This window comes from Triticum aestivum, chromosome 2D (genome assembly GCF_018294505.1).
Source record: "Triticum aestivum cultivar Chinese Spring chromosome 2D, IWGSC CS RefSeq v2.1, whole genome shotgun sequence".
In the NCBI taxonomy this organism is placed as follows: domain Eukaryota; kingdom Viridiplantae; phylum Streptophyta; class Magnoliopsida; order Poales; family Poaceae; genus Triticum; species Triticum aestivum.
Window position 1 is genome coordinate 272,659,555 of NC_057799.1, and position 72,089 is coordinate 272,731,643.

The following is a 72,089-nucleotide window of genomic DNA, read 5'->3' on the forward strand; positions in this document are numbered from 1 at the left end:
ACTTTTATTTTCGGGGTATTTTTTATTGCAAGGATAATTTAGAAAACAGAAAGAAAATACTATTTTTTGCTTTATTTAATCTAAATAACAGAAAGTAAAAGGAGGGTACAGAAGGTTGTGCTTTCCAACTTCATCCATCTCATGTTCATCAAAAGGAATCCACTAACAAGGTTGATCAAGTCTTGTTAACAAACTCATTCCGAATCGCATGAAACCGGAGAATTTTCGAATAGCACTAGGTTACCTCAACGGGGATATGCACATCCCCAACAATAAGAATATCATATTTCTTCTTGACAGTGGGAAGAGGAAATTCAAAACCTCCAATAGTAATCGGTGGAATTTTTCCAATAGAATTGATACTGTGGACTTCAGGTTGTTTCCTCGGGAAGTGTACCCTATGCTCATTACCATTAACATGAAAAGTGGCATTGCCTTTGTGCAATCAATAAAAGCCCCTGCTGTATTCAAAAAAGGTCTACCAAGGATAATCGACATACTATCGTCCTCGGGAATATCAAGAATAACAAAGTCCGTTAAAATAGTAACGTTTGCAAGTACAACAGGCACATCCCAACAAATACCGGCAGGTATAGCGGTTGATTAATCGGCCATTTGCAAAGATATTTCAGTACGTGTCAACTTATTCAAATCAAGTCTACGATATAAAGAGAGAGGCATAACACTAACACAGGCTCCAAGATCACATAAAGCAGTTTTAACATAGTTTCTTTTAACGGAGCATGGTATAGTTGGTACTCCTGGATCTCCAAGTTTCTTTGGTATTCCACCTTAAAAGTATAATTAGCAAGAATGGTGGAAATTTCAGCTTCCGGTATCTTTCTTTTATTTGTAACAATTTCTTTCATATACTTAGCATAAGGATTCATTTTAAGCATATCAGTCAAATGCATACGTAAAAAGATAGGTCTAATCATTTCAGCAAAGTGCTCAAAATCCTCATCATCCTTTTTCTTGGATGGTTTGTGAGGAAAAGTGTAACATCCCAAATTTTTAATTTGGAATGTTATACATTAGATCATCATGCATATCATATTTTATTCATTTCGGTTTGCGATCCTCGAAATTCTAAGCAACTCAAGGACCCACGGAGAGAGTTGGGGATTTCACGATTTTCATATTTGAATTTTATCAAATATCGAAACGAGGATCATTTGTTTTAATTATTTTCTCTCCAAAAATATTTCATATCAAAATACATGAGAGGGGATAATATGACTTCTCCAAAAATAATGAAATATTGGAGGAAAAATATTAAAAACAAATATTTGATTTTATTCGGATTTTATTTCTATTTTATTTGCCTAGGAAAAATATGCGTTTTTCAAAATTGCATTTTAGGCCCAAATAAATGTTCATCTTGTCCGGCTTATTTTTAGAGGACGGGAAAATTTTATTTCGGGATTTTTGGAGTCCGTTAGTATTTCTTTTCTTTCTTTTTCTGCACGTCCGAATTGTTAAAAAAGTCAAACCGACTCAGGCCGTAACCGGCCAGGACTCCGCCCAGCCGGCCCTCTTAAATAGCGCCGCCCCGAGCCCCCCAGCCCACCGAAGCCCGCCGCCACCTGAACCCTAACCCTACCTCTAGCCCGACCCCGCCGCCGCCGCCGGCCGCCGCCCGCGCCGCCTCGAGCCGCCACCGCCGCCGAGTCCCACCGCCGCCGCCGGAGCCGCCGCCGCCGGAGCCGCCGCCGCCCCGTTCCGCCACCCCGCCGCCGATCCCCCTCGCCGCCGGAGCCGCCATCCGCCGCCGCCGCCCGCCGAGGTAGCCGCCGGAGTTCGCCGCCGCCGCCGGTGGTTTTCTTCAGAAAACCGCGGTTTATTTTTTTATATAGATCGGTTCGGTTTTTCCGGTTTAGTTATGTTTGCGGTCGTTCGTCCGTACATTCGTTTTAACGAACGGTTTTCGTCGTTTAACCGCAGACAGCGAACGTTCGTTCGTTAGCCTGTTCGTCAGTTTTTGTTTTTCTCGGATTTTTCGCGAATATTTTCGATCGCGATTTCTGATCTGATTTTCGTTTTAGTATAATTTTTCGCTCGTTTATCGGAATCAGGCGATTCAAGCGCCTAGAGTTTTGTCTCGAAACCCTCTTTCCGTTTAACCAACTTAAACAAGTTTTTTCTACTGTAAAATATGACTTAAGTCCAGATTAGTAAACGGAGCTTGTTTCTTTCGCAGTTTGAGTTTCGTTGCTTCGTTCGATTTGATTCTTTTTGCAAACCGGAGTTCTTAAGTTGAACTTTCTGGTTAGATTTCTTATTTTGAGTTTTACCCGTGCACCCTTGCTTGATTGCTTATGTATGTTATTGTTTGTTTGTGATAGAGTACCCGGAGTGCGAAGCGTGCTACTACGAGTCTCTAGGTTTCACGGAACATCAGCAAGGCAAGTAACACTTTGATCATACCTCTTTACCACCCAGTTTTATTGCATTAGATCAACCCTCAAACTATTGCATGGTTAGGAACTATTTAATATGTGGGTTTTGGGAAGTAGATGAGGTAGTACCTATTGCCCTGTTTATTATCAAACCTTTGGGAGTTACCTCTACGTTGCTTATATTGCTATGCTATGCTAGTAGACGTGGATTGGGTTTGAGTGATTACATGACAGATGTGACGATGTTAATTAATGGTTCAACTTAAGGTGGCTACTTAAATACACATCTGGGTGGATTGAGGCACCTGGGGAACCCAGTGTTGCCTGGTTTTTTTGGAAATCCCGGGGTACCGTGTGATTCTCCTATGGACCACCACCCAGACTCAAAGGGATCATGAGATTATTCATGCTAGAAACTTCCTTGTGCAGCCACAAGCTATTATGGGCTCTAGCATAGTTTATTAAGTCGTGTGAACTCTTACAGTGGTAGACTAGCAGATGTAGGGGAAAGTAGGTGTAACTGTCTACCCATCGTAAGGTGCTAACGCTTCTGAAAGACTGTGTCTCGGTCATCCGTTTCTCAAACACCATGTAGTGCGAGAAATCAAACGGAGGAGATCGAGTCTTGTGGGGAAAAGTGCGCAAACCTCTGTAGAGTGTACAATCTAATCATGGTTAGCCGTGCCCCCGGTTATGGACATCTTGAGTATCTAGTTCTTGGATTATCATGTGAATCTCATCATGTTACTTAATTAAATTTGTTGGGTTTAATGAAGATTGCTTAATTGGGATTGAGTTGGGTGAACCTTCTCAATGTTTAACAACCACCATGATAGTTAAATAAAATTTATTCCTTTGTTGTAGGGAAAAAATTGGCTTTTCGCAAAATTGTAACCATAGAGCTTTCCACCAGCCAAATATGCATGTAGTGTTAGCATTATTCTGCTCATTACTCTCTATGTGTTACTTTGCCAGCATATTCCATGTGCTGACCCGTTTTCGGGCTGCAATGTATCATGTTGCAGACTTTTCAGACGACGAGTAAGGAGCCTTAGGTCGTGGTCTTATACTTAGTGATGCCGTTGGAGTTGATGGACTCACTTTATATTCCAAGCCTTCCGCTATTATCGTATTTAGATGGCCTTAAGACATATTTATTGTAATAAGTTCTCTCTTGAGACTTTTCGATGTAATAAGTGTGTGATTGCTACTCTGTTATAAATCCTTCAAGTACTGTGTGTGTCAGCATTACCGATCCAGGGATGACACTGATGCACAGAGACTAGACTCTACAAAAAGGCATGGGTTTCTGAACCCATGGTTCTCTTTCTTTACCGTGCTTCCTAGCAACGAAGTCTCTCTTATCATAATGTTGATTCTTTGATTGTGGGTTATCAAGATCAATAGCAGGTTCAATCTCTACATCATCGTTATTGCTAGGTTGAGCATCAACATGAACATCATCATTAACATTATCACTAGGTTCATGTTCATCACCTGATTGTGTTTCAGCATCAGAAATAGAAATATCATTGGGATTCTCAGGTGTGTCTACAACAGGTTCACTAGAAGCATGCAAAGTCCTATCATTGTTCTTTTTCTTCCTCTTAGGACTAGGCGTATCAACATTAGTTCTCTGAGAATCTTGCTCAATTCTCTTAGGGTGGCCCTCAGGATACAAAGGTTCCTGAGTCATTTTACCCCCTCTAGTCACAACTCTAATAGCATTATCATCCTTCTTATTATTTAATTCATTGAGAAAATCACTTTGAGCTTTAAGCACTTGTTCTACTTGAGTGGTAACCATAGAAGCATGTTTACTAATGAGTTTAAGTTCACCTTTAACTCTAGACATATAATCACTCAATTTTTCAATGATATAAGCATTACGTTTCATTATCTACCAACATAAGCATTGAAGTTTTCTTGTTTAACAATAAAATTATCAAACTCGTCTAAGCATTGGCTAGCAGACTTATAACGAGGAATGTCACCTTCATCAAATCTATAGAGAGAATTTACCTTTACTACCTGTGTCGGGTTATCAAGACCATGTATTTCTTCAATAGGTGGTAAATTCTTAACCTCTTCAGCATTAATACCCTTTTCTTTCATAGATTTCATTGCCTCTTGCATATCTTCAGGACTGAGAAATAGAGTGCCCCTTTTCTTAGGAGTTGGCTTAGGAGTTGGTTCAGGAAGTGTCCAATTATTTTCATTAGTCAACATATTATTCAATAGCAATTCAACTTGATCAACAATTCTTTCCCTGAAAACACAACCCGCACAACTATCCAGGTGGTCTCTGGAAGCATAGGTTAGTCCATTATAAAAGATATCAAGTATTTCATTTTTCTTGAGAGGATGATCAGGCAAAGCATTAAGTAATTGGAGAAGCCTCTGAGGGAGTCCTGGATTAGGGGGTCCTCGGACAGCCGGACTATATCCTTCGGCCGGACTGTCGGACTATGAAGATACAAGATTGAAGACTTCATCCCGTGTCCGGATGGGACTCTCCTTGGCGTGGAAGGCAAGCTTGGCGATATGGATATGTAGATCTCCTCCCTTGTAACCGACTCTGTGTAACCCTAGCCCCCTCCGGTGTCTATATAAACCAGAGGGTTTAGTCCGTAGGACAACAACAATCATACCATAGGCTAGCTTCTAGGGTTTATCCTCTACGATCTCGTGGTAGATCAACTCTTGTAATACTCATATCATCAAGATCAATCAAGCAGGAAGTAGGGTATTCCTCCATCGAGAGGGCCCGAACCTGGGTAAACATTGTGTCCCCCGCCTCCTGTTACCATCCGCCTTAGACGCACAGTTCGGGACCCCCTACCCGAGATCCGCCGGTTTTGACACCGACATTGGTGCTTTCATTGAGAGTTCCACTGTGCCGTCACCGTAAGGCTTGATGGCTCCTTCGATCATCGGACAACTCGATGGCAACAATGTGATCCAGGGTGAGGTTTTCCTCCCCGGACAGATCTTCGTATTCGGCGGCTTCGTACTGCGGGCTAATTCGCTTGGCCATCTGGAGCAGATCGATAGCTACGCCCCTGGACATCAGGTCAGGTTTGGAAACTTGAACTATACTGCCGACATCCACGGAGACTTGATCTTCGACGGACTCGAGCCCATGTCAGGTGCGCCGCACAATCACGACGAGCATGATTTAGCTCTGCCATCGGACTGTGTTCGGGAGATCACACCTGCAACTACTCCGGCCCTCAATCCGGAACAAATTGCGCCATCTGTGGACGGTGGATGGAACCCGCCACGGAGGCCGCACACTCAGTGGCGATAGCGCCGAATACTGACTTCACCTCCTACGAGACCCGTGTTGCCGAACCGTTGGATTCGTCCCCGGCCACGGACTCCGAGCCGCTTGTGTCCGTGCCCATCAAATCCGATTGGGCACCGATCATGGAGTTCACCTCCGCGGATATCTTTCAGCACTCGCCTTTTGGCGATGTGCTAAATTCGTTAAGGTCTCTCTCCCTGTCAGGAGACCCTTGGCCGAACTATGTCCGGCTAGAATGGGATGCGGACGACGAAGAAATTCGCGCCCCACCCACCACCCACTTAGTAGCCACTGTCGACGATTTAACCGACATGCTCGACTTCGGCTCCGAAGACATCGACGGTATGGACGATGATGCAGGAGACGAACAAGAACCACCGCCCACAGGGCGCTGGACGGCCACCTCATCGTATGACATATACATGGTGGACACCCCCAAAGAAGGGGATGGCGACAAGACAACGGAGGATAATCCCTCCAAGAAGCAACCCAAGCACCGACGTCAGCGGCGCCGCTCTAAGTCTCGCCACAGCAAAAGCAGCGATACCGGCACAAGAGACAATAACGCTCCGGATAGTGCCGAAGACGACGATAATCCCCTCCAGCCAGACCTCGAGCGGGAGGATGAACAAGCTAGCCCTCCGGAACAGGCAGCAAACAGAGAATCAGAGGATGACAATTACATGCCTCTCTCCGAAGACGAAGTGAGCCTCGGCGACGAAGAATTTGTCGTGCCTGAGGATCCCGTCGAGCAGGAACGCTTCAAGCGCCGGCTTATAGCCACAGCAAACAGCCTGAAGAAAAAGCAACAACAGCTTCGAGCTGATCAAGATCTGCTAGCAGATAAATGGACTGAAGTCCTGGCAGCCGAGGAATACGAACTCGAGCGCCCAACCAAGAGTTACCCAAAGCGCAGGTTGCTACCTCGACTCGAGGAGGAAGCATTAAAACATACACCACCAGCGTATGATGCGGCAGATCGGCCACCTCGTGGCCGAGACAGAGAGGCATATCAGCCCGAAGTCCAGCCCGCACCCCGCCGCCACTCAAACAAAAATACCAAGGCCCGGGGCAACACGCAGGACCTGCGAGACGTATTGGAAAACAAGGCAAAACATGCAAGATCGATCTACGGATCACGGGGCGCGCACCAACACGTGACGATGATCGTCACGCCGGATACACTAAAAGCAAATCCGGCCGAGCCGAACACGGCAGACAAGACTCGTATGAACTGCGTCGTGATATAGCCCGGCACAGAGGCGCCGCACACCCCCTATGCTTCACTGATGAAGTAATGGATCACGAATTCCCAGAAGGGTTTAAACCCGTAAACATTGAATCATATGATGGTACTACAGACCCCGCGGTATGGATAGAAGACTTCTTCCTCCACATTCACATGGCCCGCGGGGATGACCTACATGCCATCAAGTATCTCCCGCTAAAACTCAAAGGGCCGGCTCGGCATTGGCTCAATAGCTTGCCGGCAAACTCCATCGGAAGTTGGGAGAGCCTGGCAGAGGCATTCCTGGACAATTTCCAGGGCACTTATGTGCGACCGCCGGACGCTGACGATTTAAGTCATATAACTCAGCAGCCAGGGGAATCGGCCAGGAAATTCTGGACCCGGTTCCTAACCAAGAAGAACCAAATAGTCGACTGTCCGGATGCAGAGGCCTTAGCGGCATTTAAGCATAATATCCGTGACGAATGGCTCGCCCGGCACCTCGGCCAAGAGAAGCCAAAATCCATGGCAGCCCTCACGACACTTATGACCCGCTTTTGCGCGGGCGAAGATAGCTGGTTGGCTCGTAGTACCAATACAGCAAGCAAGCCTGGCATATCAGAAGCCAGGGATAGCAACGGCAAACCACGACGCAACAAACACAAGCGCCGCAAATATGGTGAAAACGCCGAAAATACGGCAGTTAATGCCGGGTTCAGGAGCTCAAAGTCCGGTCAGCGGAAAGGGCCACCCAAAATAAAAATCCGGGTCCATCCAGTCTGGACCGCATACTCGATCGCCAATGCCAAATTCATGGCACCCCAGAAACGCCAGCCACCCATACCAACAGAGAATGCTGGGTCTTCAAACAAGCCGGCAGGGCAGGCGCCAAAGATGAAGGGGGGTCTCAAAGCGACGATAGCGACGAAGAGCCCAGATCACCGAACACAGGAGGGCAAAAGAAATTTCCCCCGCATATTCAATCGGTGAATGTGGTAAATACCACCCAACTTACCAACTCGGACCAGATATGCACCCTTAGGGATGGCGACTCAACGAAACTAGTCGTCCCACAATATAAACTAGGGCCGGTCACCTTCAACCGCACGGATCGTCCGGTTAACGCCAATCAGGGCAATCCAGCCGCACTAGTCCTCGACCCAATAATAGACGGGTTCCACCTCACTCGAGTCCTTATGGACGGAGGTAGCAGTCTAAATCTGCTTTACCAGGACACAGTGCGCAAGATGGGCATCGATCATTCGGCGATCAAACCCACTAAAGCCACTTTCAGAGGCATTATACCAGGTGTGGAGGTTAGCTGTACAGGCTCCATTGCCCTTGAGGTAGTCTTCGGATCACCAGAAAATTACCGTATCGAAGAGTTAATCTTCGAAATCGTCCCTTTCCGCAGTGATTATCAAGCACTGCTCGGACGAACCGCGTTCGCTCGATTCAACGCGGTGCCACATTATGCCTACCGTAAGCTCAAGATGCCCGGTCCACGCGGCGTCATCACGGTTAATGGCAAGGCCGAACCTTCCCTCGGCACCAACAAATACACCACTGCCTTAGCAGCAGAAACAACGAGCAGCACCTCGCAGCCGAACCTCGAGTCGACGACCAGGCTCCCGGACACCGTCAAGGGACTCCGAACTACTTCGCGGAAGGATAGCTCGGCTCGTCCAGAGCTCAACTAAACACTCCGGCGAAGGCCAGGACAGGCCGAACTCAGCGGCTCAACCGCCCTCCGGCACGTAAATATTTCTTACATTTCCTTCGCAGGTTCACCTTTGCGCCGACCAGGACGGGCTACACGGAGGCAGCTTGAACGCGTAAGGGAATCCTTAGACATTCCCCGCAGTGACCATCCGGCTATATTACGGATCCGCATTCAGCCTCTTCCCCCTGGTCTCAGCAGGTTCCGCAATCATATTCCTTTTTTATCACATTACTTGTACCCATACGCATAGACGTACTATTCAAATACAACATGTGGATTTATATGACGTTTACCTGCTGTTATTTCTTATTGAAATCATTTTGTCAAGTGGCATCCGTACATAGCGATATGCCTTAAAATATGCCAGGGGCTTCGTTTTACCCATAACACGGCAATAAAGTCCGAACACCTTCACGGAAGTTCGGCACCCCGAACCTATAGCATTATATGCATCAGCTCCGAATCATGTCTTGGGTCAATAGTTGGGTTTGCCCGGCTCCCATGTTTTGGTACCTTACGTTCCGCTATATCGGCTAAGGTAGCACTGGGAGAACTACTGCGATTGTGTCCCGGTTCTTCCGGACGAGCACCTCAGTAGAGAAAGCCGAAAACTGACTGTCATGATACGGCGAGAGCTGGTCAGCTGTTCGAGAGGTCACAAAATCTTTAAGGATTTCTCCCGCATAATGCCATAACCAATGCAGCGTGCGATGGATCGGTTTTTTCTCCGATCAGGTGCTTATAGAGCCCCTAGTACGGTCTTCCGAACACCAGGGGCTGCGCCTACCATACTAAAGCTCCTATGGCTAAGTGAGAGTGATAAAGCCCTATAGTCCGATTGCCTGGTTCGTTGTGCTGAGCACCTCCTTCGAAGGACCCAAAACTGGGATAAAGAGTGCTCAGGTTTATCCCGAACACCCCCGTACTTCTTACGTGGGGGCAGAAGCCGACGACTGGCCAACTCTCAGGTTTAACATATAAAACGGCCGCACAGGAGGGTAAACTTTTATATAACAGGCGACAAATAAATGACCTTGTTCAAACATTACAAAGGACAACATGATTGGCATTCATGGAAATATAATGTCCTTGGTGCATAGCTCCGCTGCAAGGTAGGATCCTTTCAGGACACTCTCATAATATAATTCGGGCTTGCGGTGCTCCTTCCCCTCTGGCGGTCCTTCGGTCATCAGCTTTTCGGCATCCATCTTCCCCCAGTGCACCTTTGCGCGGGCGAAGGCCATTCGCGCACCTTCTATACAGACCGACCGCTTGATGACGTCAAGTCGAGGGCAAGCGCTTACAAGCCGCTTCACGAGCCCGAAGTAGCTGCTTGGAATCGGCTCGGCAGGCCATAGCCGGATAACCAGATCTTTCATGGCTAGTTCCGCCGCCTTATGCAGTTCGATCAGCTGTTTCAGTTGATCGGCAAAAGGCACCGGATAATTCGGCGCCAAATACTGCGACCAGAAGAGCTTATCTGCGGTGTTCCTTTCTTCGGCTCGGTAGAATTGGGCGGCATCGGATATGCTGCGAGGCAGCTCGGCAAATACCCCTGGAGAAATCCGAATTCAAAATTAGAAACATAATTTTCTCCTCAAATACTTGCTTTACATGGAAAAAGCCTTACCCGCTGCGATCTTCCTCGCCTCTTGGATCCCCTGCAGGGCGCTTTGGGTTTCCCCCCGGGCATCGCTCGTGGCCTGATGCGCCTTGGTGAGTTCGGATTCTTTCTCCGTTAAACTCTGCTCCAAGGTCTCGCATTTCTTCACGGCCTCTTGCAGCTCCTGCTCAGCTTTAATAACCCTGGCCTCGTGCTTCTCACGAAGAGCCTGCTCAGTGGTTGCCTTTTTCTCGGCCTCGGCCACAGCCTTCTTAAGAGCCTCGACTTCGGTCATCATCCCTAGCGCAAATCATGAAACATATTTCATCATACTGAAAATTCATTCGCAATAAATGCGAACAAGACTTGCGCATACCTTGTTTATCTCCCAACTGCATTTTCAACTGGCCAAGTTCTTCTTTGGCCCGCTCCAGACTTTGATTCAGTCCGGAGACCTCCGCAGTATGAGAGGCAGCAGCCGCTACAGACGCCTGCTTATAACAGAAGAGAAATAGATGTCATCCAGTGAGTCTTCCTGCGAACATAAATTTGATCCTCTGTCCGGTTCTTTCTTTCACCGAACAGTGTATCAGGGGCTACTATCCATACCATGACACTCTTCGAAACCTCATAAAACATACCTCAAAACCTTTTATAAGGCTGATACAGGCTTCATTCAGTCCACTCTCAGCAGACTGAATCTTCTCAATCACCGCACCCATAAGGGCACGGTGTTCATCGACGATGGAGGCGCTCTTCAGCGCCACCAACAAAGCATCCAACACCTCTGGTTGCACAGAGGTTGCCAGTGGAACAGGCATGCCCCCTCGAGCTGAGAAAGGCTGCCTGCTTGATTCTGGAGCCGTATTGGTCTCCGGAATTGCATCCGGCTCGGTGCCGAATTCAATATGGCCCCCGCCGTCAGCTCCCATGGGAATTCTCTCCCCCATGTGTTCGGCCCCTGAAGTTTGACCTCCAGGCGCTGCCTTCACGGTCTTTTCCTCTCCTCCTTGGCCGGGGTCCCTCTAGGACGAAGCCTCGGTGTTATTCACCTGTTTGGAGGAAGGGGTCTTCGGGGGCGTCCCGCTCTCCATAGCATCCGAACTTAGCGAATCCTGTGATGAGGATTGTTTGGTACGGGACCTCGCCGGACTACAAAAATATGGCTCAGGTTAAAATATTATGCCATGATGAGTCTGGACGCATAAACGTACTCGGATTCAATATACTCACGAATTCACCAGGGGCTGGGCCCTGGGATCCCATGTCGGGCCGCTATTGGCGGCGGCAGTGGACTCCTTCGGAAGAGGAGCTTTTCCCCTTTTAGGTGACTCGGCCTCCAAGTGTGCGAAGGCCGTCCTCTTCTTTCTTCCCCCCCGCTGGGGATTCATCTTCCTCCTCCTCCTCGTCCTCTTCGGAGGCGGAACGGGCATCAGAGCCTTCGGATATTGTGTCCGAAGTGCCGCGGCGACGAAGGCCGCCCCGGGTCTTTTTTGCCTCCTTCTCGGCCGTCTTCTTCGGCACCTTGTAAGGCGCCGGGACCAGCATCTTCGTCAGAAGTGGGACGGCCGGTTCTTCGGGCAGCGGGGCCGGACAATGTATCCGCTCCGCCTTCTTCGTCCAGCCCTAGGAGAGTTGTAGAAAACACATTAAGCGCTTCCCTTGGGTTATGCGGATAAAAAGTATGATGACTTACCGAACTTGCAGGGCGGGACAGTTGGTACCCGCGGTCTTCGGCGGAGTCCGGCCATGATTTGCTGGACTTGAAGAGCACCTTCCAGATGTCCTTGTGCGAGGAGCCGAAAAGCTCTCGCAGGGTCTGGTGCTTGGCCGGATCGAATTCCCATAGATTGCAAGTCCGGTGTTGACAAGGCAGGATCCGGCGAACTAACATCACCTGGACTACATTGACAAGTTCAATGTTCTTGTCTCCCATGTCTTTAACGCGCGTCTGGAGCGCCGACAATTCGTTGGATGAAGACCAGCTCAGGCCCTTCTTGACCCAGGATGTAAGCCGCAGAGGGACACCAGATCTAAACTCGGGAGTAGCGGTCCATTCCGGGCCGCGCGGCTCGGTGATGTAAAACCACTGCTGTTGCCACTCCTTGACGGAATCGTTAAAGGTGCCTGTTGGCCATGTGACGTTGGGCATCTTGCTCACCATAGCGCCCCCGCACTCGGCGTGCTCGCCGCCCACTACCTTGGGCTTCACATTAAAAATCTTCAGCCATAAGCCGAAGTGTGGCGAGATGCGGAGAAAAGCCTCGCACACGACAATGAATGTCGAGATGTTGAGGAAGGAATTAGGGGACAGATCGTGAAGATCGATCCCATAATAATACATGATGCCGCGAACGAATGGGTGGAGGGGAAACCCTAGCCCGCGGACAAAGTGAGGGAGGAATACAACCCTCTCGTGGGGTTCCGGAGTAGGGACGATCTGTCCCGCCGTCGGGAGACGATGGCTGATTTTCTTGGCCAGATACCCGGCCTCCCGAAGCTTTTTGATATCCTTCTCCCGGACGGTAGAGGCCATCCACTTGCCTCCTGCTCCGGATCCGGACATTTTCGGAAGGCCTTTTGTGGGTAGAGAAGATGAACGCTTGGGCGCTGGAGCTTGGGCGGAGGGGAATGAATCGGGAAGTAGAAAGCGTGGGTGCGAAAGGGAGTCCTTATCCCCTTATAAAGGCAGCAGGGATTCTGCGCCTCCCCACTTGCCTGGTAAAACCACTTATTCCCCAAGCGCCGTAATTGATGGCGCGGTTGGGTTACCCACACCCGTATTGATGAGAATCCCGTGATAAGGGGACACGATCTCTGCTTCGACAAGACGTGCCAAGGAAACCGCCTCACGATATGTGCAGTGGCTGGTTGTGAAAAACGGTTCGAATAATGACCGGGCCATGGTGTGATGTCATGCTGCAAAATGCGTCAGCGGATTAGATTTGTGGGAATATTATTCTCTCTACGGTGGTATGTGGAATTTGTTTTGCAGAGCCGGACACTATCCTTGTGTTCAAAATCTTCTATGGAGTATTCGGAGGAGGAACCCGCCTTGCAATGCCGAAGACAATCTGCGCGCCGGACTCATCGTCATTGAAGCCTGGTTCAGGGGCTACTGAGGGAGTCCTGGATTAGGGGGTCCTCGGACAGCCGGACTGTTGGACTATGAAGATACAAGATTGAAGACTTCGTCCCGTGTCAGGATGGGACTCTCCTTGGCGTGGAAGGCAAGCTTGGCGATATGGGTATGTAGATCTCCTCCCTTGTAACTGACTCTGTGTAACCCTAGCCCCCTCCGGTGTCTATATAAACCAGAGGGTTTAGTCTGTAGGACAACAACAATCATACCATAAGCTAGCTTCTAGGGTTTAGCCTCTACGATCTCGTGGTAGATCAACTCTTGTAATACTCATATCATCAAGATCAATCAAGCAGGAAGTAGGGTATTACCTCCATCGAGAGGGCCCGAACCTGGGTAAACATTGTGTCCCCCGCCTCCTGTTACCATCCGCCTTAGACGCACAGTTCGGGACTCCCTACCCGAGATCCACCGGTTTTGACACCGACAGCCTCCCCCAAGCTTGTGGGAGACTCTCTTCTTCAATTTGCACAAAATTATATATTTCCCTTAAAGCAGCTTGTTTCTTATGAGCGGGGAAATATTTAGCAGAGAAGTAATAAATCATATCCTGGGGACTACGCACACAACCAGGATCAAGAGAATTAAACCATGTTTTAGCATCACCCTTTAATGAGAACGGAAATAATTTAAGGATATAATAGTAACGATTTTTCTCATCATTAGTGAATGTGAATAGGGTGGCTATATCATTTAATTTAGTAAGATGTGCCACAACAGTTTCAGATTCATAGCCACAGAAAGGATCAGACTCAACCAAAGTAATTATCTCAGAATCGACAGAGAAATCATAATCCTTATCAGAAATACAGATAGGTGAAGTTGCAAAAGCAGGGTCATATTTCATTCTAGCATTCAAATATTTTTCTTTTAGCTTAGCTAATAATTTCTTAAGATCATATCTATCATTGCAAGCAAGAAAGTCTCTAGCAGTTTCTTCATCCATAACATAGCCCTCGGGCACAACAGGCAATTCATATCTAGGGGGAGAATCTTCATCATCACTTTCATCAATATTATCAGTTTCAATAATTTCATTCTCTCTAGCCCTAGCAAGTTGTTCATCAAGAAATTCACCTGGTGGCACAGTAGTATCAAGCATAGAAGTAGTTTCATCATAAGTATAATGCAAAGCAGAAGTGGCATCATCAATAACATGCGACATATCAGAATTAATAGCAGAAGCAGGTTTAGGTCTCGCAAGTTTACTCAAAACAGAAGGAGAATCAAGTGCAGAGCTAGATGGCAGTTCCTTACCTCCCCTCGTAGTTGAGGGATAATTTTTGGTTTTCTCATCTTTCAAGTTCCTCATAGTGATCAGCAGATATAAATCCCAAGTGACTCAAAGAATAGAGCTATGCTCCCCGGCAACGGCGCCAGAAAATAGTCTTGATAACCCACAAGTATAGGGGATCGCAACAGTTTTCGACGGTAGAGTATTCAACCCAAATTTATTGATTCGACACAAGGGGAGCCAAAGAATATTCTCAAGTATTAGTAGTTGAGTTGTCAGTTCAACCACACCTGAAAGACTTAATATCTGCAGCAAAGTATTTAGTAGCAAAGTAGTATGGGAGTAACGGTAACGGTGGCAAAGGTAATAGTAGCAGTTTTGTAGTAAGTGTAACAGTGGCAACGGTAAAGTAACTAAGCAAAGAGTAATATGTGAAAAGCTTGTAGGCATTGGATCAGTGATGGATAATTATGTCGGATGCGATTCCTCATGCAATAGTTATAACATAGGGTGACACAGAACTAGCTCCAGTTCATCAATGTAATGTAGGCATGTATTCCGAATATAGTCATACGTGCTTATGGAAAAGAACTTGCATGACATCTTTTGTCCTACCCTCCCGTGGCAGCGGGGTCCTATTGGAAACTAAGGGATATTAAGGCCTCCTTTTAATAGAGTACCGGACCAAAGCATTAACACTTAGTGAATACATGAACTCCTCAAACTACGGTCATCACCGGTAAGTATCCCGATTATTGTCACTTCGGGGTTAACGGATCATAACACATAATAGGTGACTATAGACTTGCAAGATAGGATCAAGAACTCACATATATTCATGAAAACATAATAGGTTCAGATCTGAAATCATGGTACTCGGGCCCTAGTGACAAGCATTAAGCATAGCAAAGTCATAGCAACATCAATCTTAGAACATAATGGATACTAGGGATCAAACCCTAACAAAACTAACTCGATTACATGGTAAATCTCATCCAACCCATCACCGTCCAGCAAGCCTACGATGGAATTACTCACGCACGACGGCGAGCATCATGAAATTGGTGATGGAGGATGGTTGATGATGACGACGGCGACGGATTCCCCTCTCTGGAGCCCCGAACGGACTCGAGATCAGACTCCCGAGAGAGATTAGGGCTTGGCGGCGGCTCCGTATCGTAAAACGCGATGAATCCTTCTCTCCGATTTTTTTCTCCCCGAACATGAATATATAGAGTGGGAGTTGAGGTCGGTGGAGCTCCAGGGGCCCACGAGGCAGGGGGCGCGCCCAGGTGGGTAGGCGCGCCCCACCCTCGTGGACAGGGTGTGGGCCCCCTGGCCTTGATTCTTTCGCCAGTATTTTTATTTATTCCAAAAATATTCTCCGTGAAGTTTCAGGTCATTCCGAGAACTTTTATTTCTGCACAAAAATAACACCATGGCAATTCTGCTGAAAACAGCGTCAGTCCGGGTTAGTTCCATTCAAATCATGCAAGTTAGTGGCCAAAACAAGGGCAAAAGTGTTTGGAAAAGTAGATACGTTGGAGACGTATCACACCCCACACAAGCCTCCACCCCACACGGTCGCTCGACATGCCACACACTAAAAACCGACTGTACGCGGACTTTCCCGCCTGCTTGTCGATGGATCGCCCATGGAGTACTACTCCCTTCGTCTAGGTGTATAAGTCACCTTAAGAAAACCAAATAATCACAAAATACTTAGACGTGGTGCATTAACTCATCCCTCGTGTCTTGTTTCTTGACATATCCACCAACAAGACATGTGAGGTGTGCATGCTTTCAATGACTTGAGACTACCAAACACGACATGCACTGGTAATTTCATTGCATGCAATGCTATTAATTAGAAAATTAACATTAAATTATCTCACTTTCCCCTCCGCCTTGGTTGCCATGTACATCCTAAGATGACTTTTATGCACCTGGACGGAGGGAGTAGAACTACTGGAAGAGAGAGACGAGGAGGGGGAGGACAGCTAGCTGTAGCACAGACTCCCAATAACTTTTTTACATGCATGATGTGGTCGGCCGTGGTGTCATTTGAACGCGGAGTAGTCACGTTCCTCGGGGAGCGGTGCAGGCGTCGCTCTATCGGCTGGCGCGCCGCTTCAATGCTGGTGCCAGTGATAGCTCGTGTCTGCTCTGGCCTGGCATAAATGCGGCACTGACCGTTTCTAGCAGGAAGTGCGCGCGGGTGATGGAGAGGGTTTTGGTTGGCCAGGGCGGTCAGGAGCGGGCCGGGCAGTGGTCTGGACGCCTGCAAATGAGAGATGCTGGATGTACGTAAATATTGGTACGTAATTAACTTAAATAATATGCGAGTTGGACAAAATTGATTGGAGATGGAGATGGAGTTGAAAGTAAGATTTTTATGTAAACATGGATATGTATGTCTATGTGTGTGTGTGTGGGCGCGCACACACACAGTGACGACTCTCGCGACTACTCGTACACATCATCGATGTCTCATTCTCCCTACACACACACACACAAATTTAGTACGGCCTCGTGTTGTTCCTAGGATAGGAATATAAATGGAGTACTACGTACAGGAAGAAATATACTCACGCACGCTGCCTCTGACACACCCGCGCGTACACGATGGGGCGCATATGTACACGAATAGGCAGCTTACGTAATAATTTGACCCTTTAAAATTTTAACTTATATGGAGGGTCAGGGACCACATGTGAGCAATACAAAGTGCTACCTATAAGTGGGGGCTTGTTAAAAAAAGATTCGTCCGCCAGTTTTTTTTCCTGGTATGTTAAAAATAGATTCGTCCGCCAGCTTATTGATCGAGTTTTCTTTCCTGATAAGTTACAAAAAGATTCGTCCGCCAGTTTTCGTTTCTTTTTTCTGGGAACGTGCATATTCTATTTGATTTAAAACCACTGTTATGGAGAGATTTTTTACTCCATTGTATATGTAGCCTCTTGTTTGATAGGGTTTCTCGCGTCTCGCTCTCTCACCCTCTCCATATCTAAACAGGATGATAGTGTCTACTCTAAGTCTCTCCTCACCGATGGTCACAGATCTGGCCGGATCCTGTCCGCTGCGGGAGGTGCGGAGGTGCAGGGTTGACGTTGTCGTCGGCGGCGATGAAGGAAGCCGATGCACACCGTCCTCTCTAAGCCGGTGCCTATGCCGACGAAGGTCCTCCGCACCCTTGTTCGCTGCTCTTGTGTGGGAAGATATCCCGCCCGCCCAAGCCACCTCTCGCCCACCTGAGGTATAACTTCTTTTGGATTTCATGCTTCATTGTACTGGTCCAGCTCCCTAGGTTGCTGCATGCGTGTTTTCTTCTATAACACTACTCCCAGCTCCCCATGTACAGTGGCTAGGGTTTGTCCGCTGGTCCAACATCACCTACTTTTTACTAGTATTAGAGGAAAGGCCACTCCAAAAGTTGTCCTAGTTTATGCCTCGGTGGAGGTAACATGTTTTTTTTCGACAACAGTACATGGTGGTTGTGTGGTCATTGTCCATATGATCCTATGCTTCTACTAATCTAAAACTATCACTGGTAAAATGAAGCAATGCCCATGTTAAAGTGACGTCCATTTTAAGTAATGCTGCTATCTATCTAGAGGCGTCGATAAATGCTTCTGTACTGCTTTAGTTTTGTTCGGGTATCCTGCTTGAGTTTCCATCAGGATAATCACAATGCTTCTATTTTTTTGTCTACATTTCATTAATTCTTATTGACAATTAAGATGCCGCTGTTATTCTAGTTCCACTGCCAAAACAAAGTAATGACACTAATTATATATCATTTTCTATATTCTTGCAAACAGCGATGTGTATCTCCATAACCGAGCATGTCTTCCTCAATTTTAGTGGAACTACACAAAATTGGATGGCCACTGTTGCTCGGCCTCACTGTCCTCTGCCAAGTGGTTCTTCCTGTCTCAAGCTTGATTACAAGAAGAAACAAACCATAGGGAGGATTACCAAACTTCATTGGTGTCTGACCCAAACTTGATGCCAAAATCGATGATGCATCACCACGATGACCTACCGATTCTCATGGTTGCGTCTCATGGTTGTATCAGCTGGTGAAGCTGATCGATGATCAATGAAGAAAGGGCTATCTTCCATCAGTGCTCTTTGCTTGTTACCCACATAGACGATATCCTTCATCAGTTCACCTTGGTTGCGTTGGAGACGCGGTCGTCTTTCATGTTGGTGCAGTTTTATCACACAATTGTCTATGAACCAAATGTTTCCTAGAAGAAGCATCGACGTTGGTACTCAGAGTAGAAGTTTTGTATTGATTTCTAAGCCTTCTCACTATTTTGTCTTCAGCTCCCCTGTAATTTTATTTGTCCAGCTGTTGACTAAATATGTGGTCAGACTTTGATTAAAAATATGGTGTGGACTAAAAACCCGGATGGAACTCCTCCGTTTTTATTTACTCTGCATATTAGATTTGACTGAAGTCAAACTTTCTAAAGTTTGAACAAGTTTATATTTCCCTAAAAATAAAGCGATTATCGCTTCTGCCCGCTTGCTCACCGTCGTGGCTCTTTTTATAAAACCCCCCTGTGTTTTTCAGTAATACAACCTGCAGTCCTTTTTTAGTGGATTTTGAGAAAACGTTTCAATTTTACATAAAAAACCCTCTAATTCTGCCCAGGCTTGGAACGGTCCGCGCCGCCGCCCGTAGCTCCCTCTTGCCCTCGCTCCCCTCGCGGCCGCAAGACGCCTCGCCAGCGACCCCGCACCTCCGCCACGCCCTGCCGCCGGCGAACTTCACCGCCGGACCTCCGACCGATCCGCCGCCTCGCCCCTCTGCCTTCTCCTCCTTCCTCTCGATCTCCTCTCCATCTCTTCCTCTTTCTCGCTAAACAGGGGCCTCCAGGAGGGCCATGGCGCCACCGGCCCTCAATCTCGCGGGATCCGGCCGCTACCACGCCAAATCCACCGAAAATGGATCCATCCCAGCCATATCTGCTTGGATACGCCCGGGTGATGAGGACATGACTACCTTTGATACGACCAAAAATATTGCATATATGCATATTTGTCAGGTGATTTCTAGTGCAAACTATTCAATAATCTATTTATGTTATACAGAACAAAAATACTTCACACACTTTTGTGTTTTGTCTAATTGCAGGTGTATGAGACATTTGTGCAATCCACATATGAAGATAAGGGAGAAAGAGATGTTTACTTGCTGTTCAAAAAGTTCTCTCACGTCACTTTTGGCCCAAGAGAAGATAGAGTCCAAGTCTCTCACGTTCTGGATTCAGATTCGGACTGCACAGACATACCTGACTCAAAACGCCAACAACTTTTTCATACAGACTCCGAATTGGGTGATTCTTTTTTTGTTGGAAACTAGATTTCATGCTCTTTCCAACACAATTGGATTCACCTTTAAATTCGTCCGGAGCATTGAGTTATGGTCGAAACAATCTGACGTTGCACCAGAATCCGAGTCAAACTACAAGTCCAAAGGTGTTGCATCACCTCCACTTGGGCCCATGTGCCTTGTACGACCTAGGGTTGGTTTTAGGCTGCCTTGGGACGTCCTCCCACCTCCTTGGCCGCCACCCCTTGTTCCTATATAAGTAGATCCATCTAGTAGCTTTTTCCTTGGAATTTGTTTAGTTAAAAGTTAGCCATTGCAACTTCGTGTACTTCGTTTGTGTCCAACGACCAGACCAAGACCGCTTACGGATTCCCACCACTATCAATACTTCATATATATTCGCAATATTCAGATTGCATTATCATATTCTTGCTCGTTCTTCGATTGCTTGCAGGAATAGACCTTCATGGTCAGGCTGATCGTGCTTCCGGCATCGTCAGTAACCTCAGGAGATTGGTTTAGCGATTGATAAGGCGCAACGTCGTGCACGTTTGTAGTCGGATCGTCAAAGTCGACTCCACCAAATCGATAGTTATCATCTCATCGAAAGATCGGGACACCCTCGCCCCTATCAAGTGGTATCAGTTTTCAGGTTGCTCGGTGAGAATTTCCAGTTTCCCCTAGATTAGATTTATTTTCTTACCTATTGTCCAAGAGAAAGCCACAAAAAAGTTAGATCTATTCATCCTTTTGTCCAAGCCAGTCTGAGCCTTTGCAATTTTCTATTCATTGTTTGCATTATTGAATTATCGGTTGCATCGTCGTGTCGAGTTGCTGGTCTTAGGGTCTAGTTCGTTTAGAGTTTCGAGTTCTGTTCACATTAGTCACGTCGCCGCTGCATCGTTATCCCTTCTGCTGTCCACCACACCATCCATCAAATTCCACCATGTGCTACCCATAGTTCATTGTCACAATCATAGTTGAGGTCGTTCACATCTTCGCTTGATCCAATCTGCATCTTATCTAGTTTGTCTTGGAAAGAGGGAGAGAAAAAAAAGACAGAGAAAAAAAAGAGAGAGAAAAAAGTCAGAAAAAAAAGAGAAAGAAAAAAGTGTGAGGAAAAAAAAGAGAAGAAAAAAAACAAAATTCGGATCTATCTAGACTCGATCTCGTAGTTGAATTCGGATTGGAATCTGTTTTGTGCACTGTTTAGTAAAATAGGCATAACTTCCTCATACGAAGTCCGTTTTGACTCCGCGAGTACTCAAATGAAAGCTAGCGACGAGCCGCATCTAAATAGTTGTAGAGACTAGTTCAATATTTGACACCTCAAAATCGTCTTCTAAATAGGTCTTTTTGCCCTCCGAAGTTCGCGGACACAGCTTATTCCAGTTTTTCAAGCCAGTTTCAGAATTCTTTCACTCCTCATATCAACTCGGAATTGAGTGATTCTTTTTGCATTGGAAAGCTTGTGTTAGTAGCATTCTTTGAAAAAAATTATCAGAAAATTGGCACAAACTTTTCAAGAGGAAAGTTGGAGAGAGTTGTTGTATATCCTGCTTGGCAGTTGTTTTTCATCATTATCTTTACTGCCGTTGTGATCTTCACTTATATCTTGCTGTCCAGAGCTACTTAGTATCCTTCATTGATGCTAGTTGTGCTACGCCGTGACCTCATTAGTGTTCTAGGCTCGCGTCTCTAGTCCGGTCTAGCCTAGGACCAGCACAGTACCGTCGTTGAGCGTTTATTCAACATTGCATCTTTGAATTGATTATTGCTAATCTTTTGCTACCATATATAGCGAACCCAGCTCCACATATTTCTGCACCGTGTATACGTACGTTCCCCTGGCAATCGCTTTACACAATCTTCAGAGTTATTTGACACCGCTGGTTGCCTGTCACCACCTGCTGCTTGGTAAGAACTTGTAAGATATTGATATTTGCTTTACTGTGAGCGCTTTACCACCACATCCTAGTAGTTCATAGGAACATTATTCTTGAATTTTGTTTCTTGTTTCTACTAATCATGACAGGATCTAGAGTCAATTCATGGGGTTTGTCGATCGTGGGAGATGTGCCATCACCTATGCAAATACCACAACCGTCACGAGAGGTGCACAAACATCCAAATGCACATGATCAGGTTAATGTTTCTATACCACCATTTAATGGCCGTTTTAGACCTGCTTTATATATTGAATGGGAGTTTGACCTAAATAATATATTTGCTTCCAATAATTTTGATGTACGTAAAAAAGTTAAGGTTGCGGTTGGTTCTTTCACTGGTTATGCTGTAGTTTGGTGGAGTGAATATTGTCGGTTACACCCTAATGATATACCTACTACTTGGGATGATTTGAAACTTGCCATGCGACATACATTCGTTCCCGCTTATTATACTCGTGACATGATTACAAAGTTGCAACATTTAAAACAAGGTAGTGACACCGTAACGAAATATTATGATACTTTACAAACTACCTTGCTGCATTCCTCTTTAGAAGAAAGTGAAGAAGATTTTATGGATAGATTTTGGGGAGGATTAAATCGTGACATTCAGGAGATACTAATTCATGAAGAGTGTTATCCTATGGACCATTTGTTTCATCTTGCTTGCAAAGCTGAACAGGAAATAAAACGACGTGTTGCCCACAAGGAGAACAAGCGCGAGATGCATATTCCAAGAGTTGATACGGTTGTCCGTTCAACTACTAGGCATACTATGACAACCACATCCATTGATGTGAAGACTACATCACCTCCACCATGTGACACATCATCACCGAGAGTGCCTACATCATCTGAGTTGATCATAAGAGGTAATGACAAATGTACTGATCTTCCACCTCCACATGAGTATGATGAATGTCTTGTCAATTTAAGTGCACCATGCGGTGAGCTACCCACTACTTTGATCACACCAGCTACTTTAGAGGACTACGTTGATGATTTGACTTTGCCATGTGATCAAACAATTTTGAGTGAACCCAATGAATTAACTGTTGATGCAAAAGAACCAATGTTTAATCATTTTGATATGACCTCTAATCTTGGTGATGATTCTGTGTCCAATGACTTATTGCATGTTTGCTTATTTAAGCATGTTGTAGCATGTAAATTTGATGCAAGTAAGGTTTATTCACCAATGTTGGGATGGTTTAATGATGAACATTGTCAACCTTTTGAAAATAATAAGAGCTTCGCTTACATGTGCAAACTGAGTTGCAATATTTTCATGCCTTCTACTTCTTGTGATAATATTTTGGCTTTAGATTTTATCAACTATGAAGGTTACTCATGTATACATGTGCCATATGTGCAAAAACAAAGAAAAGTAAAAATGGATGACATATACATATACAACATGTACACCTTGTCTCTTTTGTTAGCCACATTTCAGATTAAGCAACGCCGAGGACGGCTTTGTTTTCAAGAAGGGGAGGATGATGAGGACATGACTACCTTTGATACGACCAAAAATATTGCATATATGCATATTTGTCAGGTGATTTCTAGTGCAAACTATTCAATAATCTATTTATGTTATACAGAACAAAAATACTTCACACACTTTTGTGTTTTGTCTAATTGCAGGTGTATGAGACATTTGTGCAATCCACATATGAAGATAAGGGAGAAAGAGATGTTTACTTGCTGTTCAAAAAGTTCTCTCACGTCACTTTTGGCCCAAGAGAAGATAGAGTCCAAGTCTCTCACGTTCTGGATTCAGATTCGGACTGCACAGACATACCTGACTCAAAACGCCAACAACTTTTTCATACAGACTCCGAATTGGGTGATTCTTTTTTTGTTGGAAACTAGATTTCGTGCTCTTTCCAACACAATTGGATTCACCTTTAAATTCGTCCGGAGCATTGAGTTATGGTCGAAACAATCTGACGTTGCACCAGAATCCGAGTCAAACTACAAGTCCAAAGGTGTTGCATCACCTCCACTTGGGCCCATGTGCCTTGTACGACCTAGGGTTGGTTTTAGGCTGCCTTGGGACGTCCTCCCACCTCCTTGGCCGCCACCCCTTGTTCCTATATAAGTAGATCCATCTAGTAGCTTTTTCCTTGGAATTTGTTTAGTTAAAAGTTAGCCATTGCAACTTCGTGTACTTCGTTTGTGTCCAACGACCAGACCAAGACCGCTTACGGATTCCCACCACTATCAATACTTCATATATATTCGCAATATTCAGATTGCATTATCATATTCTTGCTCGTTCTTCGATTGCTTGCAGGAATAGACCTTCATGGTCAGGCTGATCGTGCTTCCGGCATCGTCAGTAACCTCAGGAGATTGGTTTAGCGATTGATAAGGCGCAACGTCGTGCACGTTTGTAGTCGGATCGTCAAAGTCGACTCCACCAAATCGATAGTTATCATCTCATCGAAAGATCGGGACACCCTCGCCCCTATCACCGGGCCTCCTGCCGTACAACGCCTCATCGAGGAATACAACAGCTGCCCCATGCCAGCCAAGATCCTCCAGATCCTCTCCACCCAGCCATCGTCATTGCAGGAGGCTCGCCAAAAAGCTTCCCCAAATCCTACAAGAGGCTCAGGTAGGAATACACATGTACATTAACCTCAATATCTACTTGATTCACTTCTCTTCTGAACCAATATATGCACTTTCAGTTGAGGACACTCATCTTGCTAATTAAATTGTGTGGCAAATCTTACACGGGCAGTTTAATTGTGTGATTGTTGATTGGTCCAGTGAGTAGTGCTTCTATAAGCAAGGGAATGATAGAATGATGCACGATTCTACAGGTTAGACGAGCCGCTGACAAAGACACACCTCCATTCTGAATTTTTACTTGCAAAGATGGACCATCAACTACGGAATATGTTGGCTAAACTCTCACAGGTCGCTAAAGATAAAGCGATTATCGCTTCTGCCCGCTTGCTCGTTGCTTTTCTTCTCCTGATTTTCTGATCCAAATCATATTTCATTGATTTTCTGACTGGAATTCAAGAAGGAAAACTAGGAGAAATTTACTTGAAATGATTATCCCATTTCTTGCTTTCCCAACCGGAACAACAAACTAGTAGGATAGGATCTGTTATTTTGGAGTTCTGTCCCAACCTTCATTCAATTATCCGGGCTCCCCTTCGGCTTGAAGAAGATCGCTTTCCCTTTCTTTTCTTACCTGGCACCCAGCATAAGTTATAGGGCGCCCTGAGGGTCCGTCGTGGCTCTTTTGCTAAACCCCCCCTATGTTTTTCATTAATACAACCTGCAGTCCTTTTTTTAGTGGATTCTAAAAAAATGTTTTGATTTTACATAAAAACCCTCTAATTCCGCCCAGGCTCGGAACGGTCCGCGCCGCCGCGCGCATCTCCCTCTTCTCGCTCCCCTCGCGGCCGTCAGACGCCTCGCCGGCGACCCCGCACCTCCGCCATGCCCTGCCGCCGGTGAACTTCCCCGCCAGACCTCCGGCCGATGTGCCGCCTCGCCCCTTTGCCTTCTCCTGCTTCCTCTCGATCTCCTCTTGTTTGAGGAAGGAGAGATCGAACACACTTGCATTCACAGTGTTCGGCTGAACTTATACAGGGAGGGTGAGCCCACATCACCATCGTGGCAAGGCCATGTCGAGGAGTGGAGGACGTGCGTGTTGACATGGGAAAACCACACACACGTACAGACACACTCGTACAATACTCAGTACAATACATAGAAGTATTCTAACACCCCCCTGCAGGCTTGGCGTCGTGGTTGGAGACGCAAAGGCTGGAGCGGAAATCACCAAAGACAGAACTCGGTAGCCCCTTGGTCATCACATCAGCGAGTTGCTGCGAGGTTGGGACGTGCATGATGCGGAAGTCACCAAGAGCCACGTGTTCACGGACGAAGAGGATGTCGAGCTCGATGTGCTTGGTGTGGCGGTGATGGACGGGATTGCTCGAAAGGTAGACGGCGGAGACGTTGTCACAGTAGATGATAGTCGCCACGCGCACCGTGCACCGTAGTTTACCGAGGAGCTGTCGGAGCCATATGCATTCCGCAACAGCGTTGGCAATGCCGTGGTACTCCGCCTCGGTGCTGGAGCGGGAGACGGTGGCTTGCCGCTTGGACGACCAGGAAACAAGTGCGTCGACACAGAAGCCGGAGGTCGATCGCCTGGTGTTGGGGCAGCCAGCCCAGTCGGCATCGGTGTAGGCGCGGAGATCCAGCGACGCGGACACCCGATGGTGAAGGCCAAGCGAGAGCGTCCCACGCACGTAGCGCATCACGCGCTTGAGCAGCGCATTGTGGCACTCGTGCGGGTCATGCATGTGGAGGCAGACTTGTTGGACGGCGTAGAAGAGCTCCGGCCTGGTGATGGTCAGGTACTGCAGAGCACCAGCCAGGCTGTAGTACTGATGGGATCGTCGATGCGAGGCCCGTCGGCGGAGGGCAGCTTGGCCTTGGTGTCCACCGGAGTGGGAGAAGGCTTGCAATTGTCCATGCCAGCACGCTCCAAGATGTCCTCCGCGTACTAGGACTGGGACAGGAAGAAGCCAGAGCGCGTCCTCGTGACATGGATGCCGAGGAAGTAGTGCAAGGCACCAAGGTCCTTCATGGCGAATTCCCTAGTGAGGCGCGTGATCACTGTTGGGGAACGTAGCAATAATTCAGAATTTTCCTACGTGTCACCAAGATCAATCTAGGAGATGCTAGCAACGAGAGAGACGGAGTGCTTCTTCATACCCTTGAAGATCGCTAAGCGGAAGCGTTACAAGAACGCGGTTGATGGAGTCGTACTCGCGGCGATTCAAATCGCGGAAGTTCCGATCTAGCGCCGAACGGACGGCGCCTCCGCGTTCAACACACGTACAGCCCGGGGACGTCTCCTCCTTCTCGATCCAGCAAGGGGAGAGGAGAAGTTGAGGGAGAACTCCAGCAGCACGACGGCATGGTGGCAATGGAGCTCGTGGTTCTCCGGCAGAGCTTCGCTAAGCACTACGGAGGAGGAGGAGTTGGAGGAGGAGAGGGTTGCGCCAGGGAAAGGGTGTGGCTGCCCTCCCACCCCCTCACTATATATAGGGGGAAGGGGAGAGGGGACCGGCCCCTCTAGATGGATCTAGAGGAGGAGGCGGCGGCCAGGGGAAACCCTAGATGGGTTTGGGCGCCCCCACTCCTTAGGAAACTTGACCCCCAAGCCTGGAGGGGCGGCTGCCCTAGGGGTGGCGCCCCCACCTATCCTGGTTACGTGAGAGGGGTTGGGAGGGGCGCACAGCCCCTTAGTGGGCTGGTTTGCCCCTTCCCCTTGGCCCATAAGGCCCCCAATGCTTGCCGGGGCCTCCGAAACCCCTTTCGGACATGCTGGCCATAGCCTGGTACCCCCGGAACAATTCCGGACTCCAATACCCTTCGTCCAATATACCGATCTTCACCTACGGACCATTCCAGAGCTCCTCGTCATGTCCGGGATCTCATCCGGGACTCCGAACAACCTTCGGTAACCACATACTATTTCCCATAACAACTCTAGCGTCACCGAACCTTAAGTGTGTAGACCCTACGGGTTTGGGAACCATGCATACATGACCGAGACACCTCTCTGGCCAATAACCAATAGCGGGATCTGGATACCCATATTGGCTCCCACATGTTCCACGATGATCTCATTGGATGAACCACGATGTCGGGGATTCAATCAATCCCGTATACAATTCCCTTTGTCCATTGGTATGTTACTTGCCCGAGATTCGATCGTCGGTATCCCAATACCTCGTTCAATCTCGTTACCGGCAAGTCTCTTTACTTGTTCCGTAACGCATGATCCCGTGGCTAACTCATTAGTCACATTGAGCTCATTATGATGATGCATTACCGAGTGGGCCCAGAGATACCTCTCCGTCATACAGAGTGACAAATCCCAGTCTCGATTCATGCCAACCCAACAGACACTTTCGGAGACACCTGTAGTGCACCTTTATAGCCACCCAGTTACGTTGTGATGTTTGGTACACCCAAAGCATTCGTACGGTATCCGGGAGTTGCACAATCTCATGGTCTAAGGAAACGATACTTGACATTAGAAAAGCTCTTAGCAAACGAACTACACGATCTTGTGCTATGCTTAGGATTGGGTCTTGTCCATCACATCATTCTCCTAATGATGTGATCCCGTTATCAATGACATCCAATGTCCATGGTCAGGAAACCATAACCATCTATTGATCAACGAGCTAGTCAACTAGAGGCTTACTAGGGACATGTTGTGGTCTATGTATTCACACATGTATTACGGTTTCCAGTTAATACAATTATAGCATGAACAATAGACAATTATCATGAACAAGGAAATACAATAATAACCATTTTATTATTGCCTCTAGGGCATATTTCCAACAGTCTCCCACTTGCACTAGAGTCAATAATCTAGTTCACATCACTATGTGATTGTAATGAATCCAACACCCATGGGGTTTGTTCATATCTCGCTTGTGAGAGAGGTTATTAGTCAACGGTCTGAACCTTTCAGATCCGTGTGTGCTTTACAAATCTCTATGTCATCTTGTAGATGCAGCTACCACGCGCTACTTGGAGCTATTCCAAATAACTGCTCTACTATACGAATCCAGTTTACTACTCAGAGTCATCCGGATTAGTGTCAAAGTTTGCATCGACGTAACCCTTTACGACGAACTCTTTTACCACCTCCATAATCGAGAAAATTCCTTAGTCCACTAGTTACTAAGGATAAGTTCGACCGCTGTCATGTGATCCATTCCTGGATCACTCTTGTACCCCTTGACTGACTCATGGCAAGGCACACTTCAGGTGCGGTACACAGCATAGCATACTGTAGAGCCTACGTCTAAAGCATAGGGGACGACCTTCGTCCTTTCTCTCTCTTCTGCCGTGGTCATGTTTGAGTCTTACTCAATACTCACACCTTGTAACACAGCCAAGAACTCCTTCTTTGCTGATCTATTTTGAACTCCTTCAAAATCTTGTCACGGTATGTATTCATTTGAAAGTACTATTAAGCGTTTTTATCTATCCTTATAGATCTTGATGCTCAATGTTCAAGTAGCTTAATCCAGGTTTTCCATTGAAAAACACTTTTCAAATAACCCTGTATGCTTTCCAGAAATTCTACATCATTTCTGATCAACAATATGTTAACAACATATACTCATCAAAAATTCTATAGTGCTCCCACTCACTTCTTTGGAAATACAAGTTTCTCATAAACTTTGTATAAACCCAAAATCTTTGATCATCTCATCAAAGCGTACATTCCAACTCCGAGATGCTTACTCCAGTCCTTAGAAGGATTGCTGGAGCTTTGCATACTTGTTAGCATCTTTCAGGATTGACAAAACCTTCTGGTTGTATCACATACAACCTTTCCTCAAGAAAATCATCGAGGAAACAATGTTTTGACATCCTATTTGCAAGATTTCATAAATAATGCAGTAACTGCTAATATAATTCCAACAGACTCTTAGCATCGCTACGAGTGAGAAAGTCTCATCGTAGTCAACTCCTTGAACTTGTCGGAAAACGTCTTAACGACAAGTCGAGCTTTCTTAATGGTGACACTTACCATCATTGTCCGTCTTCCTTTTAAAATCCATCTGCACCCAACAGCCTTACGACCATCAAGTAGTTCTTCCAAAGTCTATACTTTGGTTTTATACATGGATCCTCTCTCGGATTTTATGGCCTCGAGCCATTCGTCGGAATCCGGGCCCACCATCGTTCTCCATAGCTCGTAGGTTCATTGTTGTCTAGCAACATGACTTCCAAGACAGGATTACGTACCACTCTGAAGTAGTACGCATCCTTGTCGACCTACGAGGTTTGGTAGTGACTTGATCCGAAGTTTCATGATCACTATCATAAGCTTCCACTTCAGTTGGTGTAGGTGCCACAGGAACAACTTCATGTGCCCTGCTACACACTAGTTGAAGTGACGGTTCAATAACCTCATCAAGTCTCCACCATCCTCCCACTCAATTCTTTTGAGAGAAACTTTTCCTCGAGAAAGGACCCGTTTCTAGAAACAATCACTTTTGCTTCCGGATCTGAAATAGGAGATATACCCAACTGTTTTGGGTATTCTATGAAGATGCATTTATCCGTTTTGGGTTCAAGCTTATCAGCCTGAAACTTTTTCACATAAGCGTCGCAGCCCCAAACTTTTAAGAAACGACAACTTAGGTTTCTCTAAACCATAGTTCATACGGTGTCGTCTCAACGGAATTGCGTGGTTCCCTATTTAAAGTGAATGAGATTGTCTCTAATGCCTAACCCATAAACAATAATGGTAATTCGATAAGAGACATCATGGTATGCACCATATCCAATAGGGTGCAGTTATGATGTTCGGACACACCATCACACTATGGTGTTCCAGGCGGTATTAGTTGTGAAACAATTGCCACAATGTCTTAATTGTGTGCCAAACGCGTAACTCAGATATTCATCTCTATGATCACATCATAGACATTTTATCCCCTTGTCACGACGATCTTCAACTTCACTCTGAAATTACTTGAACCTTTCAATAACTCAGGCTTGTGTTTCATCAAGTAAATATACTCAGCATCTACTCAAATCATCTGTGAAGTAAGAACATAACAATATCCACTGCGTGCCTCAGCACTCATTGGATTGCACACATCAAATGTATTACTTCCAACAAGTTGCTCTCTTGTTTCATCTCACTGAAAACGAGGCCTTTCAGTCATCTTGCCCATGTGGTCTGATTTGCATGTCTCAAGTGATTCAAAATCAAGTGAGTCCAAACGATCCATCTGTATGGAGTTTCTTCATGCATATATACCAATAGACATGGTTCGCATGTCTCAATCTTTTCAAAAACGAGTGAGTCCAAAGATCCATCAACATGGAGCTTCTTCATGCATTTTATACCAATATGACTCAAGTGGCAGTGCCACAAGTATGTGGTACTATCATTACTATCTTATATCTTTTGGCATGAACATGTGTATCACTACGATCGAGATTCAATAAACCATTCATTTTAGGTGCAAGACCATTGAAGGTATTATTCAAATAGACAGAGTAACCATTATTCTCCTTAAATGAATAACCGTATTGCGATAAACATAATCCAATCATGTCTATGCTCAACGCAAACACCAAATAACAATTATTTAGGTTTAACACCAATCTCGATGGTAGAGGGAGCATGCGATGCTTGATCACATCAACCTTGGAAACACTTCCAACACATATCGTCATCTCACCTTTAGCTAGTCTCCGTTTATTCCGTAGCCTTTTATTTCGAGTTACCAACACTTAGCAACCGAACCGGTATCTAATACCCTGGTGCTACTAGGAGTACTAGTAAAGTACACATTAATATAATGTATATCCAATATACTTCTGTCGACCTTGCCTGCCTTCTCATCTACCAAGTATCTAGGGTAGTTCTGCTTCAGTGACCGTTCCCCTCATTACAGAAGCACTTAGTCTCGGGTTTGGGTTCAACCTTGGGTTTCTTCACTAGAGCAGCAACTGATTTGCCGTTTCATGAAGTATCCCTTCTTTCCCTTGCCCTTCTTGAAACTAGTGGTTTTACTAACCATCAACAATTGATGCTCCTACTTGATTTCTACTTTCGCGGTGTCAAACATCGCGAGTTGCTCAAGGATCATCATGTCTATCCCTGATATGTTATAGTTCATCACGAAGCTCTAATAGCTTGGTGGCAGTGACTATGGAGAACCATCACTATCTCATCTGGAAGATTAACTCCCACTCGATTCAAGCGATTGTAGTACTCAGACAATCTGAGCACATGCTCAATGATTGAGCTTTTCTCCCTTAGTTTGCAGGCTTAAGAAACTTGTCAGAGGTCTCATACCTCTTGACGTGGGCACTAGTCTGAAATCCCAATTTCAGTCTTTGGAACATCTCATATGTTCTGCGACGTTTCAAAAACGTCTTTGGTGCCACAATTCTAAACCGTTAGCATTACGCACTGAACTATCACGTAGTCATCAAAACGTGTATGTCAGATGTTTCGCAACATCTACAGACGACGCTCGAGGTTCAGCACACCGAGCGGTGCATTAAGGACATAAGCCTTCTGCGCAGCAATGAGGATAATCCTCAGTTTACGGACCCAGTCCGCATAATTTCTACTATCAACTTTCAACTAAATTTTCTCTAGGAACATATCTTAAACAGTAGAACCAAAACGTAAGCTATGACATAATTTGCAAAGACCTTTTGACTATGTTCATGATAATTAAGTTCATCTGATTATTTAATGAACTCCCACTTAGATAGACATCCCTTCATCTAAGTGATACATGATCCGAATCGACTAGACCGTGTCCGATCATCACGTGAGACGGACTAGTCATCAACGGTGAACATCTCCATGTTGATCGTATCTACTATACGACTCATGTTCGACCTTTCGGTCTCTTGTGTTCCGAGGCCATGTCTGTACATGCTAGGCTCGTCAAGTCAACCTAAGTGTTTCGCATGTGTAAATCTGGCTTACACCCGTTGTATGCGAACGTTAGAATCTATCACACCCGATCATCACGTGGTGCTTCGAAACAACGAACCTTCGCAACGGTGCACAGTTAGGGGGAACACATCTCTTGAAATTTTAGTGAGGGATCATCTTATTTATGCTACCGTCGTTCTAAGCAAATAAGATGTAAACATGACAAACATCACATGCAAATCATAAAGTGACATGATATGGCCAATATCATCTTGCGCCTTTTGATCTCCATCTTCGAGGCGCGGCATGATCACCTTCGTCACCGGCATGACACCATGATCTCCATCATCGTGTCTTCATGAAGTTGTCTCGCCAACTATTACTTCTACTACTATGGCTAACGGTTAGCAATAAAGTAAAGTAATTACATGGCGTTTTTCATTGACACGCAGGTCATACAATAAATTAAGACAACTCCTATGGCTCCTGCCGGTTGTCATACTCATCGACATGCAAGTCGTGATTCCTATTACAAGAACATGATCAATCTCATACATCACATATATATAATTCATCACATCCTTTTGGCCATATCACATCACATAGCATACCCTGCAAAAACAAGTTAGACGTCCTCTAATTGTTGTTGCATGTTTTACGTGGCTGCTATGGGTTTCTAGCAAGAACGTTTCTTACCTACGCAAAAGCCACAACGGTGATATGCCAATTGCTATTTACCCTTCATAAGGACCCTCTTCATCGAATCCGATCCGACTAAAGTGGGAGAGACAGACACCCGCTAGCCACCTTATGCATCAAGTGCATGTCAGTCGGTGGAACCTGTCTCACGTAAGTGTATGTGTAAGGTCGGTCCGGGCCGCTTCATCCCACAATGCCGCCGAATCAAGATAAGACTAGTAACGGTAAGCAAATTGAACAAATCATCGCCCACAACTACTTCGTGTTCTACTCGTGCATAGAATCTACGCATAGACCTAGCTCATGATGCCACTGTTGGGGAACGTAGCAATAATTCAAAATTTTCCTACGTGTCACCAAGATCAATCTAGGAGATGCTAGCAACGAGAGAGAGGGAGTGCATCTTCATACCCTTGAAGATCGCTAAGCGGAAGCGTTACAAGAACACGGTTGATGGAGTCGTACTCGCGGCGATTCAAATCGCGGAAGATCCGATCTAGCGCCGAATGGACGGTGCCTCCGCGTTCAACACACGTACAGCCCGGGGACGTCTCCTCCTTCTTGATCCAGAAAGGGGAGAGGAGAAGTTGAGGGAGAACTCCAGCAGCACGACGGCATGGTGGCAATGGAGCTCGTGGTTCTCCGGCAGAGCTTCGCTAAGCACTACGGAGGAGGAGGAGGAGTTGGAGGAGGAGAGGGCTGCGCCAGGGGAAGGGTGTGGCTGCCCTCCCACCCCCTCACTATATATAAGGGGAAGGGGAGAGGGGGCCGTCCCCTCTAGATGGATCTACAGGAGGAGGAGGCGGCCAGGGGAAACCCTAGATGGGTTTGGGCACCCCCACTCCTTAGGAAACTTGCCCCCCAAGCCGGGAGGGGTGGCTGCCCTAGGGGTGGCGCCCCCACCTCTCCTGGTTACGTGAGAGGGGTTGGGAGGGGCGCACAGGCCCTTAGTGGGCTGGTTTGCCCCTTCCCCTTGGCCCATAAGGCCCCCCAACGCTTGCCGGGGCCTCCGAAACCCCTTTCGGACATGCTGGCTATAGCCTGGTACCCCCGAAACAATTCCGGACTCCAATACCCTTCGTCCAATATACCGATCTTCACCTCCGGACCATTCCGGAGCTCCTCGTCATGTCCGGGATCTCATCCGGGACTCCAAACAACCTTTGATAACCACATACTATTTCCCATAACAACTCTAGCGTCACCGAACCTTAAGTGTGTAGACCCTACGGGTTCGGGAACCATGCAGACATGACCGAGACACCTCTCCGGCCAATAACCAATAGCGGGATCTGGATACCCATATTGGCTCCCACATGTTCCACGATGATCTCATCGGATGAACCACGATGTCGGGGATTCAATCAATCCCGTATACAATTCCCTTTGTCCATTGGTATGTTACTTGCCCGAGATTCGATCGTCGGTATCCCAATACATCGTTCAATCTCATTACCGGCAAGTCTCTTTACTCGTTCCGTAACGCATGATCCCGTGGCTAACTCATTAGTCACATTAAGCTCATTATGATGATGCATTACCGAGTGGGCCCAGAGATACCTCTCCGTCATACGGAGTGACAAATCCCAGTCTCGATTCGTGCCAACCCAACAGACACTTTCGGAGATACCTATAGTGCACCTTTATAGCCACCCAGTTACGTTGTGACGTTTGGTACACCCAAAGAATTCCTACGGTATCCGGGAGTTGCACAATCTCATGGTCTAAGGAAACGATACTTGACATTAGAAAAGCTCTTAGCAAACGAACTACACGATCTTGTGCTATGCTTAGGATTGGGTCTTGTCCATCACATCATTCTCCTAATGATGTGATCCCGTTATCAATGACATCCAATGTCCATGGTCAGGAAACCATAACCATCTATTGATCAACGAGCTGGTCAACTAGAGGCTTACTAGGGTCATGTTGTGGTCTATGTATTCACACATGTATTACGGTTTCCAGTTAATACAATTATAGCATGAACAATAGACAATTATCATGAACAAGGAAATATAATAATAACCATTTTATTATTGCCTCTAGGCCATATTTCCAACAATCACTTGCTGGAGAAGCGCGTCGGAGGAGGCGGTGAGGATGATATCATTGACGTAGAGCAGCAGATACGCCGCGTCGGAGCCATGGGCGTTGGTGAACAAAGAACTGTCCGAGCGGGTCACCGTGAACCCGATGGTGGCGAGGAAGGTGGCGAATCATAGAAACCATGCCCGCGGGGCCAGCTTCAGTCCATACAGAGACTTGGACAGGCGGCAGACATGATCAGGCTTGTCAGCGGCGACGAAGCCGGCTGGTTGCATGCAGTAGACCTCCTCCTGGAGCGTGACGTGCAAGAACGTGTTCTTGACGTCGAGCGGGTGCACGGGCCACTGGCGCGACGTGGCGAGCGTGAGGACGGTGCCCACTGTGGCAGGCTTGACAATGGGGGAGAAGGTTTCACCGTAGTCCATGCCCACGCGCTGGTGAACGCCGCGGATGACCCAGCGCGCCTTGTATCGTTTGAGGGAGCCATCACCGCCCGTCTTGTGACGAAAAATCCATTTTCCAGTGATGACATTTGCTCGAGCGGGGCGTGGGACCAGATCCCAAGTGCGGTTGCTGATGAGAGCTGCATATTCCTCCTGCATGGCAGCGACCCAGTTGGGATCGCGAAGAGCCCCACGAACAGAGCACGGGAGCGGCGAGATGTCCGGCGAGGGGATGATGATGGTAGTGCCGACGCAGACGTAGTCGTTGTCATACTTGCGGTTGTGCTTGACCACCCCAGTGCGCGCCGGTGTAACAATGGACGAGCGCGAGGGGGAGGAAGGCACCGCAGCTGGTGGAGACGACGGTGGCGCGCCCGCAGTGGAGCCCAGAGCGCGCTCGCTGGTCGGAGAGGTAGACGCGCCGTTGGATGTGGATCCAACGGAGGCGTTTAAACCCTCGGAGCCCCTGCCAGGTGTCAGGGAAGTGAGGCTGCTTGATGAAGATTCAGCGGCGGAGCTTGAACCAGTGGAAGAAGCGCGCGAACTAGGCGCGATCAAGGCCCGCGGTTCGTCAGTGCGGGCGGGTTCAGCGAGTGGTTGGACAGGGACTAGAACAAGACGTGGGGGAGGAGTTTTGGAAGGGGCGACGGGCGCGACAGAGGCGGTGAAAGGAAAGATGAACGTGGCGTGAGGTGAGAACGCGACGAGTAGCGGGGTCGTAGCACCGATAGCCGTGGTGATTGAGAGGGTAACCAAGAAAAACGCAGGGCAGCAAGCGAGGCTCAAGCTTGTGATGCGTTGTGGAGGTTGTGTTGGGATAGCACAGACACCCAAACACCCTGAGGAGGGAGTAGTCGGGAGCGGTGCCGAGCACCAGTTCGTGTGGTGACCGCAGCGACGTGCCTGAGCAGGGTTTATAGTTGAGGAGCAGGGGGGCTGTGGCAAGGGCTTAAACCCAGAAATGCGCTGGCATCGCGGTGCACACAAGCAACGAGTGAACGCTATCGTTGAGGGTACGAAGAACACGCTCTGCTTTGCCGTTCTGTTGGCTTGTATAAGGGCACGAGAGGCGGAAGACTGTGCCGTGTTGTGTGAGCAGAGAGCAAAGAGGAAGATTATCGAATTCGCAACCATTGTCAGTCTGTATGGTGAGAATGGGGCGCTCGAATTGTGTCTGAACATACGCATAAAAGGCAGAAAGAACAACGATGACTTCAGCTTGTTGCAAATTGGAAATGTCCAGACATAATGAGTACAACTATCAAGCACCACGAGATAATACTGAAACCCTGAAACGCTACTGACAGGCGATGTCCAAAGATCTAAATGCAGAATGTGAAAAGGGAAATAGCTACGGTGTGGCGAGTCGGAGAACGGCGGGCGTGTGTGTTTGCCTAGACGACACGCGCGATAGCTGTGGCTCGACGATGGACGACAGGTGAACGGAGTGTGACGGAGCGCTCGCCGAAGCGCCTCTTCTCCAGGGTGCCCAAGCCGTTGGTGCCAGAGCTCAACGGTTGCGACGCCAGCGAAGGGAGGAGCGGGGCTGGAAGACGAGCCAGAGGTCACACGGTAGAGATCACCAGTAGAATCACATCGCAGAATCGCCTGACGGGTGCGGATGTCCTTGACAGAAAAGTCAAATTCGTCAAACTCAACTGTAACTGGGTTTTCATGAGTGAGCTTACGAATAGACATTAAGTTTTTGAGAATGGAAGGGGAAAGGAGAACATTGCGGAGGCAGAGACGACTGGTGGTGGTGATGAGAGAACCGTGACCTATGTGGGTGACCGGGATGTAGTCACCACTGCCCACGACGATCTGAAGAGAATTAGAAGGGTGCAGGGAGTGGAGGTTACCCGAGTTCGAGGTCATGTGCGCCGTCGCACCGCTGTCCATGTACCAGTCCAAGGTGCTCCTAGACGGCGGAGAGGACGTGGACGCGGTGTGGAGAGCAGTCTGCAGCGCCCCCATGTTCCATGGTTGCGGCGGCGGAGGCTGGGGTCCGGTGCTGGAGTTCGCACCGGGGTCGTCGTAGGAGTAGCCTGGAGCAGCGTAGGGGAAGTAGCCTTACAGGTTGGGCGGCGGTGGCGCGAGGCTGGCGAGGTACGCCTGCTGGTGTGGAATGCCAGGGCGAGGGCCAAGGACGCCAGCGCCTGGAGCACGCCAGGGCCCGTCCAGGAGTTGGCGCCCGGCGCGGCGCCAGGGAGGGCCGCTGCTGGCGTGGTGGAGTTAGGCGCCCCCCCCCCCGGAACTCCGGCCCCGGCGACGGCCACGCCCGCGTCCATGCCCAGAGTCTGCAGGTGGGGAAGGGGCGGGAGTTGGTGCGGCTGGACGTGACACGGGCGGCAGAGTCGGCGCGCGCGCTGCAAGGAGAGCGTGCGCAGACTACTGGCGTGTGGACTACTCCGCACGGTGTTGTTCAAGGAGGAGGAAGGAACGGGCCTGCAGAAACGTTGGCAGCAGGACACGGGAGGTGAGGTGTGGAATGGCATGGTGGTACCGTGCACTGAGCCCGCGCAACATGTTGAAGAGCTGCTGTGTGTCGGTGATGTTCTGCCCGAGGTCGCGCAGTTGGTCGGTGGAGGATTTGAGGCGGGCGCAGTACTGCATGATGGTGAGGTCGCCTTGGACGACAGCGTGGTACTCGACGTCGAGGTAGATCGCGCGCGGGAGCTGGTTGCCGCGGAAGATGCTCTCGATCGCAGACCAGAGCGTGGGCGCCGTGTCTTCATGATGCATCACGGCGTCGACGAGCTCCGGCGAGATGGTGGCGTGCAACCAGTGCACGATGCAGTGATCGACCATGTCCCACTCCGGGTCACGGTGCCGGCGGAGAGGAGCGGCCTCGGCGAGGATGTGCTCGCGCATGCCAAACATGCCGACGACGGTGTTGAAGAACCGGCACCACTGGGTGTAGTTGCCGCCATGGAGGTCCAAAATGACGGGCACGTGGTGGCGCATGTCGATCGTTTGAAGGACCGACGAGGGGAAGGCGCGTAGGGCAGGCGGTACCGGGGCGGCGGCAACCGCCGTGGCATCCGGGACGATGGCGTCGCGCAGGATGCCGTTGCCAGGGGCATCGCCAGCGGCATCGCGCAGAACGCCGTCACCGTCGTGGGAGGAACGAGGAGACGAGACGGGGTTGGTGTCCATGTGATGTAGGGTGGAACCCTAGATGGCTGATCTTTCACGAAAGGAGCGGATCCCAACTAAGAACACGAAGAACACGAGGGGGAAACACGAGGGGAAGACACAAGAGAATCACTCAAACCAACAAGAACAATCACACATGTGCTAGATCCTCGGAACACAAAGAGATACACGATCCAAATCCAACAAGGGACGATACATAGGTAACCGGTTCTTCTCCGAAAGGAGGTCTTGAGGGGAGCCACCCAAGAGGGGGTCTTGAATCTAACGTGGATCGTCTCCGAAGAGGGGCCGCAGTCTCTCTCGAGGAGGAGATCCGTATGGATAAGCAATGCTCTATCTCACATATGAGCTAAACCAATGCTGACCCTAGAAAGATGGAGGAGAAGGAGTATATATAGTCTAGGGGGTCGAAGGGGTACACGGGCCTCGGCCCTTACTGTGCGCAGACAAGGGTGGCCGGATGTCCGGGCGACGGGCCGGATGTCCGGGGCTTCAGGAGGGGCTGGATGTCCGGGCTGGAGGGCAAAACTTCTGGATGTTCTGTAGCGTGGCGCCGGATGTCCGGGCCCTGTAGGTTTGGGCGTCTGGGCTGTTGCTGCTGTGGTTGCTCCAGGGGCCGGATGTCCGGGGCCTGGAAGGTGAACTTGCCCGTTTCCGTTGGTTCTCTTCATCCGTGAACTTGGCGGCTTGTCCGTCTTCACGTGCATCCTCGGGAGGCTCCTCTTGACACCTAATCATGCATAGCATATCAGACTTAGGTAGTAGCCATGTCTCGAGTGGATCATATGTGATATCACTAAGGAAGGAAGTCACCTCGTTCGAGAGCTCTAGCTCGTGCTCGTGTCATAGGTCCTCTTGGCTCTTGATGAGACGATGGTAGGTCCATGGGGATGACCGTAGGATGCTCCGGATCATCTCCCCTCCCTTGGGAAAGATCCGACCTCGGATCGAAATCCTCATCACCGTGGTACGGGGATAGATCTTTGATGTTGAAGATGTCGCTCACGGAGTACTTGTCGCGTGGGATGCCGATCTTGTATGCGTTGTTGTTGTAGCGTGCAAGCACCTTGAAGGGTCCATCCGCTCGGGGTAGTAGCTTGGACTTGCGTTCCTTGGGGAAGCGATCCTTGCGAAGGTGTAGCCACACAAGATCTCCAACATTGAACATCATGGGTTGCTTGTTGACGTTGAGCTTGGTCGCGAGTCGTTGTACTTGGTGCTCGATGGTGTTTCTTGTATCTTCGTGCATCTTCTTGAGGAAGTTGACTCGGGCACTCGCGTCCATGTTTGTGCGCTCTTGTAGCGGTAGAGGTAGAATGTCCAATGGAGATAATGGGTTGAAGCCATAGACGACCTCGAAGGGGGACTTGTCGGTAGTCGAATGTCTTGCACGATTGTAGGCGTACTCGGCGATGGGTAGGCACTCCTCCCACTCCTTGATGTTCTTCTTTATCAACACGCGTAGTAGAGTGGAGAGCGTGCGGTTGGTCACCTCCGTTTGGCCGTCGGTTTGTGGATGGTATGCCGAAGAGAACAAAAGCTTGATTCCGAGCTTGGCGCACAATGTCTTCCAAAAGTAACTCAAGAACTTGACGTCGCGGTCCGAGACAATTGTCTTTGGCACTCCATGAAGGCGCAAGATTTCCCTACAAAACAAATTTGCAACATGTGAAGCATCGTCTATCTTGTTGCAAGGAATGAAATGTGCCATTTTGGAGAATCGGTCCACAACAACGAAAACGGAATCCTTGCCATTTCGAGTTCTAGGCAAACCAAGCACGAAGTCCATGCTAATGTCTTCCCATGGGTGATATGGAATTGGAAGTGGCATATAGAGGCCATGAGATTGAGCTTTGGACTTAGCTTTGCGACATGTAGAGCATCGGTTGGTGAAGCGATTGACGTCGCGGAACATCTTGGGCCAAAAGTAGTTCTTGGAGAGCGTAGCAAATGTCTTGTCGCGTCCAAAGTGTACCATGAGTCCGCCTCCATGAGATTCCTGCAAAAGCAACAAGCGAAGAGAGGACTCGGGGATGCAAAGTTTGTTAGCTCTCATAAGATATCCATCTTTGATGTAGTATCGATCCCAAGAGGTATGCGTCAAACACTTGGCATAAGGAATAGAAAATGTAGGATCATGCTCATACAAGTCTTTTATATGCTCAAAGCCAATGACATTTAACTCAAGTTGATTAACAAGCATGCATATATGGGAAAGTGCATCCGCCACAACATTTTCCTTACCTTTAATATACTTGATGACATAAGGAAACGACTCAATGAACTCACTCCATTTAGCATGACGCTTGTTCAACTTAGTTTGACCCTTAAGGTATTTAAGCGTTTTATGGTCGGTATGGATGATGAACTCATGAGGGCGTAGGTAATGTTTCCATTCATGCAAAACTCGCACCAAAGCATATAGCTCTTTGTCATAGATAGGGTAATTGAGTTGTGCTCCGGAGAGTTTCTCACTAAAATAAGCAATTGGGCGCTTCTCTTGCGTTAACACACCTCCTATGCCATTACCACTAGCATCGCAATGAATTTTGAAAGGTTTGTCAAAGTTGGGTAATGCAAGCACGGGAGCATGAGTAAGCAAATTCTTAAGCTCATTGAAAGCGATATCTTGAGATGTTCCCCAAACAAACGGTGCATTTTTCTTACTCAAAGCATGCAAAGGTGAAGCAATGGTGCTAAAATCCTTCACAAATCTGCGATAGAAACCGGCTAAACCAAGAAAACTACGCACTTGTTGCAAATTGGTTGGTTGGGGCCAAGTTTTAATAGCATTGATCTTAGATTCATCAACATGAGCACCCTTAGAAGATACTACGAAACCCAAGAAAACAAGCTTATCAACACCAAATAGGCATTTTTCCATATTAGCATAAAGTTGCTCTTTTCGAAGAGTTTGTAGCACGGTGCGAAGGTGGGTGACATGCTCTTTGAGAGATTTGCTAAACACAAGGATATCATCAAAGTAGACAACAACAAATTCACCAATGTAAGGGCGAAACACGTAATGCATAAGACGCATGAAAGTACCGGGTGCTTCCGATAAACCCATAGGCATGACTAACCACTCATATAGACCAAACTTTGTTTTGAAAGCGGTTTTCCATTCATCACCCTCTTGTATGCGGATTTGATAGTAACCACTTTTAAGATCAATTTTGGAAAAGATAGTGGCACCGCAAAGTTCATCAAGCATATCATCAAGGCGTGGAATGGGATACCTATAACGAACGGTGATAGCATTGATAGGTCTACAATCGGAACACATGCGAAAGCTACCGTCTCGTTTTGGCACAAGAATGACCGGTACGGCACAAGGACTCAAACTTTCACGCACATGTCCATGGTCTATGAGATGCTTTACTTGCCTTTGAATTTCTTTGGTTTCTTCGGGGTTGACGCGGTAGGGCGCTTTGTTTGGAAGCGGCGAGGATGAGATCAATTCGGTGCTCAATGCCTCGTAGTGGAGGTAGACCCGGAGGTAGCTCATCGGGGAAAACATCTTGGAATTCCTGCGATAAAGAAGATAATACCAAAGGTAGATCGTGAGAGTTGTTAGTTTTTGGTGCCTCATCCTTGCATAATAGGACATAGTGTAGGACACTTGATGGGTTCTCACACACTTCTCTCATCTCATGTTTGGTGGCAAATAGTACTAAGTTTTTCTTGTCGCTCATCGTGGAGGCACTCAATTTAGGCTTGTGGCGCTCACTCTCTTTTTGGTGGTTCACTCTCTCACTACTCTCTCCACGATGGGTGTTTTGCTTGTCGGCGAGCACTTGGCTTGGAGACATAGGACGTAGCACAAACTCTTTCCCTTTCATCTTGAAGCTATAGTGATTTGTACGCCCATTGTGAATGACACCTCGGTCAAATTGCCATGGCCGTCCAAGAAGGAGGTGGCACACGGTCATCGGAAGGACATCACACTCCAAAGTGTCTTCATAGGCGCCGATCTTGAAAGAGACTTGTACTCTCTGCTCGACTTGTATGGTGCCGGTGTCGCTTAGCCATTGAACCTTGTAGGGGTGCGGGTGCTTCATCTTGACCAATTGGAGTTTGGAGCATAGTTCTTCACTTGCCAAGTTATGGCAACTCCCTCCATCGATGATGACCTTGACGGACCGTCCATTGATGCCGGCCTTTGTGTGGAAGATATGGCATCTTTGATCTTCGTCTTGTTGATGTTGAAGAGTCAAGACCTTGGAGTCAACAAGAGTGGGACTTGAGTCTTCGTCACAAAAGATGTGATCATCTTCTTCTTCCTTGTTCACTTGTCGGTGCATGGCCACTTGCTCAAGAGCTTCCATTTCTCCTTCACTCATGGAGATCGAACACACTTGCATTCATAGTGTTCGGCAGTATCGAGGAGTGGAGGACGTGCGTGTTGACAGCGGAAAACCACACGCACGTACAGACGCACTCGTACAATACTCAGTACAATACATAGTAGTATTCTAACACCTCTCACATCTCTCCCTCTTTCTCGCTAAACAGGGACCTCCAAGAGGGCCATGGCGCCGCCGGCCCTCAATCTTGCCGGATCCGGCCGCCACCACGCCAAATCCGCCGGAAATGGATCCATCCCGGCCATATCCACCCGGGCCTCCTGCCGTACGACACCTCATCGAGGAGTACAACAGCTGCCCCATGCCAGCCAAGATCCTCCAGATGCTCTCCACCCAGCAGCCATCATTGCAAGAGGCTCACCAAAAAGCTTCCCCAAATCCTACAATATGTACATTAACCTCAATATCTACTTGATTCACTTCCCTTCTGAACCAATATATGCACTTCCAGTTGAGGACACTCATCTTGCTAATTAAATTGTGTGGCAAATCTTACATGGGCAGTTTAATTGTGTGATTGTTGAGTGGTCCAGTGAGTAGTGCTTCTATAAGCAAGGGAATGATAGAATGAAGCACGATTCTGCAGGTTAGACGAGCCGCTGACAAAGACACACCTCTATTGTGAATTTTTACTTGCAAAGATGGACCATCAACTACGGAATATGTTGGCTAAACTCTCACAGGTCGCTAACAAAAAATTTCTTATTGTCATCTTGGTAATTGGATTGGGGGTATTGTCTTTTGGTTCAACAGAAAGTTGTTCAAGTGAAAATGCAGAGTAACATGTTGAACAAAAGACGTGGTATAAAAGGGAAAGGACAGCCTAAATAGTACAATGATGCAAGTTCAGATTTCATATGCTGTCTTCCCTGCCTCATGCATATGCTCGCATGGTTGTCTTCTAGATTATGCACATGCCTTTGTTTGCCATATATTGTCCGATGCATTGCGTAGTATGTACTAATTCTAGGGAGACTAATATTGATATTGTTCACTCTTCAGAATTAGTATTTATAAGTTTTTGTGTGGTTTTAGTACCTCAGTTAAAGAAATAAATATTAGCCTTATCTAAAGAGGTCTGCTGCCTTGATTTTTATAATTCTATTAATTTATATTAATCTCCTTGCAAAGAACTTCTGTTGCATTACTCTCCCATTGCTGTTAGCGGCCTTGTCACAAGAGATTGTTGTAATTCCTCAATATGTATTTGATATCAAACAATATCCAATCTACTACATGGTGTCTCAGTCTCAAGTTCATAATTTCTGCATCATTTGAATTGTATACAACAAGATACCGAAGCAGTAGGTCTCCAGCCGGCACAAAAATGCAGACTTGATTTGTTTCCGTTCCTTAATACATCTACTACAACCTACAAGAGACCCTAGCTAAGAAAACAAAATCAAGGACCGATGTACTTCTGATATTATTTCTTATTAATATCAAATTAGAAAAACATTGATGGAACATATTTTTTTTCTCTCCTTGCTTGAGTTAATGGAGTACAGTATTGCATTTTGCTGAGATGATCTGCTTGTTGTTGCCGCTCTCTCTCACCCGGACGGTTGCTGCCGCTGAGATGATTTGCTTGAGTTAATGGAGTACAAAATCAAGCTCGTCGCCATGGTTGCTGCCGCCTGACGCCACCGTGTCCTTCCGGCACAAGCCGCCGGAGATGCCGTGCAACGCGGCCACCTCGCCGGCCGCTGTCGCGCACCGTCGCCGATGCAGCTACCGCCGCGCTGCGCCCCGTCGAGCGCCACTCGCTGCCGCTGCCGAAACCCGCATCTCCGTGCGCCGCCGTGCTGCGTCTCCATGCCTCGCCCCACTGCGCTCTCCGCGCGCCGCAGCCTCCATGTCCGCTGCGCGCTCCGCGGACGCCGCCGCACGCCACGGCCACCCCTCGACCTTGGCTCTGAATATCAATTGTTGTTGCCACTCTCTCTCACACCGGACGGAGGTGGAAGAAGAAGCACTCTTTTTTCCGGCGACCAACGCCCCGGCGCCCGAACGTGACACGGCTGGGAACTTCACCGGCCCTTTCCACAACCAGAACACAGGCGCTTTTATACCCGACGCACACACACCTAGCTCGCTATCATGCACGCACGCACGCACTAATCGGCCACACCGCATTAGGCCACTAACCCACGCACCCACAGCCTGCTAGCTACATGCATGATGGTTACAAACAAACTGGCTAGCTATACGGCCGCGCGGACGACGCTAACTACCTGGACGCAACCAACACGGACTCCACGGTCAGCCGCGCATGCCTCCTGGCGATCCAGTCTTCTCGAACTGGAGCCGCCCGCTCCTTCGCAAGACCTGGCTCACCATCATGTGCATCCGCTGGGCTCGCTGCAACAGCCCACCGTCGCCGCACGATCTGGCCACTTGATGGACACAGACACGAGCTCGGACTCATGCACCATCCGGGCACAGGCATGGCTTAATGTCAACACTGCTCAATGCAGGTTTGGAGCCGACCAAGGAAGTAACAGTTTAAGAGCTCGAGGAGGAGGGGCGTGTGGAGGTTTCGGCCGCCGGTGGCTGCACTGCTGGTCTTCATCGCCTGCTCCTGTCAGATCCAGCAGGACCTATCCTATTGGTTCTCCATCGCTTCACTCTACTTCATGTACATATCTGCGAAGAAGATGACGACCCTGCCCCTGTTCTTCGCCAGCCACACTCTCCCTTGTGCGGTAATAAATCTCAAGAAATGCCCGTTTCCTTAACATGAACATCAAACCTACTTTTTTGTTTGATGTTGGTGCATGTCCTGCCTGATATGTGTGTTGGGCTGCTGCTTTGCAATTGCTGGTTGTGTTGCTACTTGTGACAATGGTTATTTTGTTAAAGTTTGTGGGACGACAATGCTTCTGTCTTTTGGTGGAATCATTTTCCTTTTAATTTAATTACCTGAGAAAAAATTATTTTTTTCTTAATTTCCTTTCTCTGTTGTTTTCATGGCTGACTATTTCAAGTTATCTATTCACTGAAGCAGTTCTTGCCTGAGGGCAAGTTTTTTTATGTTCATCTAATAATGGAAAAGACCCAGACCTTCGATTCTGTAGGAACGATTTTTATTGCTCGAGTAAAATATGTGTTTACCAAAGAACATCAAAAGGGCAAGTTTTTCTACATTGGAACTTTCATTACCCCCCAGTATTTTAATCCTTTTCCTTGCATCTTGCTCCCAGGAATCCTTGAGTGTATAGGTACTCTCCATTGAAACCGTTTAGGTAGAATGCTTATGATGGTATAGTTGTTTTACCAGTATTATAATTCAGCTGTGCGAAATTTAATTGTGGATGTAAGGATTCAGGTTTGTCTCACGGTAAACCTTATCAGTTACACCTGGTAAAAGTTGAATACTGCATCCATTTATATTATATTCTGCTGAATAATATATCAAATTATCCATCTCTTTTAGGGCGGTTTGCTAACTTATTTTGCATAGCATTTATAACCGCACCAAGTGTGCTCTTTGATGAATCCTAAATAGATATAGACATACATCTTGATTAGGCCGCCTAATCAGTTTACTTTATCTAATAGATTGAATTTTTTTTGTTTCTATTTATGGTGAAACAAATGGGTTCTTCACAATTTAGTTGATGGTAAAGAGTTAGTTAAGCCGACATTCCAAATTACTTTACTAGATTAGTCGTATTGCACTATCTTTCATTGAATATGAATATTACTTTGTTTTTCATATCACATCTTTAAGATAATTAGTTCAATCTGCTTCTGTTGGCACCCAAAAGTTTATCAAACTATTTTACTTTTCCTTTATGCAGCGCAATAACCATCATCGCAGAAGCTTAGCTGATAGGCGGTGCGCTTTTTAGGGGAAGCGGAGACGAAGATTTGTATTGGCCAAAAAGATGAAGGCGCTATCGGAAGCACTGGCGAGCAACACAGTCTCAGCCGATGAATTGACGAGCTGAGGCGGGCTTCCAATAGAGGTCAGAACCAAAGAATGGCCTTTTGAGTTGGTAGAGGGATCACTAGACGTGGTGTTCATGTTTGTGTTGGCTTAAAAAATATTCATTTTATACTTTTTTATATTCTAATTTTCTAATAATCTTTCTAACCAATTATTTTATATACTAGATAACTACTGATTTTGGACGGCACCTAGACTATCGTAAAAAGCTAGATGTGGAACAACTAGCAAATTCTGTCCGTAGTTGGTCTGGTCTCAAATATAATGTTTCAACATGCAAATTGGTAAGAGCACTTCTATATATCTTAGACCCTAATTTTTATTACCTCTAATATGTAGCCTGTTTCAGATCCACGTTCCAATACAATTCAACAATGATTTCATTCTATTCTCATTGGACAAGGATAGCAGAACAGTGTACATTTTGGACCCTACTCCTATTAACCCATCTACCAATACAACCCACTCGCAAAATATTTGCCCAAAATTAAATGGATTGCAAAACATTTGCCGAAAGCAATGTCAAAAGCATGCCCTGGGTCTATATGGAACGAGAATATTTTCCTATGGCATCATAAAATACTAGATGATATTCCGGTTTACAACAGGTAACATTTTTCAGGAGTTAAAGACTATATACTAAGTATTTGTTGTTCTGAATATGTATACAATATTATTTACTAACATGTAATTCTTATATACAAGGGAATTGTCCGGTTATCGTGTTCCCCTCTTCATGTCCACATGGAAAGACGAAAGACTACATTTACCATTTTTAAAGGTAAATATTGCGGTTGTATATATCATTAATATTATTATAATTACACATCTAATACTGATGTCATCCTTTTACAAACAAATGGATGTGTAGGATGGATATGTACTCAGAAAACTAATTTTGGGCCAAGTGCTAACATTGAAGGACAATGAATGTGAAGATAACATGCCAGCTGGTGTACTGGAATTCATCAAATGTATTAGGAAAATCTAAAGCAAAACTGGTATGTCAAATAGTTTTAGTTCATTTTGAAATGCCAAATGAATCAAATTTTTGATAACACTTTTGACATCTAAACGCATAACTAACCTTATTTTGCAGGTAGTTCATTCGGTTGAAGGTGATTTGTCAAAGAGAATTCTAGCGGTCAACGGTTAATAGGCAGTGAGCCGGAGTTTGATTTGTACTTGAGACATCACTTAAGAAGTTGTTCAACACATGTACATTCTTTTGAAGATTGCACGCATATACATATTATTAATTTTGGTTTCCCAATTACAAGTGCAGATTGAGTTTCTATATATAAACATAAAACTTCTTTCAATAGCATGTACTGCTTCCAATGCTATCATGATCAATATATCCGCCAATAGTATCAGCTCGACTCTATCACGACGACAGAGTGGTGCTTTCAATCAAACGTAAAGGCAGTGCAATCCCATAATTTTATTTTAAAAAATAAAACATAATTGTACTTGACTAACATACACCTATTGATTTTTTTTCAAAAACAGACCATCAGACACGAGCAATTTCATAAAAGATTTCCTATTTAGTACAGACAGTGCCTGCTCAAACTTATCATTCTTCTTAAAGAAAAACCATTAAAAAAGGACGTCGATAACTGCCACACTTGTGGCACAACAGAAACCCGCCCACACGCCCGTGTGTGGATACCCAGCAAGCAGCCCACACGACCCTGTGTGGGCGAATATTAGCACTGCCCACACGTGTGGCAGGAGGAACACCCTACCACACGACTTGTTCGATACGAGGGGATCGATCACTCGGCAGGGAAACCCACAGCCCACACGCCTCCATCGCACCAGGCCCTTTTTAGTGTGAAAAAAAGGAACAAAAGGCCCACTGAGAACGAATTAAATGAAAAGGCCCAGATTTTAGTTTTTTCTGCAACAAATAAAAGCCAGATTTTGCTCAGCTACTAAGAAATGCCATCAGCTGCTTTGAAAATAGCAGAAAAAAATTGCCATTTTAGTTTGACCAAACTATTTGCCATTATATTGTTTTTTAACAATGGCAAAGGTTTATAAACACATATTTAATGCCCAAAATGAAATATGGCAAATCTGCCATGACAGAAAAAATCAATATTGCCATGTGAAAAGAAATAGTTCAAAAATTCATGTGAAAAGAACACATAAATTTGACAGGACAGTAAAAGATAACAAATGCAATGGCATTTTTCATTAAAAATTCCATGAAAGTTTACTTAAAATTGTCGTGTTTTGAAGGAGAATTTTGCCGTGTGTGAGAAAAAACACAAAAAGTTGAAAATCAAGTATGAACAAAGAGATTTGCCATGGAAGATTGGTATCAAAGAAATTGCCGTATTTTGTATGATGAATTTATCGTGTGTGAAAAAACATACAAAAGTTGGAAAATCAACTATGAACAAGAAACTTGCCATGGCAAATTCGTATCAAAACTTGCCACGACAAAATTCACGTAAACTAAATTTGTCATGAACAAGAAAAATTGCCATGGCAGAAAAAATCATTTACACTAAATTGCCATGATTTGAGAACTAAATTTGCCATGATCAATAAACTAAATTTGCCATTATTTGTAAACTAAATTTGCCATGAACCAATAAACTAAAATTTGCCATGATCAATAAACTGAATTTGTATCAAAACTTGGCATGACAGATTTGCCGTGTTCTGGTATGATGAATTTGCCGTGCGTGTAAAAATAGAAAAAAGTTGAAAAATAAAAATTATGAACAAGAAAATTTCCATGGCAGATTCATATCAAAACTTGCCATGGCAAATTCGTACCAAGAATTGCCGTGTGTTTGAATGATGAATCTGCCGTGTGCCAAAAAAAAAGAAAAAAAATTGAAAATCAAGTATGAACAAGAAAAATGCCATGGCAGATTCGTATCAAAACTTGCCACGGCGGAATTCACATAAACTAAATTTGCCATGAGCAAGAAATATTGCCATGGCAGATTCATATTGAAACTTGACATGGCAGAAAAATCATGTAAACTAAATTGCCATGATTTGAAACTAAATTTTTCATGATCAATAAACTAAATTTGCCATGAATCAATCAACTAAAATTTGCCATGATCAATAAACCAAATTTGTATCAAAACTTGGCATGGAAGATTTGTATCAAGAATTGCCGTGCTTTGGTATTATGATTTGCCGTGTGTGTAAAAAAACACAAAAAGTTGAAAATCAAAAAATATGAATGAGAAAATTGCCATGGCAAATTCGTATCAGGAATTGCCGTGTGTTTGTATGATGAATTTGCCGTGTGTGAAAAAACACACAAAAAGTTGAAAGTCAGGTATGAACAAGAAAAATGCCATGGCAGATTCGTATCAAAACTTGCCACGGCGGAATTCACATAAAGTAAAAATTGCCATGATTTGAAAACGAAATTTGCTGTGACTAGTAAACTAAATTTGCCATGAACCAAATAAACTAAATTTGACATGATCAAATAAAATCAGATTGCCATGGTCAATAAACTAAATTTGCCATTATCAACAAACTAAATTTGACGTGGTTAAGTAAGAAACAAAAACATAAAGATTGGCATGGGCGTGTTAAAAATAACTAAATTTTCCATGACAAAATAACATGACATTTTTGCCATGGCAAACTTTGAAAAAAAAGGTCATAGGAACATTTTTTAAACTTGCTATGTGATCAAATGCAGAAAATTAGCATGCTACGTACACATATAACTTTGACATGGGCTTGTATTACGAGGGGCATGGGCTTAATCAAATATTGCCATAGGCCTAAAAAATATAAGTGCTTGTATTACAAGGGACATGGCTACAAATCATGAATAAAAATTGCCATGGCATATGCATTTTCAAATTTGCCATGGCGTTTTGCTTTAAAATAGAAATATACGTTACAGAATTGCCATCGATAAAAGTGTAACAATTGCCATGATTTCTAACCTCAATCTAACCACATGTATTCTGTAAAGAACAACACCAGTTCACTAACAGGCCTTGTGACCTGGGGCACTACTACAGGTACACATGTTTAAGCTATGTGATCAACTTAAAATGCCATGGGTGTAAAATTTAGCATGTCTCTGAAATTTACCATGGCATCATCATAAATTGCCATGACTCTAAAGTCGCCATCACTGCATGCTCGAAAACCGCCCATGGAAACTAAAGACTATCCATCTATTCTATACATTATCAGATTCAAAACTGTACGCAGATGATTGATCAAACAAGAATCATCGCCCTATTGCCGTGTGCATGAACACACAACACACCAAACTGAGAGAGGGAAAATCAAACCTCCATGGCATCGCGTGTCGGAGGAGCATGGAGCAGACATGCCTTCCTGAAGATCACATCGAGCGCGCGGATGTCGCCATGATTGTAGTAGTTGTTGGGCCGCCGCGACACCCTGACGAACAAGCCATTGCCCCCCACGACCGCAAGCCCGTCGATGTTGACGAAGAACGCGGGGTGGCGCTTGCCCACCGGATCGAGTAGCTCCGGCCCGCGCCTGCGTCCACCGCGGAGGCCGAGCCCCACCAGGGACTCCCACCGGCCCGCCCCCGCCTTTCCCGGGGCAGGAGTTGGCGAGTAGCATGGCGGCAGCATGCAAATAGACTGGCGCGGCGGAGCTCGAACCTCAGAAGTAGCCGCACGCGCGCCCGCCTCCTCCGCTTCAGCCATCCGGTCCCCCTGGACCGCCCCCTCACCGCCAGGAAGACCACGCAGCTCTCCCTCACCGCCACCCAAGCCGCCATGGGAGAAGGGGGATCCACCCGGTGCTCACCACCAACCCGCCCCTCCCCGCCCCTCACGCCTGCCACCGCCCATCTCGCCGGCCACCTACCGGTCAGCACAAAGATACAGATGAGAGGGGATACATAGGGGAAGAAGAGGAGCGGCACGGGGCGGTGGGAAGAAACCTGACTGCGCTCGTCGGCGTTCGCCGGCCACCGGAGGTGTGGGAGAGGCACCGGGGTCGCTCGGGATTGAGCTCCTGCTCGTGGGGGTGTGGCTATGTGGGGACTGTGAAATGGATAAAGTGGAGGAGAGAGAGCGGTGGGCGAGCGAGAAAGAAAAGGACGTTCGGGCAACTTTCGCCCTGACAGCGGAGAGAAAACCGGCATGCGGGCTAACTCCCTCACTCGCGCGCACACACGAGTTGTCCTACGTGGCACACAAAATCAGCCTCTTCGTGCCAAGATTCGTGCAAAAGGCACTGAATGGCGATCGAGGCGTGTGGGTGAGTTGGCTAACGCCCACACGTGTGGGCGTTAGTGCTTCCGTTAGAAAATACAGTATTACACATCCCAATCTCTTCTAGTCTTGTCCATCTGAGCATGAAAACCACAAAAGTTCACACGTTTGTTACAAAATAGGAATCGGAATCCTACTTAGCTACGTACAAGAATCCAAATTCTGATTATACATATGTATACGTGCCGTACTAGGAATCAGAATCCTACTTAGCAAGAGTACGAAGCTGGCTCTACTTGGCAAGAGTACGAAGCTGGCTCTACTTGGCAAGAGTCCGAATTCTAATTTACCTACGTACACGTGGTCCTGCTTATATATACAAATAGAAACACACATATTCCGTTGGCTTAGCTAGCTTTCTGCGTCGGCTTTGCGCAAGAAATCACCTTTGTACACCATCGTACAAGCTTGCCGTTGTACCAACACATCGCCGGACAGCAAGTGCTCCACCTGAGGTATGTACGCCTGATCTCATGCCAAGATCAGGTCACATTATCTTTCTTGTGTATCTGCAACCATAACTGCCAGCATCGTTACTAAAAACAAAGTGTTACATAGATCTTACTTTGCACATTAGCTCACCTTGGAAACCAAGAGCTACTAGCAAATTATCTTTGACAGCCACCGTACTAACTAGTCTGAGAAAAAACTTCTAATAAACTTCCTGGATGTTTCAGCAATGAACTATCATTAATAGAGGTAGATCAACAAATGAAAGTTCAACCTAAGCTACCTCACTTGGTGCATCGTGCTTACATGTAGCCCGTACTAAATTTCTCAGCTGAATTCACCATTTCATTGTACCACAATATGAATCTGTAATATGCTAGATATTAGATGACGAAGTTAAGTTCGCATGTTAGATGGTATTACAAGTTTTTTTACACTCATGCAGGAAAACATTTGGGAAATAATCAAAAATCATGGATGCTAAAGAACAAAGAAGAAAGAGGGATAGAGAGCAGAATGCCCGCATGACCGATGAAGAAAGACAGGAGTCTAAGGAACGAAAAAGAAAGAGAGATAGAGAGCGGAATGCCCGCATGACCGATGAAGAAAGACAAGAGTCTAAGGAACTTAAAAGAAAGAGAAATAAAAAGCGCAATGAACGCACGACCGATGAAGAAAGGCAGGACCAACTTAAAAAACGTTGTGAAGCCTATCATCAAAAGATAAATTCAGGAAAGACACCAGAACAGAAGGCGGCAAAATGCATTAAAGAAAAACAAAAATACGCGAACATGAAGCCAAAACAGAAGAAAGCAAGAATAGAACAAATTGAAGCTCGTCGTCAATTGGAATGTAGCACACCATCCAAAGATTCAATTGCAATGGAGAACCCTAAATATGTCGCAACGAAACAGGAGGTTAGCATTTCTAAATTTACTGCAAAACACATTTCTAAATTTACTGCAAAACACAGGGTGGCTGCAGGAGAAAGGCAAACATTGCTACACCGTCTCAATGAAGAATTCATGAAAAGACGGAAGCAAACAGTTTCTGAATCATCAAAAGAAGATGCATCCATGACAGAAACCTGCGACGAAAACAATCAACCTCTAGAGCAGCCACAATTCATGACTTACGGTAATAATCTTCATTTTATACTCGCATTCCAAGTAAATATAAATCTGTCTGCACAACTAACGATCTATTCTGAACAGACATTCCCTCAATGTTTCCAAGCATCAGAGAAACAGATGCATCAAGACAATCATTATACAATGATAATCACAGTAAAGTGGATTTGTGGCCAGACATCCCCTCCAGAATGCTTCCAACAATCAAAGAAGTGCATGCACGAATACAATCAATCTACAATGATGATCATGGTAAATTTATATATTACATATAAATACTTTTATATACAAACATTTAATATACATAACAATAAAAAAATATTACACAGGTAATGATAGAATCATACATGAGCAAGAAGCAACCATTAAAGAAATACATGCGGCAGCAAAAACAATATACAACAAGGACCATGGTAAGGTTATCAATTTCATATATGTTCTTAGGCAATACAATCAAATATATATATATAACAAATTTTATATATAACAAATTTTATCTACAAGCAGTGGTAGTTACCACCTAGCTAGCTGCCCTCCATGTGTCCTCCCCTCTCCCTCTCCCTCAAACGTAGCATCAAGTCAACCGGGTCAAGAAGTAGGTTAACGGGTGCTATATGATCTGATAGGCACCAACTTCAGTTTTTACATTAAAATAATCCGGCAGCTAATGACCTGCTGGTTCAACCACCTCCTAAAATTATTGACTACACGTACAACAACATGTCTATGAGATATAAGGATGCGAACGAGATGCTGATTATTCTTGTTAGGTGGAGGGAAATTTTCTAGTCAGAGTAGTTTTCGTTAAATAGGTAGCGTCGGAACATTATCTTTTCTAGATTTTCTACACAATATAGTAAAGAATATAATACTTTTAAACACTTGGAGTATACTCATGTATGCTTGTAGTATGGAGTTTTCCAACATACATATAATTATTGGAGTATGGAGTATGTATTGACAAACTTTGCGTGAAATATCTTAGCGTATAAAATAGTACCCCAAAAGGTAGTACTGTGTATGTAGTATACCCTTTTTTGTAGTATGGTGTGTACATACTACTCTCATTTTCTTGGTAAGGGTACATACTAGTTTGTATGGAAGTGTACATACTGCTCTTAGTTGTAGTATGGTGTGTACATACTACTCTCATTTTCTTGGTAAGGGTACATACTATTCTAGTTTGTATGGAAGTGTAGCTGCTCTTAGTTGTAGTATGGAGTATATCAAAATGATAGTATGGAGTATATGTGTATTTTCTTTTGAAACTGGGGTATATAATTTTTTAATTCTGAAAAAACCATGTAACTTTTTTAATAAAATATTGAGTAGTATATTAATCCAAAAAAGAGTATATCCAGAAAGTGACACAGAATATATGTAAAAAGAGCGTAGAATGGGTTTAAAAAGAATGTGGTGCCATTTTTTAGAGAGTATAGAGTATATAGTATGCGCTCAAAAGGAGTATATAGAATGAAGTAATATTTTTAGAACGTAGGGAGTATATAGTATGTAAAAAAAGTATGGAGTATTTTCCTGTCAAGGAAGTATGGAGTATATTGTGTTACAAACAAATGTATAATACAAATTATGGAGTATATCATAAATGGCGTATGTACGCTGCTGGCCGATCTCCACCAAGTAAATTCAAGGCAGGCTTTACGTACCAACTCTTAAGTAGTATGTGCATCTCTATATAAAACGTATGGGGTATACATAAAGTAGTATGTAGTATACATTATTTTATACACAGAAGTAGTAGTATGTAGTATCAAAAAAATGAGCATGGATCCTGTGTATCAAAAAATAAACTTGTTCGTTGATAAATTCATGAACTCCAGTCTGTGATTGATCCTCAAATGTTGCCTAGGTGGATGTGGATGAGAGACCCAAAAACTACATCGTTCTTTGGTAGGAATTTAACCGTAGATTTCTGTCAAGTGCAAAAAAATATCACGCATCATACAACCGCCATTATTGGATCTAGCAGTTCGTGAGCATGAGTCGTGCACGCGGGCGTCGCTACCGTCGACGGCGGTCGACAACGTTGCAAGGTTTGGCTCGTCGTCATCGTTGACGGCAAGGAGTAATGTCGCATGTTCAGGAACAACATTCGTTGCCGTCTCCGTCGCCGTACAGCCACCCGCAGGTCGCCGGCGAACATCGATCAACTTTGTGCATGTCGTGTCGCCTCAACGCACTACTCCCTGCCGTTGCTCATAACCTGTGATCCACATGAAGCAATAGAGATTAGAGTTGAAAGAGCAAGCGACGGAGCATGGAAGCATGCAACTCATGTTCACCTTGACTTGCGTGGTACTCAGGACGACGTTGGCCAGCCGTGGTTTCACTGCCTCAGATGTGGCAGAAGAATAATCATGACGACGCTTCACCGTCCAGCCGGTGAGAGTCATAGCGACGACGCCCATCCGCCGTCTCCAGTCGTTGAGGGAAGTGTGGCCGGGCAGAATGGTAGGTCGAGAAAATAGAACTGTTTTGGTTAGTAGCCGGATAAGAACGACGAATAGGTAGATGCATTCAAATTCTGGGATAAGCCATGCGATCAGTACGCCGTGGGTAACCCCAATTAAACTAATAATATAATTAGTAATAACAGCAAACGGGTCGGGTGGAACCTAGCCTAACCCGTTAATATTCTGTAGCATTCTAAGAAAAAAAACTCGGATCTAAGCACGCAAGATCGACGGTGGATTCTTAGGTGGTAGCTACCACTAGGTGGTAGCATCCATTTTATTATATATATATATATAATAATAATAATAAATCACGGATTGACTCCGTGGGTTCACCGTCACAATACGCTTCTTCTCATAATTTTATGCTTTCAGTTTGATTTTAAAACATATTCGAGGTGGTACTAAATTTTGTCTCTGCAATATTATCGACTCGATTGACCTCTACGAGCAGGCCAAATTAACCAGCCCGTGTGATGCGGCCGATGGCCCAAGGAATCGGGCCCACTTATCCTGAAGAGCCAGACCCACGCAAAAAGTGTTTGATCATAGAATCGAACACGCAACCTCCTGTTGAGCGCATAACGCCACAACCAATCGAACCAGGTTATATTATGTGTTAAAAGAAAAGTCAACTCGCCTGTCAAATAATACCATATCGCCTCCTTACATGTGATCCACCCAATTTATATATGTCATTAACTTCCCTGGAAGTTAAGAAGTCATCTTGGAAATAAGAGAGAAAGACAAAGATGCTAAAGAAGGAAAGAGAGAAGGGCTAAAGAAAGAAAGAGAGGCTGATTTCAGAAATGAGGAAACAAGGAGAAACGGACGTGATTCACGTTCCTTAAGAGGGCTAAGTAAGGAAGGAAAGAGAGAGGGGCTAAGGAGGGAAAGAGGATTGTGATTTCATAAATAAGGAAGCAAAGAGAAAATAGACGTGATTCATGTTGCGTCAGGGACGCTAAGAAAGGACAGAAAATGTGTGCTGCTTCAATGTCAGCAAAAAAGTTGCGTCAGGGACGCTAAGAAAGGACAGAAAATGTGTGCCGCTTCAATGTCAGCAAAAAATGGACGCTCTATCAACACATCCAACAATTAATGATGCAAAATCTATCCAGTTTCTTTTTTACTTAATAACGGATGCATACAATATAAGAAGCTCTCATGGAGGCAAGCGATTTGGATCACAATCTCAGGTCATTGGTACCAAGTAACAAAGAAGGAGTTGTCTAAAAAAATGTAACAAAGAAGGAAAAGGGATAGAGAATGGTATGCACGGATGACCAATGAAGGAAAATAGAAAAAAATCAAAAGAGTGTCATGAAACCTATCGGCAAAATAAACCAATTAAGATTCAATCCAGTTGCAAAATAAGACACAAGGGAGGAAGAAATATTCAAACACGGAGCCAACACAAAAGAAAAAATGTGCACGAGAAAGGAAGAAATATGCAGTGGAAAAAATTTATGTTTCAGTACTTTGAATTTTGTTATATTTTTTATGTATTTTTATTCTTATGCTTGAGTTTATTTTTTTCATCACAGTTGGAGATGATTGTCTTTAATCAAACCCACAAATTGTACAATGCATAAGTTTATTAGCCATTTGTAAAAATTGGTTGGCTGAAATCAAAATTATCCTTCATGTTATTCCTCAGCGCACACATCTCCGCCGCGATGCATATTTGGTTTAGGGGCATGTGTTTTTCTCCCGTTGCAACGCACGGGCATATTTGCTAGTATATATATAATCAAAAATTACAACACAGGTAATGTCAGAGTCATATTTGAAGAAGACACAGACGAAGATGAATACATATTCACCGGTGAAGGTATGCTTAATGCAATCAAAATAAATTTGCACCATTGTATTAGTACTTACTAAATTTAATATGCTGTATATGAAAACAAAGTGGGACAGAGAAGCGGAAATTGAAATAATAGAAGAGGAGGAAGATCTCAACTCTGATCCATATGATTTCGTCTACAGCAACATACCAACAACAACAAACGTGCTCGAAAAAGAAGCAAATTGCTTTTTCTGCCAGGCAACCAAATTCAAGTATGAAACTGAGGGATTATGCTGCAAAAAAGGACAAATAAGACTAGCCAATCCACATACACCACCAGAACTCATGAGACTATGGACAAGCACCGACTCTGATGCAAGACATTTTTGGCAGAATATAAGATTTTTCAATGGTCATTGCTCATTTACTACACTATATTGCCACCTCGACAGTGACACAGCTGACATGAGAACGACTGGCATTTACACCTTTGGAGCACATGGCCAAATATACCACAACATACACTCATTTGGCAATAGTCACTCAGATCCAAAGCATCTGGAGCTCTACTTCTACCCATGATGATCCAAGCTTAGAGCATCGATACCGCCGTTGCCGTGAGGAAATGTATGAGCAAGACAAGCATGTGATTGGAATAATAACAGACATCCTACGGTAACCCGTACTCTCAACAGTGTAGGAGTTTGGGACAAGTCCAAAACCTTGAGGACTATAGACTCATTTTGAACCTTGACCAGAGATTGGACCAAAGAACATACAGCGCACCAACCAATTCGGAAGTAGCTGCAGTGTGGATTGAAGGAAATGAAAGAAGAGATACTTATGACAGAAATGTAATATTACATGGGAACCACAATGAAAAAGAGCACATTCGATCATATTACGGGTGCTATGATTCGTTGTCATACCCTCTATTCTTTCCAAGAGCTGAACTTGGTTGGCATAGGAAAATCCCAAAGAGGGAAACACGAGAGGCAGATATTGGTGCTGACAATATCTCTAATGACGATGACCCAGGTAAAAAAATTCATATACTATTATATTCAAAATTCAGTTTTCGTATACTACTACGTATGGAACTAACTTTTTATGTTTCAATATTTGCACAGATTCGGTCAGTGACCTGTGGGTAACCATGAGAGAATACTACTGCTATAAATTATATACACGACCAAGCATATTATACCCAATTTTGCATGGTGGATGGCTTTTCCAGCAGTTTGCTGTAGATACATACATCAAAATTGAAAGCTCAAGACAAGATTACATCTGGCATAATCAAAAGAAAGTAAGGGCGGAGCTATACCAAGGCCTTCTAGACACCATTCAAGCTAGAGAACAGAATGGAGATGCAGTCGGAAAATGGAGAGTACTTTGTCGGATTTCGGGTTCCGGCAAAACCCTTAAGGTTCGAACTCTGGGGTGCGCACGAAGATCTCTCCTCCCCCTAGCTCACGCTCTCACCACAATCTCAAAGCTCAGCACGTCGAACTCGCAGAACAAAGGACACATGGTTTTTACTGGTTCAGGCCACCGATGTGGTGTAATACCCTACTCCAGTGTGGCGTGGTGGATTGCCTCTTGGGCTGAGGATGAACAAGTTCAAGGGAAGAACAGACTCCTGAGGAGAGGTGTCCTTGAGCTCGATGAGCTTGTGTGGTTGGGGATGATCTGAATGGTCCAAGATCAGTTGCCTCCTACTGTGGTGGCTAGTCCTATTTATAGAGGCCCTGGTCCTCTTCCCAAATGTAGGCGGGAACGGATCCAACAACGGCCATATTTGAAGGGAGACAACTAGTACAAGTTATCCTGACTAAAGGTGGTCTTCGCCTGCCAAAGGCTCTGGTGGTGACGCCGTCCTGAGCTCCACGGTGACCTCCATCCTGCCGTCCTGCTGGTCTTGGTCTTGTTGCACTGATATGGCAACCTTTTCCTGATGCCTCGGGACTCCTCGCTTGCGCTTGCCTCTTTAGCACCAAAGAGGAAACGAGTACACTGCGCGCGGTGGCGCCCGCCTGGCCTTGGTCGTCATGGCTTGCATCACAGGGACCTCGCAAGGTGGCCCTCGCCATGATCTCTCCACCCCTCGCGAGCCAGCCTGGTGAGGCTGCCCCCGAGGAGGTCTTGCGTCGTCCGCCTCGCGAGGCTTGGCCCCTCGCGAGGGTCTTGAGTGTTCGCTGATGAATATGAACCGTACAGGGCCGCTGGTGGGGCCATGCCATGGGCCGCAGGCAGGCAACTCTGGGGACCCCCGTTCCCAGGACGCCGACAGTAGCCCCCGGGCCTAGGGCGCACTCGGACCTGGCTTCGAGGCGAAGCCAAGGGGCAAGTGCGGAGCGCCGCGGGCCCCAACAGCCTGCGGCCTCGGTTGACGCATGGCGATTGATGGGACGTGGGCGTCTCCGCTTCCCTACGCTGCCTCCGCAACTACCCGACTTGACGAGTCCCTGCTGCATGCAGAGAAAACCATCATTACCTGTGATCGTGGGGGTCGCCGGTTGGCCTTCTCCTGCTATAAATGAGGAGGGGGCGGAGCCCCCATTGCCCATCTCTTGCTGCTCCACTTGCTCCTCCTCCATTGCTTCATCGCTTGCAGCGACTCCCATGGCGCCTGCGAAGAGGTTCTCGGCCGCAGAGAAGGGAAGGCCCATCAGGAGGGGCCCCGCTCGCCGCCGCCCAAGAGGGGGCGCGGTCGCCCGCGTAAGCACGCCGTGACCCACGCCATGGCCCCTTGCGGCCGCGGCGGCGCCTCCTCGCGCGGTGGGAGTCGCCCAGGTCATGGCAGCCCCGTCGATGGAGTGAGGCGCGCCATGGTTGCGCGGCCTCCCCGGTCGCGCTTCCACTCAGCGGAGGTGCTGCCGAAGTTCGTTGTGTGGTCGGAGAACCCGGCCGGCACCTGGCTTCAGCTCCCGCGCTTCTTCGCCGGCGAACTACCGGCCACGGGTCCAGGCGGCCTCTGGCTGCAGGCGGACGGCTGCTGCAGCAAGGCTTCGTGGGTCGCGCTGGAGGTCTCCGTCGCTGGCAACGCAGCCTTGGACCGCGGCTGGCAGAAATTTGCCCGCGCGCGCGGCCTGGGCAAGCGGTGTACCCTCCACTTCAAGTACGACGGCAACGCGACCCTCTACGTGAGGGTGTTCGAGGAAGATGGTCGCCGCGTCGGGTGCTGCCCTGAGGACAACGACGGCGGCGAGGTGCTCGGCCTTTGGCGACGGTCGCAACGAGGGTGAAGGTGGACTTGTCCTCGGCGCCGACAGTGGCTCGTCGAGCTACGACGACTCTTCCTCCGGCGACAGCTCCAGCAGCGGCGGCTATGACCAGCCGCCACGCCGCCGTGCCCGCTTCGAGGGCGGTAGCGGGTCGTCTCGTCGTTGCGCCCCAGTGAAGCGCGAGGAGGGGTCTGGTTGAGTCCAGGAGAGCGCCAAGGGCCCACCCTCGCGAACCGCTGCGGGGGCGCGCGCCGCTTTTGTTTTGTTCTTTCCTTTCTTCCTGCATTAAAAAAGAAACAAGTATGGGGCCCTGCAGGGGCGTGCAACGAACCGTGATTTCCAAGTCGCTATGTTATGTTTATCGTTCCTGTGTCGTGTTGCAGCATCAGCGTTTTATGTAGGCATGAGAGATAACTTAGCTTCGCATGTCTGAAGTAGTTTTCCGCCTCGTGAGGCGCGCCTCTCCCAGTACCTGGTGAGGTCTCCTTGCCGTTGGCTTGGGAGGCATCGAGGAACTGCAATTTTTTTAAGAAACTCTTATTCTTCCAAGCCCAGGTCGTAGGCGTGGTCGGTCATGACCCAGAGCTCCACATCGCGGTACCCGAGGGGCACGAATTAAGGGAGGAGCGCCAGCTTGCGAGCTAGAGCGAGGGTGCCTCGCAAAGAACAGGAAAAACGCTCACGAGTGCACCTGTCCAGCCCCCTCACGAGGCATGCGAGGGAGAGTACGGACCAAAAGAAAGAACCGAGGGAAGAACAGAGGAAAAGGCGATCGAACCAAGACGACAAGAAACACCAGAATGCGAACTTTCATTAAAAAGGGGAAAGCAAACTAAGGAAAGCAAATGAAAAGCCGCGTCCGGCACCTAGTCTAGTCTTCTCACCAGCGCGGAGCTAAGTGCTGCCACTAGGACGTGGGAGGGAGCCCCAGAGGGCCGAGGGCAGCACTCCTGAGACTCCGGGCCGTGTACAACCCCACTCATTATTACGTGAGAGTGTCACGAGCGGAGACCTTCATAGGCACGGGGCCTTGCTTCATGGGTAGAACTTCCGGAGGTGCAGGGTGTTGCATGCGTTCTGAATGGGGACCCCGTCCTGCGTCTCCAGGTGCACGACGCCAGGCCTAGAGACATGGGCGACCCTAAACGGGCCCTCCCACATGGGTGAAAGCTTATGCAACCCTTCCCTGGAGTGCACCCGCCTTAGGACGAGGTCACCCACCTCGAGGGTCCTGGAGCGGACGCTGCGGCAGTGATACCGTTGCAACGCCTACTGGTATCTTGCCGCTCGAAGCATGGCTTCGCGGCGGTGTTCCTCCCCCAGCACAAGGTCCATCCCCTGCATGGCGTCCTACTGCGTCTCATCGAACGCCAGGACCCACGCGGAGCAATGCTTGATCTCGTGAGGGAAAACCGCTTCTGCTCCATAGACGAGGAAGACCGGGGTCTCACCTATTGGCTTGGTGGCGGTGGTGCGGATGGACCACAGCACAGACTGGAGCTCGTCGTGCCAGCCCCTGCCGCAGGCCTCGAGCTTCTTCTTGAAGGTCCTAGTCTTGAGGCCTCTCAGGACCTCCCCGTTGGCGCGTTCGGCTTGACCATTGCTCCTGGGGTGTGCCACGAAAGCATAGCAGATCTGCGTTCCAAGGTTAGCACAATACGTCTAGAAGAGATTGCTAGTGAACTGCGAGCCGTTGTCGGTGATGATGCGATTAGGGACCCCGAACCGGCTCATGAGACCCTTGATGAACTTGACCGCAGATTCGGCCGGGATGGTGTGGGCAGCTTCTACCTCCGCCCATTTGGTGAACTTGTCGATGGCGACGTAGAGGTAGCGGTAGCCCCCAGGCGCTTGGGGGAACGGGCCTAAGATATCCAGCCCCCAGACTGCGAATGGACACGAGAGCGGGATGGTCTGGAGGCCCTGAGCTGGCTGATGGATCTGCTTGGCGTGGAATTGGCAGGCCTCGCTGGACTTTACCAGCTCGGTCGCGTCGTTCAGCACCGTAGGCCAGCAGAACCCGCTGCGGAACACCTTGCCGACGAGGGTTCATGACGACGAGTGGTGCCCGCAGTCTCCGCCGTGTATGTCGGCTAGCAACTCGTTCCCCTATTCCCTGGAGATGCATCGCAAGGAAACTCATTTGGCCGCTTTCTGTATAACTCACCGTCCTGGATGCAGTATGCCGTAGCCTGTCGGGCCACGTGCTCCGCGTCCTCCTCTTTCTCCGGCAGCGTCCCTTGTCTCAGGTATTCCTTGAACTCCTTGGTCCAGCACCCCTCATGAGGCTCGAGCGCCAGGAGTAGGCGCGCTCCCGAGGTCGGGCCGTAGGTCAGGGCTCCCGAGGCAGGTGGTTGGGGGAGTTCCTCCCGAGGCGGCGCCGGTCCCGAAAGCGGGGCGCTGCAGACGGCTTGAAGGGCCGCTCTTCGAAGACGCCAGGCTCTTGGGATTGTCGCTTGGATGCCCTTTTGGCAATGTCGTCGACCTCCTTGTTGGTGCCACGGGCACGTGCTGCAACTCTAGACCCAGGAAATGCTTTTCCATTTTGCGTACCTCCGCGAGGTATGCCTCCATGTGCTCATCCCTCGGCTCATATACCTTGTTGGAGAAGTTGACGAGGAGTTGCGAGTCGCCCCTGATGGTGAGGCGCTTGACCCCAAGGGCCACCGCAGCCTTAAGGCCAGCGATGAGGCCTTCGTACTCCGTGATGTTGTTGGAGACCTCCTTCTCGCCTTGCTGGAAGCAGAGTTGCACGGTGTAGTAGAGCTTGTCTTGAGTGGGCGAGATGAGCACTGCTCCAGCTCCCGTGCCCTGGCGTGCGAACGCGCCATCGAAATACATGACCCAGCCATCTGGTGCTTCACTTCCTAGTGAGAGGGATCGGTCCTCGCCTGCTTCAAACCCCGGGGCGTCAGTCCATTCTGCCACGAAATCGGCGAGTGCGGCTCCCTTGATGACCCTGGTTGTGCTAAACTCCAGCTGGAATGCTTGCAGCTCGATGTTCCATTGGGCGACTCTTCCAGCAGCGTTGGGGCTCCCGAGTACCCTCTCCAGCGGGTAGGCCGAGACGACCTTGATTGGGTGACCTTGGAAGTAGTGCCGCAGTTTACGCGAGGCCACCAAGAGTGCGAGCAAGAGCTTCTGAGGCATGGGGTACCGTGCCTTTGCATCCCGCAGTACCGTGCGGACGAACTACACTGGGTGCTCGACGAGGGCGGGAGCATCGACGGAGCCTGCGCACACCGGAGGTTGGGGCGTCTCCTGAGGTGACGGGACCCCAAGAGCCTGGTTGCCCACTGGGGCCTCTGCTGGCCCGCGAACGCCGCCTTGCTGGGCCTAGTCACTCGTTGGCGTTGCTGCAGCCTTTGCGGTGTCCTCTGGGTCCTGTATCGCCCCGGCTGGGGGCGCGGCATGGCGCGACAGACCCTTGGCCTGGCGCTCCTCCCAAACCACCACTAGAGCTGTGCTAGCAGAGTAGGGAGTGGCGGTAAGGTAAAGCACCAGGGGCTCGAGAGGGCGAGGCGCCACCATCATCGGAGGGCTGGTCGAGAGTGCGAAGTAGCTAGCAGCCACACCTCCCTCGTGTCGGCACGAAGGGAATCCTAATCTATGAATGCACATGCCCCCCCCCCAATCGAGGTTCACCTAGCAAAGTGCGAAGTAGCTAGCAGCCCCCCTCGTGTCGACACGAAGGGAATCCTAAGCTATGAGCATGCCCCCTCCCCCCAACCGAGGTTCACCTAGCAAAGCGCGAAGTTGCTAGCAGCCCCCACCCCCTCGTGTCGCCACGAAGGGAATCCTAATTAAGCTATGAATGCATGCCCCCCAACCGAGGTTCACCTAGCAAAGTGCGATGTATCAACCCCCCCCCCCCCATACACACACACTTTCAGTCGGCGGGCCAGAGAGGCATATATCTCACAAAGATGGATCGTAAAACGGACCAAGAATAATCCACCTTGGTCATACAACCCCTCTCTTTTTGTTGGTCAAAGTGATGTCCGTCAATGCGACCCCGGAGATGGGCTAGCTCGCCAATAATCACGCAAGTAGCTAGTCCCCGAAGACAACCACTGCCTGCATGTGGCCCAAACATATGTATGGGGAGGTGTGTTTTTGAGTAACAATGAACAACTTTGATGTGGCACCGTGATTTCGAATTAGAAATCCCCACACTGAGTGAGGGTTAGGTTGACGATGCATATGTATGTTACACCACACTTCAAGCCAACGATGGGGATTCATATATGCATGCATGCGTGCATAGTATATGCGCTCAAACTTAATTAGGTCTGAATCTCACCATGACCTATACTATGATAACACTAACCAAATGAAGAATCCGCCATGGTAACCTATCTTTTTGTTGGTCAACGTGATCATGGATGTCCACGCGGGCCCACGAATATATAGGCGTGTCGCCGATAACCACGCGAGGGAGTATATCATTCGAAGGAAACCAATACATGCATATGTATGGAGGGATGCGTGCATGTATGTTTGAATACACAACATTGATCTGGCTCGTGTGTCAAAAATCGTACACTAGCTCCCCACACAGAGCGAGATCGGTTCATGATGGTGTCGTTGTACTAGCCACTTTGACTCGATGGGAGGGATTCATGCGTACACATGCATATGTGTGTGCTCAAAGTGTATCATGCATGTCAGCCCAGAGCAAAAATAATAATCCCCTCCTAAGTCAAATTAACCTCTCTTGTTGTCAGGCAAAAAGAAGTGATGGACCAAGCGGGCCCACAGATGGAAAGCATCGATATCGCTGATAACCACTTAAGTGGGTGCGAGAGGACAACCACCACCGCTTTGCATGTGGGCCAAACGTATATATGTAGAATACCCAAAATGCACAACTTTGATGTGCCACATGCCTCAAAAACCGTAAACCATGCACCCACGGAGAGCGAGGTTCATATCAAGCGTACTACATATGATGGTCCCCTTCCCCCCTCTTCACCGCATACTATAACCCAAAAGAAACCTCATCGATGGTGAAATTAATTAACCTCTCCCGAGGTAGGTCAAAGTGATGCATGCATGCATGCATCGACGATGGCCTCGTGGGCCCACAGATGGAAGCGTCATACGTGAGTGTCCTAGCTAGGATATATATATGCATGTGGCCCAAAAAGGTGTTGTGTGATGTTTGAATAACCAATTTCACAATTTTGATGTGGCACGTGCCTCGGTAACCAAAAAGTCCCGACACTGAGTGAGGTGTACTTGTTCACGGACGCATACGTATAGTATATATGCTAGTCCCCTCCCACCTCTTCGACGCGTACTATATACCACCATAACACAAACAAAAAAGAGTATACCTTGCTGGTCAAATTAACCTCACTACCGGCTGTTTGTCAAAGTGATGGACGACGACCTCGCGGGCCCACAGAAAGCGTCACACGCGAGTATCGAGTGTCGTGTAGGACAACCATCGACTGCATGTGGCCAAAACATTTATGTATGAAAGGGTTGTGTAATGTTTTAAATAACGATTTCACGACTCTGATGTGGCACCAGCTTGCCTAACAAAACGGCCAACCCACATGGTGGCTCACAACTCGTAGTGTACTGTGAGCCACCCGCCACCCCCATACGCACACACCCACGCACACACCGCGAATCCACCGCAACTATGACGCATGTTAAATTAATTATCCCGCGGTGAACATACATGTTACCAAAGGGGGGACGCTTTAATTTCAAAAAAATCAGATCATTAAGACGTTTTAGTAAATTGATTGATTGATTTTCTATGGTATAATGTGCAAAAGTCAAATTTGAGCTACATGCACACGTGACAGTGCACCTAAATGGATTGCAAAAACACATGTGTCTCACTGGGTGCATGTTTACTCCCCGTGCAACAAATTTCAAACATTGAGAATCTTGATTTTTAAATTCTAGTACATCCAAAACTTATTTGAAGTTCATGAAACTTATCGTGTTGTCATATGGACACCAATACAAAGTGGCATTGTACTTTTTTGGGTCAAATTTGAGACCAGTTTTGACGTAATCTTTATCTAATTACAGATGGGAGATTATTAATAATTGGGAACCAATATGCCAAACGGATTATTTATTCGAACCGTGAGCGTTAGACCAACAATGGATACGTGCCATGCTTCGGTTAAGCAATAAAGCGGCAACATTAATCATTCAAATAGAAAAACAATATACGTGCCGCCGCGCGATCCGTGTGGCGTGCGAGCAGGCGTGAGTTGATGGGACGCATGCGAGAAGTCCGTCGCGCAGGAAGACGGGGAGGCGTGCGTGCAGGTGTGTGAATTGACGGAGGCGTGCTCACTGCGCAGTGTCTTTGGGAGGCGTGCGAGTAGCTTTGTGAATCTTTGGTAGGCATGCCAGCAGTCCGGTGCGCAGGCTCGTCGGGAGACGAGCCATCGGTTTGACCGCCGCCCGCCTCTCTCCCACAACTCCCACTACTCCATATTAATGGTGCGCCCGAGCGGCCGCACCCCCATCCTCACTACGCACACACAATCCTCTCTCTCTGCTTGCCACCTCGACGCTGCTCTCAGTCCTCAAAGCCGTCAGTGTATGAGGATGCCGCCGATCCGCCCCATCGGAGGGAGTGGCGATGCCAGGGCTGCTAAAGCACCGGAGCACGGCGTGGAGATGGAGACAGAGGTTGCCGTCACCGTCGGCGAGTTATCGCTGCACCCTGACGTCATCGACGGCGTCGAGCTTCCATAGCCGGAGGCGGAGTTCCACACCGACTCCGACGACCACTCCGGTGACGACTCCGACGACCACTCCGGCGACGACTCCGACGATGACGGACAACTGGTTAGTCATCTATACCCATTTATGTGTCAAATAGATCATTGGTTTTCTCTGGTTACTCCTGCCTCCCCCTTTTTGGAATAGAAATCCTGTGGTTATGTTCTCCCAATCCATGAAATCTGAGTAAGTTTCGTTAGATCCGTGTAGTGTATTGATTGTTTGAATGGTACAGGTGATAAGTGATTAGTTGTTTCATCTGTGCAAATGATTTCTGCTAGTAATCCGACTAGGGTTAGTGTTCGTGCTAATAATTCCTAGCCAGGACTTGACAATTGATTTTGAATGACCTACATATGTTTGTGCCATTATTTTCTTCAAGATTGGTCTGTACATAGATGACTGTGCTTATAAATCGAACCATAATCTCTGAATATGTATAAATAAATAGCCATAAATTCCTAATCCTACTTCACGGCATGTAATAAGTGATTTGATGCCAAATTTGTTTTACTATATGTATAGGTGCTGTCTGACGATGTGGACAGCGAGGATGAAGATGCCCAGAGGAGGTACAAGAGACGAATCCTGAGGGAGCTTTATGAGGGAATGCATAACAGGCGTATTAGGACCTGGAACGACGGCTATGGATGCCCATTTTGCAACCACAAGATTCATGACGCGTATCTAAGTGTTCTTGCGCATGCAAGAGGACGGGCCGTTGGCTCCTTCAAGCAGAAGTATTCTCACAGGGTGGCGCACGACGCATACACCGAGTACCTGGAGAAGCTTCAGGATCGTGCCGGCCGCATGTGAGATGAGATGTGGATGGATCGAACTATGTACGCTTGAGTATGCTTAATGACGGTTGAACTATGTACTTATGGTTGAACTATGCTTATGTACATGTACGCTTATTATCTATGTCTGAGTATGTTAAATATTTCGCCAAATTTTGGTAAAAATTACAACGGGGGACCAATAAACCAGGACGGAGGTAGTACGACAATCACACACGGTTCCCAAAATTGCAACCGTGTGCAATGACTATCATTTTGCCTGCTGCGTCAATCACACATGGTTCGCTCTAGCAAACCGTCGCCCCCAAAATTTTTTGTGGGACAGAAAACCCTCACCAACCAATTCAAAAAAGAAAAAAAGAAAAACCTCACCATCCCCACGTCACAAAACCCTCACCCCGCCCGCCACCCACCTCGGCCCCTCCGGTACGTTCCCCATTCACACCTGCACAAGCTCCTCCGCGTCTATGCCATGGCACCGCCTATCACGGCGGTAAACACTTAGCTCGACGCCTGCCGCTGCCGCCAGGCTGCCGGCAAAGCCCACCGCATTTCGCCACTTCCTCTTGCCGCCGCCTATCGCCATCGACTTTCTCGACGCTGCTCGCGGTCTACCCAGCTCCGCTCGGTTGGGGAATATGCCGTACTGAGGGTTCTTTCTCATGGATGACAAGGTAACTAATTTAACAAGATATTATCTCATCTCTTATCCCAGTTCATCTGCCTCCTTTAATCACCCGGCGGAAATCGCCGTGAATTCATTTTTATTCGAGCTGATTTGAGGGTTTTCTTTCATTCATAGAATGTACAGCGCGCCGATACTTCAGGACTTGGCGACCGCCACCAGAGATTCCATCTCATCGTACGAGATAACTTGAGGACGCGCGCGATATGTTCAATCTCACCCTAAATCGGTTGGCATGGCCTACTTTCCTGAACATATTCTAAATATTGCTACATTTGGATAAAAGGTGCCACATGCACCATACACGTCAAAGGGGATTTCCCCCCCTCTTCTTTCTATATTAGGCAAATTAATTATGTATTGTACTTTCGATTACTCTCATATTTCCATGACATCATGTTTACCCTATCTGTTTAATTATAGACTTTTGTCCTTCGATTTCAACTGTTGTACAGTTCTTTCAATTTGGGCCCATATTTGCATGTTACCATATTTTCTTTAACAACCCTACCATTTTCCGCAGGACATCCCTCGCTATGCAACAGATTATGTAGTGCACAATTTTTCCCTTTACATACATCAAGGCTCCACGAATGTCATACTGCGCACAAACCATGGATTTACAATCGTTGCTACTGTAAGACTTGATGAACGTGGTGACTCCTATTTTGGCACTAGATTTTGGAATGAAATTGCAAAGTTTTATGTACTGAAAGCTAGCACTAAATTTGCACTGCACATAGAAGGGCCTGGTCATGAGATATATGCTAACTTCCCCGACAAAATCATCCGTCGAGACTTTGTTCGAAGTAAGTTTTCTTTTCAACTATCCGCATATGTTGACTTACCCAGCAATGTCAAATAAATTGTGTAGTATTTAAGCAACCAATTGTTATTCCCTTATCTTACTATATTCCTACCTAATAACTTCTAGTTACCAATACACTTTTCTATTGCCCTGTTTTAACTAAATATTCCATGTACTCCCATTTCTATCAGAAAGCGCCGCTGACAAGGAGACTCCAGAGGTGGAGAACGGGGCTGCGAACAAGTGGAGGCGGGGCGAGCTAGAACCGCAAGTGACTCCAGCAGGCCTAGACTTAATAAGCAGCCTCCCCGATGATATGTTGAGAGTCATCATCTCCCTCCTCCCAATCAAATATGGGGCACGGACAACCCTCCTTTCCTGGTGGTGGCGCCCCCTATGGAACTCCAGCCCTCTTGACCTCATCAGCACCCACGAGCTCTGCTATGGCTATAGCAAAAGCTTGGATGCGTTCTCCAAGATCCTCGGTAGTCACCTTGGCCCAACCAAAGGCCTTGGAATGGGAAAGTTTTGTTCCAACGGCAAGGACCGAGCCAAGCTTGACGACTGGTTTCGATCCCCCGTCCTAGATCAGCTTGAGGAGCTCACTTTCGATGATGGGCATATGCAGTCGCTGCCAACGTCCGCACTCTGCCTCGCGCCCACGCTGCGCGTCGCCAAGTTCAGGAACTGCCATTTCCAGCCCCTTAATGACGCGCCCGCTCTTATTCTACCACGAATGAAGCACCTCGTGCTCGTCGCTGTCTGCCTCTCAAAGGGTGACATGGAGCGCCTGCTCCGTGGCTGTACTGCACTTGAGTACCTTCGTCTTCAGGCGATCAATGGGTTGAGTACCTTCCACGTCACCTCCATGACTCTCCGGACTATTTATGTGTGTTGCTGGTGCGGCAGGAAGACATCACAAAAGGTGGACCATGGTATGGTCATCCAGGACACACCTGCACTTGAGAGATTACTTATAGTTGATCAAGAAGGTCCAACAAGAATCAATGTCATTTCTGCGCCAAAATTGACAGTGGTGGGCTACTCGTCTGATAAATACTCCGAACTTGTTATTGGATCCACACCCGTTCAGGTACAACAGCCGCCTTCTACCTCTCCTTCTACAAATTAACATTATTTCTAATTTTGAAGATGTTTGTTCGTTTGTCATTCAGAAAATGATTCTGACAAGCTTGACCCCGAAACTGCGCACAGTGAAGGTCTTGGCACTATAATCTATCGGGCCCAACCTGGAGCAAGTTGTCAGTTTCCTGAGATGCTTTCCGTGCCTGGAGAAGCTATATATCAAGGTGATGTTCCTTTCCTGTTAAACGTTAACCATAAGGGAGTTCAATTTGTGACACCTTTTTCCAAGTTTACAATGACAATGTACTACGATTTCTGTAGGTTCTTTCGGAGGATTTCAGTACATACATGCCCCCCCATATTGGTTGCTTGATCCATATGGTTACAATCAATAAGCATTTCTCCTTTGGATTCATCTGTACTAGTTTTCTTAGGGAACTTTTCATCCACTCCAACCTTTTGTGAAGAAGGCCACATTTTTCTAGAATGTAATCAAATGCCCATGTTAATCATGTTAGATCGAAGAT

At 47.1% G+C, this 72,089-nt stretch overlaps 1 long non-coding RNA gene across 2 annotated transcripts; it reads left to right on the top strand.

The window, feature by feature from the left end:
• The first annotated feature begins 45,448 nt into the window (after positions 1-45,448).
• Positions 45,449-48,366, top strand: LOC123049224 (uncharacterized). Of its 2 annotated transcripts, XR_006423491.1 has the most exons (7): positions 45,449-45,840; positions 46,939-47,106; positions 47,255-47,371; positions 47,437-47,695; positions 47,793-47,868; positions 47,959-48,088; positions 48,187-48,366. It is a non-coding gene; the product is annotated as an uncharacterized lncRNA (long non-coding RNA). The 2 variants fall into 2 exon arrangements; XR_006423490.1 differs by having other exon boundaries at positions 47,255-47,695.
• The last annotated feature ends 23,723 nt before the right edge of the window (positions 48,367-72,089 follow it).